The sequence below is a fragment of the Vulpes vulpes genome, chromosome 2 (genome assembly GCF_048418805.1).
Source record: "Vulpes vulpes isolate BD-2025 chromosome 2, VulVul3, whole genome shotgun sequence".
Lineage (NCBI taxonomy): Eukaryota > Metazoa > Chordata > Mammalia > Carnivora > Canidae > Vulpes > Vulpes vulpes.
Window position 1 is genome coordinate 2,484,813 of NC_132781.1, and position 67,891 is coordinate 2,552,703.

At 58.4% G+C, this 67,891-nt stretch overlaps 3 protein-coding genes and 1 pseudogene across 4 annotated transcripts; 1 reads left to right on the forward strand and 3 right to left on the reverse strand.

Annotated features, from left to right (window-relative positions):
* Nucleotides 1-11,024: 11,024 nt before the first annotated feature.
* On the forward strand, nucleotides 11,025-14,239 carry CBX8 (chromobox 8). Of its 2 annotated transcripts, XM_025999893.2 has the most exons (5): nucleotides 11,025-11,183; nucleotides 11,574-11,617; nucleotides 11,806-11,871; nucleotides 11,987-12,053; nucleotides 12,516-14,239. In XM_025999893.2, the coding sequence occupies exons 1-5, from the start codon at nucleotides 11,115-11,117 to the stop codon at nucleotides 13,407-13,409; spliced, it is 1,140 nt and encodes a 379-aa protein (XP_025855678.2). In that variant the 5' UTR covers nucleotides 11,025-11,114; the 3' UTR covers nucleotides 13,410-14,239. The 2 variants fall into 2 exon arrangements, with proteins under 2 accessions (XP_025855678.2, XP_072602573.1); XM_072746472.1 differs by lacking the exons at nucleotides 11,574-11,617; nucleotides 11,806-11,871 and having other exon boundaries at nucleotides 11,096-11,183; nucleotides 12,516-13,666.
* A 5,851-nt stretch (nucleotides 14,240-20,090) lies between these two features.
* Nucleotides 20,091-27,888, reverse strand: CBX2 (chromobox 2). The gene is made up of 5 exons (XM_072746473.1): nucleotides 27,786-27,888; nucleotides 27,670-27,713; nucleotides 26,728-26,793; nucleotides 24,844-24,946; nucleotides 20,091-23,440 (listed from the first exon to the last, which is right to left on the reverse strand). Exons 1-5 carry the CDS (start codon nucleotides 27,855-27,857, stop codon nucleotides 22,139-22,141), a joined length of 1,587 nt encoding a protein of 528 aa, XP_072602574.1. The 5' UTR covers nucleotides 27,858-27,888; the 3' UTR covers nucleotides 20,091-22,138.
* Nucleotides 27,889-46,736: 18,848 nt separating this feature from the next.
* On the reverse strand, nucleotides 46,737-50,087 carry LOC112920671 (uncharacterized; annotated as a pseudogene).
* Nucleotides 50,088-57,943: 7,856 nt separating this feature from the next.
* On the reverse strand, nucleotides 57,944-65,555 carry ENPP7 (ectonucleotide pyrophosphatase/phosphodiesterase 7). The gene is made up of 6 exons (XM_072746475.1): nucleotides 65,206-65,555; nucleotides 63,940-64,085; nucleotides 61,920-62,546; nucleotides 61,004-61,298; nucleotides 60,352-60,449; nucleotides 57,944-58,557 (listed from the first exon to the last, which is right to left on the reverse strand). Exons 1-5 carry the CDS (start codon nucleotides 65,456-65,458, stop codon nucleotides 60,367-60,369), a joined length of 1,404 nt encoding a protein of 467 aa, XP_072602576.1. The 5' UTR covers nucleotides 65,459-65,555; the 3' UTR covers nucleotides 57,944-58,557; nucleotides 60,352-60,366.
* Between the last annotated feature and the right edge of the window lie 2,336 nt (nucleotides 65,556-67,891).

A 67,891-nucleotide genomic window follows, 5' to 3' on the forward strand; every position in this document is an offset into this window, starting at 1 on the left:
GATTTCTGCGTCTTCAGATTAATTCATAAAGCCTCCCTCTAAGGGCTGTGATGAGGAATAAAAGTGGAGTTCGGGAAGCATCCGGTACAGAACTTGGCATGTAGCAGCCCTTGCTCAGGGGATGGTAGCTACATGTGTCCACTCCCACCTTTCGCGGGGCGGGGGGTGGATACCCTTTTTGTGACGGGGGCTGGGTGCTAGGCTCTTGGATACAAATGACCTAAAACATCATATGCATTGATCCCCGTAGAAACAGGTACTGGCAAACGCTCGCCTTGCAGGCTCCCCTGGACAGTCATCGGGTGGGTGTCGGCTCCAGCCTCCTCCCTACCCTGGAATAAATTCCTCCAGTCCGCCTCTCCAGCTTCTGCCTGGCTCCACCCTCAGCCCCGCCCCACCCCCTGCTGCCACCCAGGACCCAGCATCCTATCCCTAGGCTGGCTTCCCTGAGCATTCATGGGAGCTCCGGTGTAGACAGCCCTAGGATCTTTTCCTCCAGGGAAAGTCAGTGCCTGTACTCACACAGAGGCTGGAAGAAGTAGTGTCTTATCCTAGGAATCAGCCTGGGACCCTTTCCTTTCCTCATCTTGGAAAAACAGCAATGGGTGTGTGTGTGTGTGTGTGTGTGTGTGTGTAGTATGGAGTCCTGCTTTCCTGAAACTCAAAATCCCCTCCATGTGGGTCCATTACAGGTGTCTGTCAAGCAAACAAAATGGAAACGAGCCTGCCCACTTGAAAGGTGGGAATACTGACTTTCCAGAGAGGAGTCCGAGCTTGCAAGGTGCAGACGCTGGCGGGGCTTCCCTGGATTCCTCCGAACTTGGAACAGAGGCTTGGCAGCGCTGAGCGCCCCAGCCGGAGGGGGCGCCCGGGTTAGCACCTGATGGACAGTGGACAGGGAGAGGAAGAAGCGAAGTCTGAGGCTTGAGCCGCCTCGCTCGCCCAAAGCATCTCTCTTCCATTTCTGTGCCCTTCCCCTTTTCTCTTCCTCCACATTTGTCCCTGGCACACCCTCTCCTTCAGACCCGCGTCCCCGCATGGATACCAGCTCACCCCTGACCCGGGCGCTTCGGAGTGGTGCGGCGCGGGTAAAGCCTGGCTAGACCCCTCCGCCCCCCCATGCAGTCCCTGCACCCCCTCTGCCCACCCTCTGCATTTCGCCTGGATGCAACCCTGCGGCCCGACTGGTGCAAAGTGGGCATCGAACTTTTTGCCTGACCCGACTCAGGCATTTGCTCTTTGAAATTCCCGACCACCCGGGGGTGGGAGGTGGCAGGGAGCTTTTCACCCCGCTGCCCCGCCTCAGAGCCGGGCCACCCTGGGGCCTGTGATGGTGGCCCTCACTGCTAAAGCCCTGCGCCCTACACCCGCAGCCTGCCACCGTCCTTCCCGCCCGCGGTGCCCCCTTCCCGTGGGCTTCTGTGATCCCAGCGCTCCCAGGGGCGCACTTAGCTTTGGCTCTCCGGCAAACGAAGCCTTTACTCTGGCCCTTGCAGGACATACGGCGCCCCCCTCGGGAGGGGAGGCTGCTTGCGACCCAATAGGTCCAACCTCTCCTGTTAGCTTGGGGGTACAGGAAACGGGGAGTAGAGTTCTGGGACTCACCATTCTGGGGCTGCTAGACAGTCAGAGCCGGCGGTACAACAAGGTGGGCAGGACACCCTCTTCTGCAAACTTAAGGTTTCGGAAGCTTAAAAGTGACAACGCCCTGCAAGGCGTTCAAGTTGGAGCCCTTCTCTACTCTTCATGCTGTGACCTCCCTAGTCTCTGAAAGGGAGAAACTGAGGCTGGGAGTGTGATGGGGAGGCCTGGGATGCCAACTCCCGTGTTTCACAGCTAGGAAAAGTCTCCGGGGGCATCCAGAATCTTTGCTGGGTCATTCTAGGGGTGCCCTCCCCCCCCCCCGGGGAAGAAGCTGTGATAGCTCCCACATCACTGGGAAGAACACGATACCTCTGAGGTCTGTCTGCACCACCCGAGGAGGCTAAAGAAGTCAGGATGGAAACCGCATCCAAAAGGCAGCATGAATGAACGCAGGAGGAGAGGGACCAGGGACTCACTGTCCCACCCCAGCAGCCCTGGATCTCCAGAGACAGCCCCTCCCGCACCTCTTCAGTCTCTTGGCACCGGCCTCCCTTCCTGCTGAAATGGCCAGTCCTTCCCCGGCGGGACTAATTCTCTGCCCACTTTCCCTCCTGCCGGCCCATCTCTGCAGCATGCTCCACCTCACAGCAATTCCTAGTGCACTTTGCTCCTGTAACCCCGATTTTAAAAGGAACTTAAGAATTGTTCTGAAAGAAGTGACCGTGAGGGTGGCATCTTAGTGGCAAGCCCGAGCCTCCACCACCTCCTTAATAAATATAAAACTTGCATCTTTGGGGAAAAGATAGGAAGTCTTCGTCTGCAGCAGGATGCGGGGGTCAAGGGCGGGTCTCCTGCCCTTTTGCACTGGGCTCCTCTGCACTGTCTACCGGGTGAGGGGTGACGGCAGCCCTGCAGGGCACTAGTTCTGCTGCAAAGATCCTCTGGAGCCCAGAATCGCCCCGAAAGTGGCCCCGCGATTACAATTCTGGTACAAATTCATTTACCATATTTATTTGTGGATTTTCTCCCTCCCACTCCTCTTCATATTAAAAAAGATCAAAAAGATTTTTTAATGTATAAAAGATGTTTCCTTCACATAATGCCCTCAACCACCACCCACCCACCCACACACACACACACACCCCTTTTTTTTCCCCTGCTTTGAATTCAAAGACTTCTGCCCCAGTCAGCAGGGCGACAATCTCAGAGCAAGGAAGTGCTTCCTCTGATCTGTCCAAAGGGTGGGGAACTGAGTCCTCGCGGGGCCAGACCAGAGGCCCAGAGTGCCGCCTGGCCGGGCACCTCCTTAATCCGTAGCCGCCAGGGTCTCCCTTCTCCCCCGCCTAACCTTCAAAGCCTGCCTCCTCCGATACCGCCAGCCACAGTCATGCTGACCCTGTTTCTGGGGCCACCCAACCTCCCATGAGGGATGGGGGATAGACAGAGTGTCCTTGGGGGCTCTCACAGCGACTCAGCCCTTCGCCCAGTTTGGCCAAAAAGTAGCTAAACTCCAAGGCTGACCCTGAAAAAAATAACAGAAACTCAGCTTTTAATTTCCACTACCCTAAACTTCATCTCTCCCCGGTCCTGGTCCAGAACCCCACACTCCCTGCAAAATCAGTGTGTGTGTGTGTGTGTGTGTGTGTGTCTGTGTGTGTGTCTGTGTGTGTTTGCCTTGAGCCTCTATTTGCTGGATCTCAAGGACTAGCTGAAGAAAAGAAAATTAATTTTGCCTCTGATTGCTGTGTTATTCTAGATAAGCCATTATTATGCAAATGAGGGAGTGCGGCTTTCAAGATGAATAAGGACGGTTCCGGGTAGCGGCGCAGGACAGCCCCAGATGTTTGCATAATTACTTGTGCCCCAACTTCGAGAGTGCAAAATGTCAAGGGAGGAAGTTGTGCGGGTAAATACGGTACCACGTTCCCTGAATTTGATTTCCTAGAGCAGGGCGGGGAAGCGGGGCCGCGGCTTCCCTCCGCGGGGAGGAAGGGCGTCCCGGCTCGCCCGCGCGGCGGTCCCGGCCCCCGCGGCCGGCCGCGCGCTCCCCCGGGGGCCGAGCCACCCCGCGGCCCGGGGCGGCGGGAGAGACCCGGGGCTCCGCCGGGCAGCGAGGCGCTTGCGCGGGGACGGAGCCGCCGCTGGCCGCGCGCTTTCCGGCAGCCCCGGAACCGGCAGCGCGGCTTCTGGGCGTGCGCGGAGCGGGTGCGCCCTGGGCGCGCAGCCTCGACGCCCCACCTGCCCCGTTGGGGCCTCGACAGCCTGCCCCCCACCCCGGCCCCGCCGCAAAGGCCGGGGGTGCCCCGCGGGGGGCGCGGAGGCAGGAGCCGCGCCGCGGACCCCGGGGCGCATCGGAGAGGAGGGGGACCCGCGCGCGCACCGGCGCCTCCGGGCCGGCGGATCCCCGACGTCCGCCCCCGGGTCAGCCGCTCTGCCCAGTCCCGCGGGAGGGGGGGTGCGCGCGGCGGGCCGGCCGACCTCTCTGCCCCCCCCCCCCGGGGTTATTGGGGAGGCCCCCAGCTCGTGCGTCCTCGGGCGGCCCTGTAGGCTCCTGCGCCTCGGTGTTCCTGGCTCCCAAAGGGGAGGCTGGACCCGGGTTCATCTCAGCCGGGACAACCAGATAAGGAAGGGCACTGGCGGAGGAGCCTCCAGTCTGCAACTCCTTGAGGTCCCCCCCAGAGCCCCAGCAAAAAAAAGTCGCTTCAATTCCTTCCGCTTGGGGGCGAGTTGGGAAGCGAGAAAGTGAAGCCCCCCGGCGCCCCCCTCTCCCCCCCGCGTCGGAGTCCCGGGCGCCCTTACCATTTCCCCGGGGCCCAGAGAGCCGGTTAGGGGGTGTTTGTGGGGGAAGGGGGGGGCTGGACAGGAGGAGCCGGTGACCAGGGACTAGCAAGGCGGGCTACCTAGGTGCCCACTCTGGCGGAGCTCGGGTTCAAGGGAGCGCAGGCTCTGGTGCCAACCCCGCCTCGGTGTCTTCGCTCTCGGGGAGGGTGCGTGCTCCCCGCCTCCCCGACGGGTGGGGTCGGAGGGCGAGGGGGCTCCCAGGGACCGGGCCGCGAGGCCAGGGTCCTCTCCGGACAGACAGGATGGGGGCCAGGCTCCGCACCCGGGGCATCCTGAATTCCAGGCTGCCCTCGGTGGGTCGAGCGGTCAGTGGGTCTGGAGCCGCCAGTGCCCGCGCCCACGCAGCAGCAGAGTCCACGCGCCCCGGCCCTGCCAGGCCACGGGACTTCTGATCGCGCCCTCCTCTTAGATGGGGGCTCCAAGGCCTTGACCCCTGGGCCACCCACCTGTCTCTGTCGCCACACCCCACCGCCCTCCCGCCTCCCGCGCACTGTCGCCGGGCTGTGCCTGGCCCGTCCTGTCTGAGCCCCTTCTCCAGGAGCGGCGGGAACCCAGCGCCTGGACCCACCCGCCCCGGGACCGCTTCCACTCCTCGAGACCCGCACGGGGGTGGAGGGTGCAGCCGCTCGGCTGCCCCCCCCCCAGTTCAGGGCCATCTCCCCCGTGCCCCCCGCCGGCCGAAGGTGCCTCCTGGCTCCGGAGCTGGATCTCGCAAGCAACACCAGGCGGTCTTCCCGGAGAGGATTGGAGGGGGCCCACCCTGCGGCGCGCGTGAGCGCATGCGTGCCGGCTCTGGCGCTGTGCGCGTGCTCCCGCCTCCAGGCACCCGCCGTGTGCCTGGTCTCCGCGCTGCGAGGGGCCGCGGGTGCGGTTCCAGGGACACCACCTGGTGGGATGCGTCCTGCAGCAGAGGCCCTAAGGGGCCAGTGTGCACCGTCGGCTTCCCGGAAAGGGCCGCTGAGCGCCCAGCTCCCTCTTCTTGGGTGCCCCTCGCGGGAAGTTGGGACAGCTCAGGCTGACACTCTGTTGGAGGAGGGGGTTGTCACCTGAACCAGACACACCGGCTCCTATCAGCTTGACCTGGTCCCAGGGCACCAATTTTACAACAACCGAAACTAATAATTGGAGCATTTACCTGTGCCTGGCAGTGAGCCGTGCCTCCCCGAGCCCTCCGAGCCGCCCGGTGGAGTACGGCTGTGCATGCTCTCTTGTTTCTCTGCACTTACGGTACCTGGAGCACGGCGTGGTTAAAGTAGTGTGCCCAAGGGCACACGTCTAGTAAGTGGCTTTGAATCCAGGCAGGCTGGCCCTAGAGCCACAATGCTAGCCCCGGTGCTCTAGGACGAAGGGAAACAGACTTCCACCAGCATCTAGCCTCTAGCCCAGTTGGCGGGGACCGCCTCCCACTTCTGATGCTCCAGTCTCATCTCTTTTGCTAAGGGCCCAGAGCGGTATCATTGCTTAGCAGCACCAGTTTGCTGATTCTGGTGATGAGACCCCTGGCTTCATCTGTGGCCACTCCAGGAGGTTCCATAGGCTCTTTCTTACCTTGAATTCTTGCCTTAAGCCCTGGAGGAGCTGAAATGTCCAGAAGGTCTGAAGCCCCTGGTGTGGAGTATTAGAGAGACTTAGGCTTAGGACTTCTCCAGAACACCTGCTGTGTGCCCCTGGGCAGGTTACTTGGCCTCACTGTGCCTCATCTATAGGATGGAAGCAATGGACTTGATCTTACCTGGTTGTTCGGAATCTCAACTGGCATCGTGCAGGTGCCAGACAGCAAGTGTTCAAGGGATGTCGCCTGCCTCTGAGGGGCTGCTATTCCTCCTATGGAGGGCACCTGGTTTCAGTTCATGTGACTTCTGGAGGCCAACGTCAAAGGTGGCTCCTCAGGTATGTGCAGGCTTGTAGGTAATCATTGGAGCATGGTCAGCCCCCCTTTTATCCTGTTCTAGTGTTTCTCTAACAGGGACGGTCAGTCTACTAGGGAAGAGAAAGTGGGAACTTGTTGCTCCTGGGAGTTCACGGGAAGTAGGAGCAGCTCAGGCTGACCCTCAGCAGCCTCACCTCCAGCCACTGGCCAGTGTGTCCCGTCCAGGTCATTGGGGACTTCTCTGCAGGGTGTTGGGTCACCCCTGCAGCTCCCCCCTCCCCTGGAGCTGGCAATCAGTGCCCTCAGGCGCAGGCCCCAGCTTGGGCATGGGGGAGGCAGAGGCTGAGGACACCCTCTGGTTCTGGGGCCACCGAAAGCAAGCCACAGGTCCCTGTTGCCACACAGGAGGCCACATCCCATTCGGCCATGCCTCAGAGCCACCCTTGCTCGCATCACAGCCAGCCCCGTCATCGCTGCGGAACGGAACAACTGGGTTCCAAATCCGCCCGCGTCGTGGCCAAGACCAGGCAGGTCCGACGCCCGCCAAGCCCCGGAGTTGAAACGCTCCCAGTGAACGAGCCGAGGCCCGGCCTCACCCTCCAGCTAGAGGACGCGCTCGGGCTTGCTGCTCTGGCCAGCGACCCAGGAGCCAATCGCCTTGCCCGGCCTGCCCCTCCCCTTCCTTCTCCTTGGACCCTGCGGCCTCGGGCCTCCCTCCCTGGCCGCTGCGTCTGTTGGCAGTGGGCACAGGGAGGCCTAAGCGGTCCCCTGACTCTAGGGTGGCCTCCAGGCTCAAATGGGACCATGACCCGGAGCACAGGATGGAGGCACCTTCCACAGACTGGGGCGGAGGGCTTGGCTGGCTCTCAGGTGTGGGGAGCAGGTTGGAGGTCCTTTGTTGGGAAGGGACATCGGGGCTGTCCGCCCAGGTCACCAAAACCAGTGCAGAATTGGGCAGAAGACCCAGGGATTGGGGAAGCAGGTGCCCCGAGGTGGGCGGGCGCCTGTGTTTCCGTAAACAAAGAAACCGGGCAGCTCATCTCAGGAACTAGGGGTGGAGGGAAGGCTGCTAAGAGAATCGCCGACAATTTCCTTCATAAAAATGCGATCTGAGAGCATTTGATTTCCACTTTCACTCCCCCCTGCCCCCCGCCCCAACACAAGCACTGTCTCCAAAGACACTCAAATTGCAGCCATATGGGGCTAAAGTAATAGGAAGCAGTTACCTTATTTACTGCAGAGGCTGCGCACTCCAACCTGACAGCCACAGCCTAGGGCAGCGGCGCAGTGGGCTTAAAAGCAGAGGGTTCCTGTTCTTTGAAACTTTGTTTTGTTTACTCCCAGGGGTGCACGCGGGAAAAGCAATTATCTAACTTTGAAAGACAAAAGCAGTTGTGTGGAGGAAAGAAGAGGTGGTGAGAGTTGAAGGATTCAGGAAGGGACATTAAGAAAGTGGGAAGCGGGGTTCCAGGCTCTCCTGGTTTCTAAGTCAGCGGCGACGGGAACCCTTGCGGATGCCGCTGGGGTGACGCCTCCACACGCGGTCCCCCTCCCCGGCCTAGCGCCCTCTCCTGGCACGTACAGGCATCCTGGGTGCCCCACGGCGGAGGCCCGGGCTCTGGGTCCTGCCGCACTGCAAGCCCATTTCACAGACTGCTACCTCTCAGTCTTCCAGCCCTCCGGGAGCTCAGGTCACTCCCGTCACCGGTTTTCCCACTCTCTGCAACCCTGCTCTGTCTGGGACAGCTGGTGGCGGGTGCCAAGCAGGGGGTAACGCCTCCGCCTTTGGGGTTTACTTTGGTCCGCAAGACTGAGTCTGCTGCTGGGAAGCACCGGGCTCCGTCTGATGTCAGATTATTCTATACCTCCCGCTCCCTTCTGGACTGAGTTCTGTCTTTGCTGTGGGCTCTGCAGGAATAATTCCCGATGTTTGCAAACTCAGACACCTCCCAAGCGATCATTTTGTTCGCAACCGGAGTTTTCACTACCAGGCATAAGGAAAGGCAGAGAGGTGCAGCCAGAAAGCGAGGGGGAACATTTCTCAGTACCCCTCCAGAGGAGGGGGCCGCGCGTAGCCCCACCAGGGTTTGCATCTCCCCACTTCAAGCTCCCAGGCATGCAGGCAAAGAAGGAAAGGGGAGACAGGGAGCAAAGGAGAGAAGCAGGAGGGAGAAAGGAAGGGAAGAGAAGGAAGGGAGGGAGGGAGGAATAAAAAGAAAAAAAGAAGGAGAAAAAGAGAAACCCAGAGGGAGGAGGCGCGCTAACTTTTTCAGCGTGAAACTGAAACCATCGACCTCTGCACGCCTCGTGCAAACTCCCGGTCTGTGCAGGCACCCAACGCAAACACAACTCCCGGGGACAGGGCTCCAGTAACCCTATCTGAAGGGAAACCGCCACTCCTTGCGGGCGCAGGGGTGGGGGGAGGCGGGGGCGAAGCGGGTCTGGTCCTCCGGCCGCTCCGCGGAGACTCCCTCCCTCCGGGCTCCAAGGTGGCCCTCGACACCGGCCCTGCGGCCGTGCGGGGCCCGGGCGGCCGCGCAGTGCGCCCTCGGCGGCCGGCGGATTCCAAGAGGGGGCAGGCGGGGGGCGCGCACGGCGACCCGGGCCCAGGGCGGAGGGTGGGCTTTCTCTGGGCGGGGAAACCAGACACTTATAGGCGGCTGAGGCCGACTTTATTTTTACTGCCCAAACTGTTGGAAAGTATTTAAGCTTAAACAGAAACAGCTGTATCGCTGGCACCGGCCAACGAAACTATTTGTTACCGGGAATGACTTTTTATGATTAAGGACGCGGCCGTCGGCGGCCTCTCGCGGGCGGCCCGCGCGGGTCGGCGGGGCGATCTGGCCGTCGCCAGCTCGCGGTTCGTTAAGACAGAACGGCCGGGGATGGGACCGCTCAGCCCGGCGCCCACCTCCTCAAGTCTGGGAGCGAGGCCAAAGCTGGGAACCCCGCGCGCCCAGGGCGGGGGCGGGGGCGGGGGCGCGAGGCAAGGCGCGCGGGCCGCGCCCCTGCCGCGCGCCCCCCGGTGCGCCCCTGCCGCGCGCCCCCCCCCCCCGTGCGCCCCTGCCCGCGCGCCCCGCAGCGCCCCGCGCCCGCCGCGCACCTGGGCCTGGACGGGAGGGCCTGGACGGGAGGGCCTGGACGGGAGGGCAGCTTTCGGCTCCGGGCTCCCGGCCTCTCCGGCTCAGACTCCTTGGCTCGCCCCTGCTCGCTCGCTCTCCCTCTTTCTCGTTCTCTCGCCCGCCCGCTCTCCCCGCTCCCCCCTCTTCTCTCCCTCCATCCCTCGCCAAGGGAAGCCGCTTCCCGTCAAGTGAACCAGCGATGTTTTAACTAAATCCCGGGTTCCGAGGACCGCGTGCGGTGACTGGCAGCGCGGGCGGGGAGGGGAAAGGCTCGGGGAGAGCCGGGTCCGGAGGGCGCTGCGGTCCCCGCCGCCGCCCCAGCCCCGGGGCCCCGCGAGCCGAGCGACGGCGCCCCCGGCCCCGGCCCCCTCCCGGGCCCGCTACGGTCGCCCGCGGGCCGCGGTCTCCCCGGCAGCACCGGGCCGCGCGGTGCCCCCGCCACTCCCGCCCGGGGCTCCCGGGCCGCGCGTCTGCTGCGCCGTCGGGAAGAGCCGCCGACAGGAAGTGCAGGGCGCAGGCCCGCAGGGCAGGTCGCGCCCCCCGCCGCCGGTCCCGCCGCCCGCCGAGCCCCGGGCCCTCCCCCAGCACGCCCAGGCCCCGGGCAGGGGGCGGCTGGCGGCGGCGGCGGCGGCGGCGCGCGGGGCCGGGGCCTGGGGGCGCCGAGCAGCTCGGGCGGGCGGCGGGGGCAGGTGGCGGCGGGCGGCGGGCGGCGGGCAGGGGCCGGGGCCGGAGGAGGGCGCGCGGCGGCCCCGCGGGGTCCCGGGGCGCGGGGAGGCTCGGGCGGGCGCGGCGGGTGGCCCGGGTGCGCCTTGGGCTTGCGAGCTGGGAGCGAGCGCTCGAGGGCCCGAGGGTGGCCGAGGCCGGGCCGCGCGACCCGAGACAGACACAGGCACATTGATTCGCTAGCGGGATGGGGCGGGCGGCGGCGGGGGAGGCCGTCGTCATGGAGACCGAGGCCGGGCGTGCGGCGGGGGCGGGGGCGGGGCGGGGGCCGGCGGGGGCGGCTCTCGGGGTCCCGGCAGGGCCCGCGGCGCCCCGGCACCTGTGCATTGTGCATTGTGCGGCGCGGGCGGCGGCTGCGGGGGAGGGGAGGGCGCGCGTCCCGGCGGTGGGGGTGGGGCGGCCGGGGTCTGCCGAGGGGGCGGGGCCCGGCTGACACCCCCGCGGGGGTCCCAGCGAGGGCCCTGGGGGCCGCCGAGCACCGGAGGGACGACTCGGCGGCGGGGGAGGGGGCCCCCGGCGAGGACAGAGGGCGGACGGCCCCCTCGCCAGCCCGGCAGACTGACAGCGGCCGGGCCCGCCCTCCCCGCGACGTCACTTCCGGCGGCGGCCCCCACCCGCCTCGCGCCCGTCTCTGGAGTAGCCTCGGACTCCGCCCCCTGGCGATTGGAACGCGGGTCACGTAGCAACGCGGGGGAGAAAGGGAGAGGGGCGTGGCCCGGAGCTCGGCCAATCAGCGCGCAGGGGCGCAGGCCCCAGCCGCTCCGCTTTAGCAACGTCGTTAGCAACACGTGGGGCCGGAGGAAGCGCGGGGCGGGAGGGGAGGGGGAGCGGGCGCGCGGGGGGGGGCGGGGAGGGAGCGGGCGCGCGGGAGGGGGAGGAGAACTGACGTCAGCGGGAGAGTATTATGGTCTGTCGTGCGCTGGCTGCTGCTTTTCTGCTCCTGGAAGCGGCCAAGGGGGAAGCGGCGAGTCAACATGGAGCTTTCGGCGGTGGGGGAGCGGGTGTTCGCGGCCGAAGCCCTCCTGAAGCGGCGCATACGGAAAGTAGGTGCCCCCGGGCCTCGGGCCGAGGCTGGCCGAGCCCTCCCCTCCCGGCCTGGGTTCCCTCCCCCGGCTGCAGCCCAGCTTCCCTTCCCCCAGGTCCCAGCAGCGGCCGCGGCCGTGGCGGCGGCGGCGGCGGCTCTGAGCCCAAGCGCTTTCCTTAGACTTGCAGCGATGCACAGATTGCATGGGTGGGGGGCGGGGTGGGGGGATGAACGCCGGTGCATGCACTTTGTGCAGCGTTTCGTGCAGGGGGTGATGCAGCGAGCGCGTGCCTTTCGCGGTGGGATTTCGCGCATTCATTTGGTGCATGCATTTTTTGCATGTATTTCTTGTGTCCTCGTCATGCATTTCTCCCCTTGCACACACACATTTTCCCCTTTGCATCCGCAGGGACGCATGGAATACCTCGTGAAATGGAAGGGCTGGTCGCAGAAGTAAGTAGGTTATATGCAATCCTCAACCCCAGACTGTTGTTCGGGAGGTTTCTTTCTTCCTCTTTTTTTTCCCTTTACGTTGAAATACAACACAATGCAACAAGAAAAGTTAGAGACACACACACACACCCCCGCCGCTCTTTCCCTGCTCCCGGGACTGACGCCCACTTCTTCCTGATTTCCTCTAGGTACAGCACATGGGAACCCGAGGAAAACATCCTGGATGCTCGCCTGCTCGCAGCCTTTGAGGAAAGGTACAGGCCCTCTCAAGCCTCAGGCCCTCGCTCAGGGACACAGGTCCAGTCTGGACTGCAGTCCCACTAGATTCTTTACTCACACACCCCCTTTCTCTCTCTTTCCTTCTTCTAGGGAGCGGGAGATGGAGCTCTACGGCCCCAAAAAGCGAGGACCCAAACCCAAAACCTTCCTCCTCAAGGTAAGATGGCAGTGTCCAGCCACCGGTGGGCAGCACTGTTATAGTGTGAGGTTTTGGGGAAGGGGGCCCTGAGGGCTTGTGGACCTTTGGGGTGTCCGCTCTTGTTGCCTATTTATGATGGAGGAAGGAGTCCCCAGACAGGGGACTGTCACCAGGTCAGTGGCAGCCCCAAGGGGTGTCTGGGGGAAAGGGGCTTAGCCACACTAGAACTGTGCCCACAGCCATCCCAAATAGATGCGTAATCAAATACAAGCAAGAAGCGGCGCTTGCAGCAAATGGCTTCTTTCAGACAAATTCTCTACCACACCCCCCTGGACGCTGTGCCTAAGCCCCACCCCCACCCATATAGCAATTCCTGGGCATCAGAGGGTAACGCAGGGAGGCTCTAGTGGAAGAGGGGGTCCTGGGGAGGGAGTGGGCTGGGGACCCTGCTCTGCTTTTGACATGCCTTCTCTCCTGCAGGCCCAGGCCAAGGCAAAGGCCAAAACATACGAGTTCAGAAGTGACTCTGCCCGGGGCATCCGGATCCCCTACCCTGGACGCTCCCCCCAGGACCTGGCCTCTACTTCCAGAGCCCGTGATGGCCTGCGGAACATGGGTCTGTCCCCGCCCGGAAGCAGCAGCAGCACCAGCAGCACCTGCCGAGTGGAGCCCCCTCGGGACCGGGACCGAGAGCGGGAGAGGGAGCGCGAGCGGGAGCGAGAGAGGCAGCGCGAGCGCGAGCGGGGTGCCAGCCGCACAGATGACAAGCCCAGCTCGCCGGGGGACAGCTCCAAGAAGCGAGGCCCCAAGCCCCGGAAGGAGCTCCTGGACCCCTCGCAGAGGCCCTTGGGAGAAGCCAGCGATGGCCTCGGAGATTACCTCAAGGGCAGGAAGGTGGACGAAGCCCCTCCCGGGGCAGGGAAGTTCCCCGCTGGCCACAGCGTGATCCAGCTAGCCCGGAGGCAGGACTCGGACCTGGCCCAGTGCGGTGTGGCCAGCCCCAGCCCCGCGGAGGCCACAGGCAAGCTGGCTGTGGACACCTTTCCGGCCAGGGTCATAAAGCACAGGGCCACTTTCCTGGAGGCCAGAGGCCAGGGGGCCCTAGACCCGGGTGGCCCCCGTGTCCGGCATGGCTCAGGCACCCCTGGCTCTGTGGGGGGCTTGTATCGGGACATGGGGGCCCAGGGGGGAAGGCCCTCCCTCATCGCCAGGATCCCAGTGGCCAGGATCCTGGGGGACCCAGAGGAAGAGTCCTGGAGTCCCTCTCTGACCAACCTGGAGAAAGTGGTGGTCACTGACGTGACCTCAAACTTTTTGACCGTCACCATTAAGGAAAGTAACACGGACCAAGGCTTTTTTAAAGAGAAAAGATGAATTGCTGGGTGGGTGATCCCAGGACAAGAGAGCAGGAGAGAGAGTGGGAGCGCAAACTTGGCATCATGCTTTTTATTTCTGGGTGGGAGGCGGCCTTCTGGCTGGTCCTGTCCCCAAACTTCACACGCCCAGCCCGTTCCATTCCTCCTCCCTCCCCTCAGTTTTGGTTGGAAAGAGTATCTCTAGAGTTATATTTTCTATTAGATGTAAATATGTTATTTAAGAAAAAATATCTAAATATATATATTTCAACTCTTGAAGTTGTTTTATTTAAACAAGGAGAGAGAGAGAGAGAGAGAGACTCAGTGTGGTTTAGTTGGGGCAGACGGGCTGGGTCGCCGCCCCTCAGCCACCCGGGCACTAAGGAGGCTGGGGACCGGGGTACTGGACCTCTGATGGTGTCTGGAGGGACCCACCTCACCCCTCCTTCCTTTTCCCACAGCCCCTTGGCAGACCCCTGGAACCAAGGCAGGACCCGGATTTTTTCTCTCTTCCCATTGGCCCAGCAGGCCAACAAAAGATTGGCTCCCCAATCAGAAAAAAAGGGGGTGGGGTCAGTGTGTTTTGCCTTTTCTTTTTTTTTTTAAGAGTAAGAAGTCTGTTTGGGGGGGGGGGAAGTATTAACTTGAATAACTTTTGTGTGTGATGTTGAAGGTAAAAAGTTGCAGGTGGGTGGGGAGCATCAGATTCTCCCCCAGGACCACATCAGGAAATGCACTTTACGGGAGATGTGTGTGTCACACACGCCCATCAGATCGTGTGTACGTCATGTGGATAAAAATCTCCCAGTTCCCTCGATTCCTTTCCTTACTCCACTGAAAGAAAAGAAATGCAGCGAATCTGTTTACATTCCCGAAATGCCAGGATAAATTGGGAGGATTGCATGTCAGTGCCCAGAGTTCGAGACAGTTGTTGTTTTACAGGAGAAGTGTTTGGGGGTGGACTTGTTCCCTTCCGCGTCCTCTAGCCTCGCCAGGAGAAGAGCCGGTGGCCCCCACCTCCCAGGAAGAGTTGGCCCGGGGAGGGCGGGCCCCGGGCCGGACGGGCCCACCCTGCGGGACCCACGGAGGGCGGCGCGGCGGGCGGCGGGCGCGGCTGGGAGCGGGGGTCGGCGCCCAGGCCTGGCCGGGAGTGCGGCGGCGCCCGGGGCTCGGGGCTCGGGGCTCGGGCGGGCGAGGGGAAGGAGGGGCGAGGCGAGCTTTCCATCCAAGAATGCGCATCAGAACTTTTGCTCCCCCCCCCCCAACTTCTTAAAAGCAAAAGCTATAATTTATAGGCCTTTTCGATTCGCGGAGTGTTCTCTATTTGAACTCGACATTCAAACTCCGCCAAAGGGGGCGGGAGGAGCGGGAGTTGAAAGGAGGCGGCCGCGGCGGGGGAGGCCGGGCGGCGGCGGGGCCCGGGGCGCCCCCGTGCGCCCCAGGCACGCAGGGCGCGCGCCCCTCTTTGGACTCGAAAGCACAAATCTGTCCCCCCAGCCACCCACACACCTCCTTGTCTTCGAGGGCTGGTCCTGCGGCCTCCCCCGGCCTGGAAGGGCTGCGAGGGTCCCACTGCCCACCGCCTGGGGAGGGAGCGCGTGGGGGCCCCCTGTGCGCGCGCGCGCGCGCGCGCGGGAGGAAGCACAGACTCGGGGCGAGCGAGGCGGGGCCGGGCCGGGACTGGGGGGTACAGGGTGGGGCCTCCAGCCCTGTGCCCCTCCGGACTCCCCCTCTCCCCGCCTCCCTCTCACCTCCAGACTTTCTTGCCTTTAAAGAGAGGGGGTACAGTAAGTGGAAGACGGTGTACTACATGATTTTATTTGTTTTTGAATATCAAATTGCGCCTATATAAAGAAGCCCCCCGGAATGGGGATTTTTATCTGCTCACATTTGTAAAACTGGTATTTTAGACTTTGTATAAAGAAGCGCCGTTTACCAAGTGTATCTACTACATGTGGACGCTATTTTCAGATGAAGCTTCAATGGAGGGACACGTCTGTGACCCAGTGGACGGGGACTCGGGGATGCGCGTCTACCTGGCTGTCGCCTTCCTTTCTGTCTCCCTCCCTCCGTGGGCTCCCGCCTCCCTCCCTCGGGGCTGATTCTTCTCCTTCCTTCTGACTTCCCTCCCGCGGGCCAGCCTGGCTCTGCCCCCGCCGCCCCTCTGTCCACCGTCTGTCCGTGGCCGTGCGTCTGTGTCTTCTCCGCTCGCTCTTGCGATGCTGACCTGGGGGGGGGGGTGTGGGTGGGCAGGGGCCAGGGCCGCGTGGCTGAGAGTCTGCAGCCACTCGGGATGTGCGCCTGTGGGGTTTATTTAATTCTAAGATTTGTACAAATCTCGAATCGATCCCCGCCTCAGCCCAAGAGTGAAGCTTCAGTACCTATCTTCCGCGGTCGTGAATGTCTGTATCCAATACCGCTTTCTACGTGTTTAAATATATACTTTGTAAATAGAGACGTGTCTCGGTTTTGTTCCTTCCCTGCCCCCCTCACCCCACCCCCCACTCCCATCCCCATCCCCATCAGAGCAGAGGGACGACCACCCCGGGAGAGAGCACCCCTTCCTCCTGTCTCATTACCCACCCCATCCACCACCCCCCTCGCCCCCGTGGGCCCGGAGGATTCCAGCTGCAGAGGCCTTTCCCCAACTGGGGGAACTTCCCAGCTAGGGGAGGGGGAGAGGGGGCTCCAGAGGGACTGGGCTCTGACTCCACTCAGTCCCCAGGGGGAGGCCGCAGCTCTTCTCACCTACCGGCCACATTCCTCTGGGTTCCGGGCAGACCTTGGGGACACCGGGAGGATGGGAGCAACCTTTAGGGTCCCTTTTCTCCTGGCGGCGCTCCCCCTGCGAACCCCACCCCTAGGCCCGACGGCAATGGTCCCCGAGGCCCTGGCGCCCCCGGCCGGGCGCCCCTGCGGTTCCCCTGCCTGCTTCCCGGGGCTGTCCTGGGACCCGCCCCCCAGACCCACCCAGCCTCGCCAGCGCTCCCCGAAATGCAGCGCCTCGCGCCTATTGATTGAGGAATTGAATTCGCGGGTATTGCTAGGCAACTGGCTGCTCGGAGCCGGCGCAGAGCACGCTGATGTGATTAGTGAACCTGGCGCTGCCGGCGCAGCCCCGCGCCCCCCGCCCCCCGCCAGCCTCTCCGTCCCCGCTCCTCTTGGGGTGGTGAAGCCCCAACGCCGGGCGAGGCGCGGTCGGGGGGGCGGAGCAGGGCGCAGGGTGGGGATGGGGGCTCTCGGCCCTTCCCAGCCGTCGGCTGTGCGGGGCGCGGTCGTGGGGCAGCGCGGGGGCGGCCTTCGGGCGCCCCACGGCGTCGGCCCCACCCCATCCACCCCATCCCATCCCATCCCACCCCATCCACCCCATCCCATCCCACCCCATCCACCCCATCCCATCCCACCCCATCCACCCCACCCCATCCCATCCCATCCCATCCCATCCCATCCCATCCCATCCCATCCCATCCCATCCCCATAACCCCGCGCAGCCCTCGCCGCAGAGAAGCCCCGACCTGGGCGCACGGCCTGGCACGAAGGGAGGGGCGTGGGGACGGTTCGCCCGCGCATCTCCTGTCTTCCGCCAGCCGGTTGCGGACCCGCCCTTGGCGGTGCTCCCCGCGCCTCTTTCCCCAGTTTCGGAGAGCTGAGTGGGAGGACCAGGGGGAGGGAGCCAGCGGCACAGGGCCCAGGGCAGCGGGTCACGGGGCGCTGGGTGCCCTTCGGACTTGAGGGGCCTGCGCAGTTGGGGCGGGGAGGGAGTAGGGTGGCCCGGCCAGGGGCGCCACCAGTGACCAGCCCCTGAGCCGAGGCCCCGCTGCCCGGTCGGGGACTCCCTCCAACCACCTCTCCTGGGTGTTGGGCACTGGCGTGGACTGGTGTTTAGGAGGATGCGAGGGCGCCGACCCAGTCCCCCTTTCCCGGCTGACTGGCCACTGTCCACCTCGGCCGGGCAGCTCCTGGCGCGGCTTCTGATCCGGGGAAGGTTGGCCAAGAGCCGCCAGGTGCAGAGGCCTGGCCCGCGGTGTCGCCCAGCCCTGGGTCGGCCCCCCTGCGGCCCTACAGCACCGCCGCGGGCAGCTCTGGAACCTGGATGGCTCCCCGGAGCGCGGCAGATCGAATCCATCTTCCTGTCCCTTTGATGCTTACAGTGCGCCGGACCCAGGCGAGGCCTGTGCCTGCACCGCAGACCCGCCGCCGGGAGGCCGGCACCCAGCGCCTGGGGGTCACGCTCTGACATCCTCCAGGCCCAGAGGGGGCCTCGGATCCAGCTGGTCTGAGATGGGGGCTGCTCAGTGCTGGGCGGCGCTCCCCAGCGTCCAGCCTTGGGGGCCTGCACCCGGGAGAGGAGGCTGTGGCTTGGGGTTGGGGCCGGGGCTTTCTTCCCGAATGGAGGCCGCCGGGGGCACCTGAGTGACGGGGGGAAGGGGTCGCGCAGCTCGGTTCCCCGGGCAGCTCCAAGCCGGCGGCGGGGACGTGCCCCCGCGCGTCCCAAGAGCCGGAGGCTCCGAGTCTGCGGGTCACGCGCGCCCTCTAGAGGCCACGGCCTCACCCCTCCCCGCGCCCACCCCCTCCGGGCCTTAAGATTCGCCTTGGGCTCGCGGCCGGTGCCTCTCTGGGGCTCGCGGGCCCCGGGAGGGGCGCAGCTCCCCCGCCCAAGGGCACGCTGCAGCGGGCCACGGTGGCCCCCCTCTGCGCCCTCCCCGCGGGGAGGAGGGGCTGGTCAGCGCCGGGATCCTCGGAGCCTGCTGGCCCATCCCGCCGGGCGCCCTGCGGCTGGGCCCAGTCCAGGAAGGCCGCGGACCGGGTCGGGCCCTTGGCAGCCCAGCCCATTCCTCTGGGAAGGCGGTGGATTAGGCCATCAGACCCGCTGCGCAGAAACGAACAAAGGCCGGCGTGGGTCAGGGCCCCGCACCCGCCTGGCCGGGGCTCCCACGAGAGCCCAACCCCGGCTGCCTGCACCTACTCCTTCCCCGCCACCCTCACCCCCTTTCGCAGCTCTCCAAAGCCAGAGGACCGATGCCCACCTTCTCCAAAACAAAATAGCTCCAGCCTCTGCAGGGGCGACAAAGAAAGCAGGGCTGCGGCCTTGCCCCGCAAGGGTTGCGCTTCAAATTCTCGGGCCTTCTCTGCAGAGTGGGTTCTATTTCTATTCCTCCCCCTGCAGGAAAACATTTCAGGCCTTGCCTCAAACTAGCCTTTCAACTTCCAGGTCCAACTTCTGTCTTCACTTCAAAGGGACCTTGGTTCTCCCTGGAGGCTCAAATCTATGAACAAATTCAGGCTGAGAGTGATGCAAATCTTGAAGGCCCGCAGAAGGTTCTAGAAGAAGCGAATCATCTCCTTATTGTGAGCTCTTAGTACAGTAGCACCAGGGACTCCAAACCCCTGGAGCGCCAGAGTGACTCCCCTGGAATCTTGCAGCTTTCAAGCCGTGTCTTTGGGGTTAAAGTATTGCCTTCTGGGGTTAAAGTATTGCCTTTTGGGAAACGTCTGAGTTTATATTGTGCAGCCTCCCTGGCCTCTGCTCACTAGATGCCAGGAGCAGCAACACTTACCCCTGCCCCCCAAAACCACCTCCAGACACGGCCAAATCGCCCTTTATGAATGCTGGTGCAGGGGTTCACGGCTGTAACCAACCCCACCTTTGCTTAGAAAAAAACACCTTTTCCGTGCTTGCTCGCACTCTGGGAGAGGGGCTAACGGCTTCCAGAAGCCTTGGATGTTCTATGCTTTAGGCCACATCCAGAGTACTTCGCCTCAGGAAAGGGCAACCGAAGAGACTATCGTTTCCAGGCATCAAGCATCACGTACACCAGGCTGACAAGTTAAAGATTTATTGATATACTAAAAGTTAACAAAGACAAAAACCTGACACCACTCACTCTAAGGTCGTTCCCCTGCAAAATAAATTAACGTCAAAAGAACAACAAAAAAACTCCCCCAAAACCTGCAACCTAGGCCTAGTGTTAGTTTTCCAAAAATACTAGAAAAACAACAGAATCTTAAGATGTACTTGAGCAAAAATCTGGTCATCTAGGCACTACCTCGCCCCTCCTCCCACCCCTCCCCCCAACCATGGCGGGCTTCCTGGGGGAAGCATTTTCTCCAACTGGCAGGTCCTGATTGAATATGGGGGCTGGGCAGCAGCCCTGCTTCAACAAAGATCTCAGGCTTCCTGGGGCAATAACATCTTCACTTTTGTTCCCTCTCTTTTAAAAAAGCAAACAAACAGCCATAGTTTAAAGCAATTAGAAGTGGCATACATGAATGATTTTTTTCTTTTTAATTAAAAAACACAAATCAAGCCAGCCATTGGCACTGGTCCAAAGCTCTGGTCCTCCCCGTTTCTCCTTCCCATCCCCCCCTCACGAAACCTCCAGGCCCAGAGCCTTCTTAGTCAGGTCAGAATTTTGAGTGTAACCAGATCAAGGTACACTCTTTTTGGTACCAAAAAATATATATAAAAATATGTCCAACCCTCTTAAGAAAAGGACGGCCTGGCTGGCCACTTCTTCCTATCCGTTGCAAGCAAACAAAGACACGACAGGATTCACACACCCATTCGGTATACACCGTGATGCAGTCCATGTGGGTAACCCCGCAGAACAGACCAGGGTCTCTGATGTGGCTGATGCCCAGCGCACACACACACACACACACACACACACACACACACACACACACATATAGCAGCAAATAAAAAAAGTACTACTTTTATTGGTAAACATGACATTCAACTCTTCAGCAAAGGCAGTCACACACACACACACACACACACACACACACACACACACGCTCACACACACCCTTTTAAACAGAAACCACATGGAGTCCCAAGCACCAAAGAAACCACAACACAGCGAGAAGGCAAAGTGGCTGGAGTAAGGTGTTTGCAGATTCAACTTTGGGATTGAAAGAGCTGGTAAACAGAAAGGCACCGCGTGGGGGTTCGGAGACCCGGCTGCTGAGGGCGGCAGGTCGGCGCTGACACGTGTGTCCAGAGGCCCGCAGGAGCCCAGGCTTAGCCTGCGGGGCTCGGGGAGCTGCTGTGGGCCTGGCTCTGCAGCCTAAGGCAGAAAGGGAGTCGCAGAACCTGGCCGCCTGGCGGGGGCAGCCCACAGGAGCCCCCATCTCCACTGCCAGGGTGCATCTGGGTGTCTAGAGCTGGACGGGGAGCCGGCGTCTGTGGCCCAGTGTGCTGGGCGCCTTCTTCCAGACTGTGCAGTCACCTGCAAGCTCTTCCCGCCTCCTGGGGCAGTGGAGGGGGCAGTTCTCCCCTTTACTGCCCGCATTCCAGTTTGAGCCTGGTTGTCTGGGACTCTCAGCCCTCAGGTCTGCCAAGATGGGCACCCTCCGGCCGCCACCCCGTGTGGCCACCACGCAGGAGACGGAGAAGCTGCACCTGGAGAACCCCTGACAAGGTCCTGGACACATATCTGTCCCCAAAGGCACGCTGTTGAAATGGATTCAGACGTACAAAAGCCATCTCTTTCTATTTGGCGAGGAGGATGAGGGGCTAGGGGGCTGGAGGTCTGGCAGGCCCACCCCTCGGTAAGCCTGGGCTCCCCTGCCATCAAGGCAACAGGACCAAGGGAGCGGCCACACCTGCTGGCTGGCTTCCACCAAGAGCTGAGGCAGAAGACGACCCCACCTCCACTTTTCTTTTGGCATCACAAAGACCTGGTGACCTGGCTCCCTGACCCACCTTCCTGCCCCAAGCCTTACAAGGCAGCTCCCAGACTCCCAGACAGCCGGGATGGGGGGGTGGGTAGTTGGGCTGGTAGATTTGGCCTTTCTGGGGCCCTCTGCCAGGTGGGGCACTCAGAACCCCCAAGGGTGGGAGGGATTGTCAGTGCCCATCCTCCTGGGCAGAGGTGGGCATGGGCAGGAGCGGCACCGAACACCCACACGACAGCTGGAAGCCAGCAGGCCCTGGGAGGGTGGATCTACTCCAGCAATTGCCTGCACACCCCCACCTTCCAGGGGCTCTTGGGGCTATGTGTGGGGCCACAGCTGTCCTTGCACAGAACAGCAAAAAAAAAAAAAAAAAAAAAAAAAGTAGAAAGGAGGGCAGTGACAGCGACGGACCAGCCCTTCCCAGTCTGTGACTCCCAGGGCAACCCCAGGGGCGCTGCAGTTGTTAACGGGAACCAGGGTTACAGGGTACTGAGCACCCCACCAGCCAGCACTGGTCCTCCTCCATCGCCCAGTCCTCAGCCGTCAGGCACTGCCCTAAAGGGGAGCTCTGACTGGTGAGGCCCCTTCTTGCCCCCCACCCCAGGCCCTCTTGTAAAAACCTAACGAGCCCTGGAGAGGTCAAGGCCTTGCCCTGCCCCCATCCCACTGCTGGGCAGGGACTACCAGCCTGGATCCCTCCTCTATAAGCTGTGCCCCCTGGAAATCCAGAGCAGAGCTGACCACCACCCTGTCGCCGCAGGGCAGGCAGGGCGGATCAAACAGCAAACCTGACGGCCTTGAGGAACGTTAGGCCAGAGACACAGGAGGAAGACTTCCTGAGGCATGTGGGAAGTGAAGCAAAGGCCCAGAGGTAGGAACGAGGGCAAGGCCAGGCCTCGGCAAGGCATCAAGGTACTGTCCCACCTGAAATCACAGGCAGGGCCAGGGCAAGTCCCCTCTGAGCCTGCCCTTGGAGGCCACCCGGCCCCTGGAAAGGGCCTGGGGTGCAGGGCAGTTATCAAAGCAAAGCCAGAGGCCAGAGCCAGGCAGCCGGGTGGCCACAGGGTGTCAGTAATGTCTCAGGTTGAAGAAGCCCACGCTGGTAGGGGACTCCTTCACCGTGACCGTGATGAGGTTGGCAGTGACGTCGGTGACGAAGACGTGCTCAATGAGGCTGCGGGTGGGCTTCCAGTCCTGGCTGGTCTGGACCGACACTGATGGGTTTTGTCTGGCGCCGGGTGGCGAGGCGGAGCCGGGGTCTGAGTCGGAGCTACTCTCCTCGCCAGCGCTCAGCTCTGAAGGCAAGGCCAACTTGCGGGCGTCGCCGGGGGCCCTGTGGCCCTCCTGACTGCTGGGGGCCGTGCTGCCCTTCATACAGTCCCTCTTGCCTGCAGAAGTGGGCAGAGCTGCCACCCGGGAAGCCAGCTTCTCACTCTTGCTGGTGTCAGAGGGCACGGTGGCCCCGCTCCCCCCGGTGAGGCCACCCCCGGCACTCTTCCCGGTGGTTGGGTTGGTGGCAGGGACACCCTTGCTGGCCGTGGCATGGCGGGCAACCATGCCCACCCCAGCTGTGCCGTTCTTGACACTCTGTAAGTCCAAGACCTGGAGGCTCAGCTCCTGGGTGGGAGCAGGCTGGGGGCCCAGGCACCCAGCAGGGCCCTTGCTGCTACTGTGGATGTAGGGGGGCCCCCCTGCGCCCCCCCCTTTCTGCTCCACAGCCCCACTGCTGGGGGCCTTTGGGACTTTGCTTCCTGGGGAGCTTAACCCCAGCTCCCCCTTCTGCGTCCTCACCTTGAGGTCCAGCCCGAGGCCGCACTTGCCGGCGGTCTGGGCCTTGAGCGCCAGTCTGCTGGCGGCCTGGGCCTGGCTCTGGCTCATTCGGTTCATGTAGTGCACGATGGAGCTCTGCCAGCTGATGCCGCCCCGGCTGGGGCTGCCGGCCATGCCCTTCATCAGGCTGGCCAGGTTCTCCGGGGTGGCCATGGCACCGGGGCCACTGCACGCCTCCTTGGCGTGGGCCTTCAGGGCTGCCAGGCCTGCCACGGGGGCGCTGAGCGGCGGGGGCAGCTTGCTGGCCGGCGCCCCCAGGTCCTTCCGGGCAGTCTTCAGCACCTTGGCCAGGCTCACGGGTCTCCGGGCCGCCTTCTGCTCTGGGGGCAGGGGCTTGCGGCCTCGCTTCTTCCGGATGGGGTCCTTCAATTCCGGTTTGGCCACCAAGATCTGGGCCTTCTTCTGAGGCACTGGGTGGGTCTCGCGGCCCCGGGGACCCCTCTTGGCGTCTAAATCACTGTCGTCCTCTTCATCTGAGGAAGTGGAAGAAGACGTGGAGGAAGAGGAGGAGCTGCTGGATTTGGAGGGAGCGTCGGGTTCCTGCAGAGAAAGAGCACAGAGGACGTCACTGTCTCTAAGGCCGGATCTCCGCAGTCCACGGGGCATCGGACCCCTCAAAGCTGAAACCTCTGGTAGCTGCCACACTAGAAAGACAGCCAGGAGGGAGCGATTTCTCACCCCCTTGTTCCAGAAAAGACATAAAAAGTCCTTATGAGAGTCCTTGAAATGCAGTTAAAAGCAGAACAAAGAACAGGTGCTTTGTGAAATCAGAGCAGAGCAACGAAACGAAGAGCATGCACGGTCACGTCCTGGACACTACGGCCTCAAAGGGGGACGTGAATTTGGCTCCAGGCTCCTCAGCAGGTGACTCGGAAAGGGAAGCGCAGAGCTTACGATGCTTCGTGCGTAATCGCTCGTTAACCTAAAGCCAAGTGCACATCCTGCTTCGGTCCTCTCACTTCTGAAGGTTCTGACCTTCAGAACATTCCGGCACACAGGAAAACAAACTGCTGCCCTCCTGCCTTCTGGGCGTCCCCCCAAAGGCAGGTTAAGTGCACCCTCCCGTTTCTCCCTGGGCCAGCACTTCCAAAGGCACGCTTTAGGGTGATGGAGGTGGCGTGGGCTCCCTGCTGCAAGGCTCGCCGCCTTCGGTGGGGGACGATCCAATCACACCTGAGGCCTCAGGGCCTCGTTGCCCAGCCAGGCCCACCGCCTTGATGCCACTTCTGTGGTCCCCGCTGGTCACCCCCGGGGAGGAGAGCCCGAGTACACAGGAACCCACTCCCCCGACCCCCGTTCCCACTGTCCTGTTCAAAAGGAAGATTGTGAAGAGCAGGCCAGTGTGGACCAGCCAACAAGCCTGAAGGCAAGACTTTAAGAGCTTCCAGAAGAGCGGTTTTTGTAGTACGAGACTGAACTCTTGGCCATCACGTGTGGGTTCACGATCCTGGGGCAGTGCCCTCCAGAAAGGAATCCAAGACACATCCCAGACTGAGGCCGTGACCCGGTCCCCAAGTGTGTGTCCCTGTGAGCACCTACTGTGTGCACGCTTCCTGTTCCTTTCTGTCCCCGTGAGCCACCAACAGTGAGAAAGCAGTCGGCAGCCAAGTCTGACCCTGCTGTCCACCAGACAAGAGTGCAGGAGGGACGCCAAGTGAATAAGAAACCAGCTCTCAAGGGCATGGGCCGCAGCAGGACCCTCCTGGTGGCAGGGGGAGGGTGTGAGGGGGAGCTGGGGCTTACTGTGGCCCCCTGCTGGCAGAGGCTTAGAGCCACAAGCAAGGAAGGGGCGGAAGGCCAGGGTCTTCTGAGCAAGGACAGACCTTCCGTGGAACAGCCAGCCTGATCCCCGTTCCCCAAAGCCCTCAACCCTCTTGCTGCCTGCCGCCTTCCACTCTGCACGACGAAAGCAAAGCAGCCCGGTCGGGCCAGCAGCCACCCACCTTGAGCTTGGAGTGCCGGCTGCAGGACATCACCGTGTGCTTCCTCGGCCTGCCCCTGGGCCGCTTGCCTCTCTTCCGGTTCTGCACCTCCTTCTCGTGTTCCCTTAAGACAATCACCAATCAGGGTGGGCACACCCTTTCCCACCACACGAGACCCCCAGGGCCTCAGACACCCAACACGCTGGGCCTGCCCTAGCTTCCGATCAGTTCCACTGCAAAAACCCATCCCATGGTTACCATACGCAAAGCAGACATCCAGACCCTCTTCTTTCTAATACTTTTTTTTTTTTTAAACCTGTTTTATTTGCATTTGCGTAAAAACGAGTGAAATAAATTCCAGCAAAGCTGTGAAAGGAGCAATTCTCTGGTTTTCTCAGATTCCTTTCCAGACAGCCCTGTGCTAATCCTGGCTGCTTTCCACAGGTAGAATGTTTTGTGGAACTAGAAGGAACCTTCGCGGTCACACGGTCCAAGCCCACTGCTCCAAACAAGAGTCCTGGGCCGGGAGACAAGGACCACTGGCCCCAGCCTCTGCCTCTCCGGGGTGCACAAAATCCTCACCAGTCCATGAACCCGGGTCAAGGGAACCCAAGGCTCTGGTCCCGTCTTGCACTCTGGGCTGGCTTCTCAGAGCCAGTGCCCCTGGCTCCCTCATCTTCCCCCCCACATTCCTTTTTCTAAAACCCCTGTTTCTAGACTGAGCTCTAGATGGAAGTCCTTGGAGGTGCCTGGTCCTGATGTAGCTGCAGCTCAAAACCTGCACCTCTGGTAGGACACCTTTCATCAGCTCCCAGAACTCAGGGCCACGAAGCCAAGCAAGCTGCCTCCAGCCCCACCCCAGAGGAAGCTTGTATTTCAGGCTACCCCTGGGGAAGGGGCTGATGCGGAGAAGCTTCCCAGTAATTAAAAGGGGCAAACATCACCCCGCTGAGGCCTGGAAAGCCATCTCTTAAAGAATCCAATTAGTACAACCAGACAGTTCACGCTTTCCGAAGCAGCCCCCAACCTGTCTCCTAGAAGGGCAGGAACATCTCACAGGCCTCCTCTGCCAACACATTAACCCGACCCGCAGGTTTTGAACCTCAGACTTGCCCTTACTTACAAATGTCACCCCCACACACCAACCATGTGACTGCCAGCTACTAGTTTCCGGGGGTGGGGGTGTCTTCTGGGTGCACAGGGGAAGGGAGACACCCACGTTCCCTGATTTCTCTTCCCCATGACGTCAGCCAGACCACCCCACGCTTCCCCAACTCTCTTATCTAAAATTAGAGGTGACATCTAAAATCACAGAAGCAAACTTGTCCCCTGAGACCGGCAAGGATGCTCCCTCAGCACCACCTGCTTTATGGCCTCAAGAAAAATAAATGCGTTGTTCCCAGGACAGAGCCCACCAGAAGAGGCTTAGCTTTCTGCTGTGCTGTTTCAGGAACCTCTCTGGGCCTTCTCTTGCTCAACAGCACCCTCAGGCAGCACTGGGTGGCCAGGCCACCATGTTTACGGGGAACCTGCCATCCTGGTTTTTATTAGTGCAAATGACTCAACAGAAAAGGCCAACAGGAGAAGCTAGAACTCTTCACGAAGGAACCGAGAAGGTTCATTTTTGCGAACCTGGCTGTCGGAAAGACCTAGAAAGTGACTTCTTAGCTCTGGACACAGGGAGCTGGCGAGCTGAAGGAACGTCCGGAAGGAACTCCTGCGGGACCCCGAAGCCTGCTCCACCTCCGCCGAGGGCCATGGTGCAGGAGGCCCCGGAGACCACCCCGGCTGCCCAGACCCCAGCCCCAGGCCTGGAAGACCAGGCCCGCCCTGAACAGCGATGCGACGGGCCTCGCTCTCCCCAACATTCTCCCCCTTCCCACGAGGGCTGGTTAACTTTCTCACTTCTTCTGGAAGGCCAGGAGCAGCCTTGGGTCCAGGATATTTTCCTCTGGCTCCCAGCTGTTGTGTCTGGAAAAGCAAAAAGCAGGGCGTCAAGAAACACCAGGCAATGACAGGCCCCTTTGGACAACATCGGGCATGCGGCCACCCCAGCGCGCCCTCCAATCCCCACTGGTGCAAGGGCATGGGGGGGGGGTATGGCACAGTTCCCCTAAATCCCACAGCGGGAGGGTGAATTCCTGGAGACCCGGGAGCCTCAAGGCCAAGGCCCCTGCGCCTCAACTCCAAGGGAAACTACCACCTCAACCCTCAATTAACATAGGGCTTCAGGAAACCTCCACGGTCTCCCCCTGGGAGGAAAACAAATCCCAATAAAATGGGAAGTCGCCGGGAGGGAAGCCCCCAAAGCCTGGCCCGGATCCAGCGAGGAAGGGAAGGCTGCTCCAGGACGCGCGCAGGGGAAGGGGAAGGGGAAGGGGAAGGCCGAGGGGCGCAGGGGCGCAGCCCGAAGGGGAAGGGGAGGAACAATGTGCTGGCGCCCGGGCGGGCGCGGGCCAGGTCCTCGAGGGGAAGCCGAGGCAGCCGAGCGGGGGGTGGGGAGGGCGGGGAGGCGGCTGTAAACAGAGCCCCTTCCGGGGATGCCCAGGCCCCTTCCTTAGTTTAAAAGGGGGAAAAAAAAAAAAAAAAAAAAAAAAAAAAAGGAGGAGGGTTTGCATCCCTCAATAGAGAGCTCAGGTTACAGCGGGCGGAATACGGGCGGGAGGGGGGCTCGGGCTCCCGGGGTGTCCGCGCGCCCCGTAAACAAAGGGCGGCCCCGCGCAGGCTGCGCGCCCCCTTCCCGCCCCGCGCGCGGGGACCCCGCGAACTTCCCGCGCAGCGCGCGGACGCCCCCGCCCCTCCCCGCCCCGTCCCGCCCCGGGCGCCGCGCGGCCCCCGGGGACTCACTTGGAGGACCAGCCGCGCCACTTGACCAGGTACTCCAGCTTGCCCTGCGGGGAGAGAAGGGGCGCGTGAGCCGGGGCGGGCGGGCGCGCGCGGGCGGGGCCGGGGGCCGCACGCACCTTGCGGAGCCGCTTGCTCAGGATGCACTCGGCGGCGAAGACCTGCTCGCCCACGCTGCTCAGCTCCTCCATGCTGCCCGCGCCCCGCGCCCCGCGCCCCGCACCGCCGCCGCCGCGCGCCCACCGGCCGCACACAAAGCACCGCCCCCGCCCGCGCAGGGCCCGCCCCGCGCACGCGCGCCGCCTCCGCGGGCCTCCCGGGGCGCCTCCGGCCAATGGGCGCGCGGGGGCGGGCGCGGGGCGGGGCGCGCATTGTTCGCGGCGGGCTCGGCCTCGCGCGCTGCGCTGGGGTCCGGGCCGGCCTGGGGCTGGGGGTGGGGGGGAGCCCCCTCCGAGCGCCGGGGCGCGCCCGGCCTTTCCGGGCAAAAAGCCATTGTTCTGGCCCGAACGGGGGGCAGCGGGCCGCTTCCTGCCCCGGCCTCCGAGGGGCGCTGCTGCGGGGCCCCGCCCGGGTTTGGGGCCGGACTGGCCTGTTTGCGCGGGAGCCCACCGGGCCCGGGCGGGGAGGGAGGAATGGGGCGGGCAGCAGCCTGGCCGCGTCCCCCCAAAGGCGACCGAGGAGAATGCACCGATGCATGCACCGATGGATGCATGCACCGATGCAGGGCGAGCTCTTTCTTCCCGCCGGGAGGAGTGGAGCCCGGGCCCCCAGCCCCGGGCTTCGGAGGGAGAGACCAACCGCACCTTTAATTCCTCCCTCGGGTCTGATGAAACGAGTGCGGGGCTGCAGGCAGGTTTGGGAGAACGGTCATGGCCCAGGGCTAGGTCTCTAAGGGGCCTGCCAGGATCCGGCGAGGCGCCCTGCGGAGGGCACGCGACCCCAAGGAGACCTTTAGGTCGGGGTGGCCTGCAGCCCCGTGTGGGCTCATGTGGGCAGCTGCCTCCCTTCTGCTGAGACCCGTATCCACGGAGCGAGTCCCCCCCACACACACCTTACATCCTTTAGACCCTAAAGCAGACCGAATCCCACGTGTCCTCAAGGACATGTGTGTATCAGGCTTCACTTTCTCCCCCACCCCCCCACCCCTCCCGCACCCAGACACTTTAACTCAATGAAAATCCATTTTCTGGTTTTGCTTCTCCCTTTGAACGCAGCTGCCAAGTGCTCTCTCTGCTGAGCACATCAGAAAGCCGTTTGTTTCTTGTTGCCCAGGGTGGGGTGGGGGGATGTCTAAAAGCGATTTTTGATCGTTGAAGCCGTGTTTATAAAGATTGTGCAAGAGAAGTGTGTTTTGTTGTTGTTGTTGTTGTTGTTGTTGTTGTTTTAACGGAAACGCCTGCTGTGAAAATTGGGACCTGCAGGAGCCCGTCTTTCCATTGCTGGCATGTTCTCCACTTTATTTGGTTAAATGTGCTGCATTCATTTGCTATCCTGGAGAGACTGTGGAGTGACATTTGCAGACTTAGGAGAGCTGTATCTACTGTGCTCAAGGAAGGCAGGAAGGAGGGAACACTGGGTTGGGGGTTTGGAGGTGGAACTGCAGGCTCACTCTGGAGGGGCTGCAGCCCAGAACCCTTGCTTGGGGATGAAACCGGCAATCCTGGTTATAAGCAGAGCGTCGCTTATAATCTCCAGCTCTTTCTGTGTCCCTGTCTTCTGGATCTAGGCAGTAAATTGTGGGGTTGAAGCCGAAGGTGTATTTATTGTAATCCTAAAAATAGCTGGATCGGTTTCAACTCAGGTTTCCTTGCAGAATTCGTCTTGGGTGTGAGGATTTCGCCTTGGAATTTCCAGTTTCCTCTTGGTGATAGATGGTTCCCTGGGATACTTGCTTAATTTTTTTCCCCCCAAGGAAAGGAAGCTTAGGAAGGAGAATTCTTTCGTGCCCTAAGAAATACATTTGTCTAGGATTTGATCCCAACCTGTTAAAAAAAAATCAATTTCCTGGAAAGTTGAACACATACCTCTTCTATTCAACTGCGAGTATCCAGTTTGGGAGGAATAATGTTTAGGTAATTTATTTGGAGAAACAGATATGACAGATTTGACTAGAGTTAAATTAGCAGATAAATAGGGTGAGGGTTGATCCAAAATCTGTAATGTGTTCCATAAAAACGAAACTGGAAGTAGGCAGAAAGGAGGAATAATTCCAGCTAATCCAATTGTGTCAAAACACGGGTTTAGGCTAACGCAGCTTCTGTCTTCCGTTTTGACTGTCACCGACTGTCACATTTAAGAATTATTAAGACAAGTTAGAACTAATTATTTTCCTGTTCATTCAACAAAGAGTTACTCAGCATTTGCTGTCATCCCGGCATGACTAGCTGGAGGTCTGGAGAGTCTAGCAGCGCCGTCTAAGAGAACTTCCCGAGGTGTGGGAGTGCCTTGTATCTGCACTCGCGTGTGCGTTCACCGCCAGCCATCTGTAGCTACTCGTGAGCACTTGAAACGTGGCCAGTGCAACGGAGGAATTGAGTTTTTTATTTTATTTAAGCTTAAGTAACTGAAATCTAAATAGTCCCACGTGGCTGGTGGTCATGTATACCGGGCAGTCCAGGTCCACAGGGATGCCTGGGACAGGACTAAACACATTGCCAGCAAAAGGAAGGCAGGTGCCTGAATGAATCCTGAGACATGAATAGTTTCCCTATACTCCCATGTATGCTTCCTTACGTTCGAGAATGTTCGCAACATGTACGGAAAGATATTACAAATACAGGCATAGAGGAGGACATTCAGACCCAATACTTTGTTGGGTGCCATTTGCTTTCTATGCAAGCGAGAGTGCCAGTGACAAAAATTAACTCATGGACGCCTGAAGTCTCGCTAAGAACTGATATGTGTTTTCACGCTGTGAACCGAAAAGCCGAGACTTGGAGCGAGGAATGACGGGAGGTGTCACTCCCAAGTGAACGGAAGTCAGGAACTGAGATGAAGCCCGCACCCCTTGGCCTGGCACCTCGGCAGCTAAAGCGAAGTCACACCCATTGGGTCTTACAAAGCAGCTTCAGGGCAGCTGTACGAGGAGTACCTACCGCCACGCGCACCGACACACCGCCAGTGGTTTGCGACGGGTGAACGCGGGATGTACAATAATACGCTGCACAGTCTGGGGGCGCCTGGGTGGCTCGGTGGTTGAGCGTCTGCCTTTGGCTCAGGGCGTGATCCCAGTCCTGGGATCGAGTCCCCCAGGTCAGCCTGTGTCTCTGCCTCCCTCTGTGAATAAATAAGTAAAATCTTAAAAAAAAAATACACTGCACAGTCCTTAATACTGGATGTGATGATTCGTCCTCCACCAGGTCCCCTCACATTTGCAAGACCGAGGTGTGACTTACTGACTGGCCATGTTATGTGATGCTGCCTCTGTGTACATAGTGGATAAATATTACGTATACATGACACAGAGTGTTTAGGTATCAGACCCCAAGTAAAAATAAGCACAGTTAGGGCGCTTGCACTTTCGGTTTGCCTAAGAATTCCCTGGGCGCGCAGTGCAAACATTGACCCCTAGGCCCCACCCGGGGATCCTGACCCGAGAGACCCCGAGGCTGTGTGCCGTTCTCATTGCTTAGAACCCGTCTCATGAAGGGCAGCCTGTCCCAGCCCTCCTTTTCCACTGGAGGAAAAGGAATCCTAAATTGCTTCAGATCTCGAGGCCGTGGAACCGTCCTGCTGTTCCCCACATGTGCCTGGTGCCGGCGGCCAGGCCAGGTGTGGAAGCAGCTCAGTGGCCTGCAGGGTTGGCCCAGGCAGCAGCAGCCTCTCGAACTCCTGAGACCCCACCCGCACCTCCCGGGGGCCCCAAACATCTGCACAAACTGGACCTGCTCGTCTTGGATTCTTGGGGCAAGGGAGGTTAAGGAACATTCTTCCAAGTGGTGAGAAGTGGACAGTTGTTTTTTAAGATTTTTTTTTTAAAGATTTTATTTATTCATGAGAGACACAGAGAGAGAGAGAGAGAGAGAGAGAGAGGCAGAGACACAGGCAGAGGGAGAAGCAGGCTCCCTGTGGGGAGCCCGAGGGCCAACTCAATCCCAGGACCCCAGGGTCACGCCCCCCGGGGGTCCCTGGATCTACTGTTTTTGTTCAGAATTGCCAAACTGTGCCAGAGGGTCTGCACTGATGTACGCTCCTGCCCCAGATACACGGGGCTGACCCGTCCCCACGTTCTCAGCAGACCTCGGAGCTTCTGTCCATCTGGGGCACTTCTGAACGGACTCGACACTTGGCGGGTTTCGGTGGTATTGACACAAACGGATCACGGCTGTTACGTGTCCCGCATCTGCTTTCTTTCAAGACCTTTGCCGGGTGCAGAATGGCTCGAGTGTGAAGCGATTTTATGAGCGCAGTTTTCCAGTGTGAAATGCATTATTTTCACAAATTTGAAGATAACAAAGTCCTGAAATCTAGGGTGAAGCCCTTGCTTGAAAACCATTAATTAGTTTGGGGATTCAAAGTGGTAAACGAAAGCGCATTTATGACTTTGCTAATTGTTCTTCCTGGCTGCTGGAGGTGATCTCAGGCGTCCTCTATAAATCCTCTGAGCACCGCTGACACAGCCACGGGCTTCGGGTACCAGGTACCCTGAGTGTGAGACCCGCGCCACCACTCCCCTGCTGGGTGGCACGCACTTCCTATCTCGGTGCCTTCATTTGCTGGGTTACCTTTTGTCTAAAAGAACCCAAACAAAAAAAGTGTCATTTAGATCCACAAAATGAGAGATTTTCATTGCCTTTTAACATTTTGCTGCTCCCCCCCCCCCAAGATGTTATTTATTCATTTATTTGAGAGAGAGAGCGCGCGAGCGCGCATGCACGAGCAGGGAGAGGGGCCGAGGGAGGGGGAGAGAGAATCCTCAAGCAGATTCCCACCCAGTGCAGAGCTCGATGCAGGGCTGGATCCCACGACCCTGAGATTGTGATCTGAGCTGAAACCAAGAGCCGGTTGCTCAACTGATTGAGCAGGTGGCTGGAGACCCTAATCCTGCTACTTTCTGACAAAAGAATATGAAGATAAGTCCAAGGGACACATTTTTTTTTAAACTTCAGAATTAATTTTTTTTAAAATTTTTATTTATTTATGATAGTCACAGAGAGAGAGAGAGGCAGAGACATAGGCAGAGGGAGAAGCAGGCTCCATGCACTGGGAGCCTGATGTGGGATTCGATCCGGGGTCTCCAGGATCGCGCCCTGGGCCAAAGGCAGGCGCCAAACCGCTGCGCCACCCAGGGATCCCTGGGACACATTTTTTTTAACTTTACTTTTTAGAAAATATTTATTTATTCATCTGAAAGGCAGAGAACACAAGCGAGCATGAGCAGGAGGGGCAGGGGGAGAGGCAGCCTCTCCGCTGAGCAGGGAGCCCGACATGGGGCTCGATCCCAGGACCCCACGATCATGACCTAAGCCGAACGCAGATGCTTCACCGACTGAGCCACCTCAGCACTCCTACAGGGCACATTTTTTTTAAAAACCCTCTTTTTTTGCTTCTTGCTGGCAAAAACCTCGGTGAGAACCAGAGGAATTGCATTTGGCATCAGGGAATGTTTGACCCAGAGGCACCGTGGAAATTCACCTCGGCGGCCAAGGGACTGCAGGGTGGCCAGGTTTGCTGTGTGGAGCCTTGGTTCCTGCTGGTGCAGCACAGCGTCTCGCAGCCACCCAGCCTCCGTGGCTGTCACCCAGCGAGGAGAGTGGGCCGTGCGCGTGGGCGCCGGATCCCAGCAGACGCCTCTGAGCAACCTCCCTCCCTCCCGTCCCCCGCAGCCCGCTTCCCCATCTGGAAGCAGCGCACGCAGCTGCTTCCTAGATTTCCTTCTGGGGGCATTTGGTGCCCCCCCAGCCAGGCTGCGTGGAGCCCTTCCTCCCCTCGCGCCCTCCGTGGCTTCCTGCCTGTCACACCCGTGTTGTGTACGCTCTTCTCTCAGCTACGTGGCCTGAGGGGCATGTCCCGTCAAATGGGTACACCTGCCTGGTTCCTTTGCCTTGTCCGTGGTTTTCCGTAGTTGGGTGTATCCTGGCTTATCTAACTCGACCCTGATTGACAGGCACGGAATTGTTCCAACGTTCAGCTCTTCCACGATGACTAGCACTTGTCTCAAAAGCCAAGTTTCTCTGCACAAGGGGCTTTGAGAGATACAAGCGGCAGCGAAGGTCCAGGAAGGTGGCATGAACGCGACGGAAATGCTGTTCTTTGAACCCATGAGCCGAGGTGGTCCTCGGCCCCCGGCTCCTTTGGCGCCGCACGTCCTGGCTGGGTTCCCACAAGCAGGCAGGGTAACTCCCGGGCAGACAGTGATGGCCTTTGGGGGTGTTTTGATGGGATATTCCTCTCTGAGACCAAAACCTGGTATTTCCCGTGTCTCGGTTACAGACATGAGAGGGCTGCTCTCCGGGTCACCATGTCTGCTTTTCAGAGGCTCCCGTCCGGGCATGAATACTGCTGATGGGAGAACGTGTGCCCCGAATGGCACGGCGGTGTCCCCGCAACCTCAGCAGGTGGCTTGGGACCTACTGCACAGTGAGGATGCCACCACATAGAAATTTGCAAGGTGACTTTGGGGTTGAGACCACTCACACAGCAAATATATATATATTTTAGGGAAAGAAGGAGGAGCAGAGGGAGCAAAGGGAGAGGGAGACAGAATTTTTTTTTTTAAAGATTTTATTTATTTATTCATGAGAGACACAGACTGAGAGAGAGGCAGAGACACAGGCAGAGGGAGAAGCAGGCTCCATGCAGGGAGCTCGGTGAGGGACTCCATCTCGGGTCCCCAGGATCACACCCTGGGCTGAAGGCAGGCACCAAACCGCTGAGCCACCCAGGGATCCTGGAGACAGAGAATTTTAAGCAGACTCCGAGCCGAGTGCTAAGCTGGATGCGGGGCTCGATCTCATGGCCCTGAGATCGTGACCCGAGCCAAAATTAGGAGTCGATGCTCAACTGACTGAGCCAACCTGGTGCTCTCTGCCAGGCGCTGCGTTAGGCCGTAGCAGAGAGGTGGCCGCAAGAAGACAGAGCGGTGGCCACCGGGTAGCAGCCGGGAGCAGTGCCAGCAGCGACCCGAGCCGTCAATGACGGCAGAGCATTCCTTTGATGTTGGCAGGGAAATGTGAGCCCAGAAAGCACAGAAGGGGGCCCCCACTTTCATCTGGGGTCCTCCCCAGTACCAGCAATGCCAAACATGAAGAGATTTCCTGCAAGGAAGTGGCTGACATCATCGCGGGGGCCGCCTGGACAGGTTGCAAGTCCCAGGGCAGGCGGTCCGGCAGGGCGGGCTGGATGTCTGGGGCCGAGGCCGCTGTCCATGGGCAGAATGTCTTCTTCGTCTGAAACCTCAGCTCTGTTTTTAAGATCTTTCAACTGATTGGGTCAGACCCACCCACCCAGGTAATTCAGGACAATCTCCTTTCCCTCAAGTCAACTGATTGTGGACGTGAGTCACATCTACAAAATACCTTCACGGAAACACCTCCATTCGCGTTTGATTGAGCAACTGGGGACAGTCGCCTAGTTGAGTGGATGCATAAGATCTCCAAGGTAGTGTGTCGTTATGTGGGGAGAAGAAAAAACCCTAAGTGTGGAATGATACTGTTTGTGTTTCCCGGGGCTGCAACAACGAATTATCACAAACCTGGTGGCTTAAACAATAGAAATTATTTTTTTTTTTACAGTTCTGGAGTTTTCAAGTTTGAAATCAAGGGCCAGCAGGGCCATACTCCTTTCAGAGGGCTCGAGGGGAGAATCTTTCCTGCCTCTTCCAGCTTCTGCGGGAGGACACCTGCGATTCCTGGATCCCGTGGCGCAGGGACCATACCATTCTCTGCGTCCATCTTCACAGAGCCTTCCCTCCTGGGTCCCCTCCTCTCCATTTGCGAGTCTCAGGCCTTAAAAAGACACCAGTCACTGGATTTAGGGTCCACCCTCATTCTAGGAGGATCTCATCTCCTGAGTGTTACCTCAGTCACATCAGCAAAGACCCTATTTCCAAATAAGGTCCCATCCACAGATCCGGGGCACTAGAACTTGGACACGTCTTTTTGGGGGCCACTACTCAACCCTCTACAAATAATATGTAGTATTACTTCTGCTGTGCCACCGAAAGGAATCTGTGTGTTGGTGGATACATACACATTTCCTCCGCGGATACCCAAGATGCTGAGAGCAGTGGTTATCGTTTGCTGGTGGTGAAGAGCGTTTTAATGATCAATTTTTGGCCTTGTGAACTATTTGCGATGTTTTACCTTGAACGTGTTTGCATTTATACAAAGTCCTGTTTCCTGAGTTACTTAGCTCATGGATTACTTTGAGCTTTGATGAAGTTTAATCTAGTTTTAAAACTTAAAGTTTATAAAAAATGTTCTGTAATAAAAATATTCAGGTCCTGGTCTACCCTCAATATATTCTGATTTCTTTATGGCTGAGAGAAATTAAAGATTTAGGTAAAGAAGACTCTGTTCATGGGTTGGAAGATTTGCTCTTTTTAAGATGTCAGTCCCCTCCAAACTGATCTAAGGATGTGACACGATCCCATTCAAAAATCTCAGCATACTTTAAAAAAAAAAAAAAGAAAGAAACTGATAAGCTAATTCTAAGATTCATGGGGAAATACCAAGGAATTGGAGTCATCAATACAATCTCTAAAAAAAACACAGAAGGAGGACTCACACTCCCTAATCAAGATTTACCATAAATAGTGAAGGCCGAGCGGCCAGGGAGTGTGGTCCAGCTGGTTCCAGGCGGGGGCCCCACTGTCGGGAGGGCCCCAGGCAAAGTAGACTCTCAAAAACTTGAGAATGAATGCGGAAGGTTCTGTCTGCCACTCAGACTGACGACAGCCAGGGAGCGACTGGGATATGGCCGGGCCGAGGGAGACTTGGACGTCAATGGGATAGTGTTGGGACTGAGGCCAGCAGCCTCACCTGGAGAAGACGCTGGAGCAGGTGCCGCTGACCTCTGAAGCTACCACTGCACGTGGAACACACACGCATCCTCATGGGGAGGAGATGAACAGCGGGTCCTGGGGCCCACTGCTGAGGCAATGGTATGGGGAGCCTAGGTACTGCCTGCCATTGGCGCTGCAAAAGGAAGGCAGGTACAGTATGTCCCAGGGGTCAGTAAGCACCAGGGGGCAGTATGCAGTAGGGGGACAGTAGGCACCGGGGACAATATGCAGCAGGGGACAGTATGTATGAGGGAAAGTATGCATCCGGGACAGTACGCAGTAGGGGGAGAGTAGGCACCAGGGGGACAGTAGGCACCAGGGGGCAGTATGCACCAGGGATAGTGTGTACTAGGGACAGTAGGCACCAGGGAGTGTATGCAGTAGGGAGACTTTATGCACCAGGGGGCAGTATGCACCAGAGACAATATGCAGTAGGGGGATAGTATGCACCAGGGACAATATGCACCAAGGGACAGTATGCAGTAGGGGGACAATATGCACCAGGGGGCAGTATGCATCAGGGACAGTATGTAGTAGGGACAGTATGTGCCAGGGGACAGTATGCAGTAGGGGGACTGTGTGCACCAAGGACAGTATGCACCAGGGACAGTAAGTATTCGGGGACAGTATGTACTAGGGACAGTATGCACCAGGACAGTATTGCCAGGGGACAGTATGCACCAGGGGACAGTATGTGCCAGGTGACAGCGCAGTATGGGGACTGTATGCACCAGGGGGCAGTAGGCACCAGGGACAGTATGCACCGGCATGCATGCCTTCCTTGTAGCTTCATCAGCATGATTCCTTTTGTTCCAAATTTATCACTCTCTTTGGTGTCAAAATCTCATTAATTTAAATTTAAATCTCCTCAGCGGATAAATCCCCAACAGCGGGAAGGCGGTGTTTGCCACACGCTTGGCACAGAACTGGGACCCCAGCCCTACCCATAAAGATGAGTAGTTTGAAGGTAGGCACGGGGCAAATTCACCCCCCAAAGGAGCATATTTCTGATTTTAAACCCTCAAGTCCTCAATTAAATTAAAAATCAGTTGAAGGGGCACTGGTAGGGACGCCCGGGTGGCTCAGGGGTGGAGCGTCTGCCTTCAGCTCAGGGCGAGATCCCGGCGTCCCAGGATTGAGTCCTGCATCGGGGTTCCCGCAGGGAGCCTGCTTCTCCCCCTGCCTGTGTCTCTGCCTCTCTCTGTGTCTCTCATGAATAAATTTTAAAAAGCTTTAAAAAAAAGAATTTTGACCCCAGTGTCTTATGTTGACCCCAAAAGAGGCCCCACGTCCTTGCTCACCAGGCACACGTGAGTCCAGGCTGCACGTCCGTGAGAGTGGACGTGGTTTGGCAGAGGGACGCCACCAAGTGCTGGTGAGCATGTGGCCCCCCTTGCTGCCGGGGCGCTGCCGCCGGAGGTGGCTGCAAAATGGTGCAGCTTCTTTCGGAATCGGGTGGGCAGTCGCTTAAATGCTACATAAACACTTGCCCGGGTGAGCGAGAAGCCCCCCGAGGTATCCATCCGAGTAGCTGAGGACCTACGTCCCCACAACCTCGTACCCGAGTGCTCCCAGCAGCGGCCCTCGTGAGAGCCCAGAGGGGGCCCGGCCCAGGCGCCCGTCCGCTGGTGATCGGGTGACGACCGTCGGGGGCCGTGGCACGACGGAAAGGAAGCGCTCTGCTCCGTGACAGGAGCCACACCCCAGGGTCGCATCCCATGTACCTCCATTTCTACGGAGTCTACAAAATTTAGAGACCCGGGAAGTGGATCCGCGCCGGCCTGAGCCAGGGGTGCGGTGGGGGCTGACGGCCAGAGGGCACAAGGGGGCTTTCCGGGAGGATGCTCCCCAAACCTGAGGGGGACGGAGTCCTGGAATCCTGCTTCCCAGCCGTCCATCTCTCCCCAGAAGGGGGGGTTTCTTTCGCCTCTCTCGCGGCCGGCCTGCGACACGATGCCTTGTTACCGTAAAGAAAGTGGTAGGATTTTTTTTTTTATCTTATCATGGGCAGTCAAATCTGTTAAGTTTTTAAAAAAACAAATTTTAGGGCTCCCGGGTGGCTCCGTCGGTGAAGCGTCTGCCTTCAGCTCAGGTCATGATCCCGGGATCCTGGGATCGAGTCCCGTATCCGGCTCCCTGCTCAGGGCGAGTCTGCTTCTCCCTCTCCCTCTCCCTCTGCCTCTTCACCAACAGGTGCAGGCTCCCCGGTGCTCTCTCTCTCAAATAAATGAACAAAATCTTAAAAAAAAAATTAAAACTATGGGCACAAATGATTCCCTGTCTGTTAAATAGATCTATGTACGCAAGAGCCTGGAAATACACTTGTCTAATTTTTGCTTATTTTTTTAAAAATAGCGTCTCGTTCAACGAACATGTACTGCTTAGATGATGAGAAGATATAGAAGGTTTTGTAAGAGGCCCAGGGACCCTCCAATCTGGCCTCCTCCTCCTCCTCCTCATCCTCTATTTTCTGAAACTTCACCATGGTGGTGGTTGCACGGCTGTACACATTTACCAAAACCGATAGAACTGACCATAAACGAGTGTGTGTGTTGTGCGTAAACGGCACCCCCACCAAGCGGAAGATTAGCAGAAGTGGAGAAATCTGTGCGTAAGGCCCCTGGATTGCAGGGACGGTGGCCTGGCTGAGATGTCACACCGTGGTTACGGAAGGCGTCACCTTTGGGAGAGGCGTGCGGCCACCGGGAGCAGAGACGGTGAGGGGTCGTCCCCGAGAGACGTCAGAGGGCGCTGGCCCTGCTGACAGCTTGATTTCAGGTTTCTGGCGTCCAGAACCCCGAGGGAATAATGTCCTGTTGCTTCAAGCCACACGGTTTGTAGTCCTTTGCTCCGGCAGCCCCGGGAGACGGCGGGGGGCTCTGATCCTCGGATGGTAGTGACATTAGAATCAGTGTGGAGGGAGGAGGTAGGTCCTAGGAGGTGCCGGACGGGGACAGCTCGGTGACCCGGTGGGTTGAGCATCTGCCTTGGGCTCGGGTCACAATCCCGGGCTCCTGGGATCGAGCCCCACGCCGAGCTCTCCGCTCAGGGGGGCGCCTGCTTCTCCCCCTCCCTCTCCCCCCACCCCAGCGCGTGCTCTCTCTTTCTCTCTGTCAAATAAATAAATAAGTAAATAAATAAATAAATAAATAAAGTCTTTAAAAAAAATAGGTGCCAGGCTACTTGGTCACCCTTTAGGGATGTACTCTTTACACTGACATAAACATTGAAGAAATTCGGTGGATAAAAGGTAAAATTTGTAAACCCGGTGCCCAGGAGCCGTCCCTCCTCGCCCCCAGCCGCTGGCAGCCGCTGCTCCACTTTCTCTCCGGGGAATTGCCTGGTCTGGACGTTTCCTGGACGTCGGTGGGTGTGTGGCCCGGCGCCTGGCTTCCTTCCCTCGGGTCGCGCTCCGGAGGCTGGTGCGTCTCGGCCTTCGCTGCTGCGTGAGGCTGCAGGAGAGCCCACCGCCCGGGCGTTTCCTCAGCCCCTCCCCTGACGGGCGCCTGAGTTGTCTCCACTTTTTGGGGCTGTTTGGAGTCATGGCTGTTAGGAACCCTTGTGCGCGAGCTCCGGTTTGGGTGCCTCCGACGAGTGGCATCGCTGGGTCTTATGAAACCCCACGTCGAACTCCTTGAGGAACCCCCAGACTGGTTTCCACGGGGGCCATCCCCTTTCCCGCGGCCCCAGCAGCCGTGCGTGGGCTCTGACTTCTCCACATCCTCCGCACACGTGTCATTATTATTTTTCTCCAGGCCGTCCTCGCGGAGGTGAAGGGGTCTCATTGTGGCTTTGATTCACATTTCCCTAACGCGCTCACGTTCTTTTCAGTCGGAGCTGAAGTTTAAAAAGTGGGATATTTCCAGGGCTCCTGGGTGGCTCAGCCGGTTAAGCATCCAACGCTTGATTTGGGCTCAGGTCATGACCTCAGGGTCGTGTGATCAAGCGCTGGGATATTTCTGAAGCTCAAATTTTTGTCACTTCTTGAAAACCGTGGGTGTCAGGCAGCCCTGGGCTGATTTTCCCACAGGGGCTCCTGCACGCACCTGCTTTCTCCCTTCCCAACTCCTGTCTGCCATTCTGGATTCAGGGGCCTATCCAGCTCCTGGCCTTGGGACGGATGCCCCAGGAGCGGGGGCTGGCTCTGGTGCTGCCTCTAGACTCTGGGCCCCCAGCAGGCATTAGGTGTCATTATTATGTCATTATGTGCCGGCTCCAAACATAGCTTGAGTCAAAGAGTAGAGGCCAAGAGTGGGATGTAGTAAATGAGTGTCAGAATAGAACAAAGAAGAAAGGCCACAGATACGGGGCCACAGGCCTTCCATCCCAATAGAGTGGCTACCTGACGCTCGCAGGCAGGTAAGGAGGCTTTCTCCTCTCTCTCCACCCCAGGGAAGGGGGTCTTTTGCCCAGGAACTGGCCAGGGATCCAGGGGTGCACCAGGGGCACCCCACCTCTGCCTTCCACAGAAGGTCCACCCTGGGCTGGGCCTGAAAGGGTGGCATTAGCAGTAGAGGTGGCAGGAGGGGACAGGTGACCATCCTCCTGGTTTCTCTGGGACTGACTCCATCCTGGTTCCAAGTTCTAACCCTTGACACCTGTGAGTTTAATCTTATTTGGGAAAAGAGTTCTTTGCAGATGTAATTATGTCCAGGATCTCAAGGTGGGATCACCCCAGATTTAGGGCCGCCATACGTCCAAGGACACCTGTCCTTATCTGAGAAAGATTTGAGACAGACACAGGGAGAAGGCCGCACGAGGATGGAGGCGAGACTGGAAGATGTCTGCAAGTCAAGGGATGCCAAGGATCACGGGACAAGCCCTGGACGCTGAAAGGATCCTCCCTCAGGGTCTCCAGGAAGAACCAACCCCGCTGGCATCTCGATTTCAGACCTCTGGTCCCCAGAACTGGGACAGGATACATCTCTGTTGTTTTACGTGTCGTGGTCCCCCCCCCCCCGCCAAACTGTAGTAATGTGTCACAGCAGCCTGGGACACAAAGACAGCCAGGAAAAGGGATTTTCAGGGCTAAAGCCAGGAGAATCTTGAGCAAACCTTGAGCAAATAGCTGGTCAACCTGGCATTTTAAATATCTGCCGTATTTTTTGAACTCGAGTCAAAACACACGAGCTAGCTCTGGCTCACATAGTATTGAAGTTACTCCAGGTCACGGCTGGTAATGTTTCTACATCACAGTTCCTACCCTACCTGTCCCTTGTGGTGTCAGCTTTGTATGGAATTTGGGGTCTTTCTTCTGGCTTGGTTGGCCATTGATACCAGGGGGTGCCCGCGGCCTTCTCAGCAGCCCTGTGCGTCCCTGGGGGTGTGCAAAGCCACCACATCTCAGCTTCCCCTCGTTCGGAAAGAGGAGATGCTCCCGGCCTGGGTACCAAAGAGCTTCGTAGATGATCTGGCTTCCAGCGGAACGATGCAGCTGAGTGACAAAATGCCAAGTGGTCCTCACCGTCCCGCTGCTCCCTACGGGCCTTAAGACACTAGTGGGTTCACCTAGGAAATTGCCAGGATCTGGGTGGCAGCAGCCGGAGCCTGGAGGCCCCACCCCGGGAAGAGAGCTGGGTTGTCCCGTGAGGAATATCTACTGGTTTCCTCCTGGCCTGAACCAGCGGACCCACTGATGATCTAACCAGGGAGACGCCTAGAAAGCACACAACCCCCCCACCCGCCAGACCCTGTTCTCCTGGTTACGGATATAGGAGCTCGGGGGCTGGGGTATTCACCCCGGACGGAGCACAGCCGCGGCTCCTCCTTCTCCCTGACCCTTGGGCTGACTGTGCAGCAGCAAAGGAGAAGTCACGTTCGTCTTGACACCACCGGAGCCCGGCCTCATGCATCCTGAGCTCTCCTGCCTCCCCACTGTGGTCGGTCCCAGGAAGCCTGCTCCCCTGTGCCGGCTGCAGCCCTGGAGCCCCCAGAGCCCTTCCCTCCGTCCGTCTTCGGCAACACTGCGGCTAGAGATGTCGCTGCTCCCGAGCCAAGGCCTGCCCCCCAGACCCGGCCTCTGGAAACACAGGCAAAACTTCCTGTGACCTCACGATTTCTGGAGTGCGGGTATTTATTTATTTATTTATTTATTTATTTATTTATTTATTTATTTATGATAGTCACAGAGAGAGAGAGAGAGAGAGAGGCAGAGACACAGGCAGAGGGAGAAGCGGGCTCCATGCCGGGAGCCTGACGCAGGACTCGATCCCGCGACTCCAGGATTGCGCCCTGGGCCAAGGGCGGGCGCTACACCGCTGAGCCACCCAGGGATCCCCCTGAACGCTTTTCTTTTCTTTTCTTTTCTTTTCTTTTCTTTTCTTTTCTTTTCTTTTCTTTTCTTTTTTTCTTTTCTTTTCTTTTCTTCTTTTTTTTCTTTCTTTTCTTTTTTCCTTTCCTTTCCTTTCCTTTTCTCTTTTCCTTCCTTCCTTGCTTCCTTCCTTCCTTGCTTCCTTCCTTCCTTCCTTTCTTTTAACGGAGACACCTGAGTGGCTCAGCGGTTGAGCATCTGCCTTGGGCTCAGGGTGTGATCCCGGGGTCCTCGGATAGAGTCCCACATCGGGCTCCCCACAGGGAGCCTGCTTCTCCCTCTGCCTGTGTCTCTGCCTCTCTCTCTCTGGGTCTCTCATGACTAAATAAATAAAATCTTAAAAAAATAAATAAAAATTTATTTATCCATTTGGGGTTGGGGGAGGGCAGAGAGAGAGAGAGAGAGAGAGAGAGAGAGAGAATCCCCAAGCAGATGCTCACAGAGCATGGAGCCTGATGTGGGGCTCCATCCCAGGACCCCGAGATTATGACCCTAGCCGAAATCAAGAGTCGGATGCCTAACCAACAGAGCCACCCAGGGGCCCCGAGGTGAGCTCTTTCAAGAAGCTGCTCCTCTATTTCCCTCATATACTGTGTTGTCCATATACGTAAAAATAATACATGCTCCCCATAAAAAAACATATTTCTATTTTGTGCTTTCATATCTACTTGAGATACTCTAACTATGCTTTTGCACGTTGTGTTTTCCATACATATATAAAACGTACGCCCCCAGTAAAAGTAGCTTATAAAATGGAGCTACAACTTAAGCAATCAATGAAGGGTGCAGATCTCAGGGAACTAGCTCGGCGTGTTTCCTGGCGTGCTGCCGTCTGTGCGGTTACCACTCTGAGAGACACAGTGGCTGGCGGGGGCCTCCTCCGCCCCCAGAGCTCGCCCCGCTGTGACTGCCAACCCACAGGTCTGCCTGTCTTAGCGATCCGTGCACGCGGAATCGTGCAGAATGTGCGCTTCTCTCTCTGGCCCATTTCATGCAGCGCTGGTCTGCGAGGCTCAGAGAATTCACTTTATTACCTCTGGGTAGTGTGTCGTTGAATGTCTACACCACGAGTGGACTCCTTGTTTTGTTGACGGACTTGGCTAGTTTCATGGAGTAGATGTCACAGGTAGCGCTGCCCTGAGCCCCATAGGAAGGGGGAGCGACAGGACACATAGGACCCTTTCCGGAGGTGAAACCTGTGGGTCAGAGGACAGCGGGGGCCAGCTGCCCCCGCAAACCCTCAAACCCTGACCGACAGGAGGTGAGAGGACCTGTTCCCCCACCCCTCGGAGGGGTGGCCCCTCACGTTGATTTGCATCCCTTTAACCATGAGTGAGGCTGAGCATCTTCTCTTGGATTCGTGAGCCACTGGTTTCCTTCTCTGAAAGTTGTCCAAATATTCCATTCAAGTCATTGACCCATTTTCTTTTCTTTTTTTTTTTTTTTTTAAGATTTTATTTATTTATTCATGAGAGACACAGAGAGAGAGACAGAGACAGGCAGAGGGAGAAGCGGGCTCCCTGCAGGGAGCCTGATGCGGGACTCTATCCCGGGTCTCCAGGATCACGCCCTGAGCCTCTCCATGATCACCACGCCCTGAGCCGAAGGCAGACGCTCAACCACTGAGCCACCCAGGCGCCCCCAAATATTTTATTCAAAACATTGACCCATTTTCTATCTGGTCATTCATCTTTGCTTATTCGTAAGCACCCTTTGTATATTAAGGAAATTAGGACCTTAAAAAAAAAAAAAAGAAATTAGGACCTTGTATTTCAAAAGCATGGAAAGGAAATAATTTTATCCCCACAGCAAAATAGGAGAAGCTACTGATGTGGGTTTTGAGATTCAGCTGCTCAACCACGTTGTTCCCTTGCTTATATACCTTCATTGCACGATGTCAAAACAAAAAGTTGGTTGATTTTGTAAGTACTTTCAAATAAAAACACCCCCAGAACTAGAAGGCACCATCATTCTCCATCTTGTTTCCAAGGCCGGCTGCACCAACGTACTGCAGCACCCTTGCCTTCTGAGCCTAGACTGGACCTCAGAATCCTTCCTAACCAAGGGCTCCCTGCAGTCAGGAGTGATGAGTTGGTGTGAGTTGAGGCCTCTCTGCCTCCATGGTGGCACGTCACCTCCTACTGGCTTCATGAGAGGGTGGGGGAGGGCGGGATGGAGAGGAGGAGGGTGGGGGAGGGGGCTGGGTTGAAGCAGGAAGTGGGGAGGGGGAAGGGGGTGTCAGGAAGTTGCATGATTAATACGGAGATCCAGTTATTGGAGCAAGACTTGTGTTGGCCACATCTGTTGGTTCCTGTCCATGCGTGTTGGCCCTGTAGGTGGGTTAGTTTGGTGACAAGGTTGGGGCCTTCCCAGGACAAAAGAGGAAGGGGCAGACAATGGGAAACAGGGAGCAGCTGCTGTCCCCTCCCCCAGGTCTTTGATGTCTTGTTCTAGGCTGGCCAGGGCTTGGGTGTAAGCTGCAGACCTTTCAAGCACCTTGTGTTTCGGGCTGAAGGTCTTTAATGACTGGACATTGTCCTGTTCTCTTTCCTGTGAAGAGCGGCTTCCCCCTCTGGCTTCCAGGCGCCTTTGCAGTTTGAACTTGGACGTGCTGATGCTCCCCTTGCAGCTGCTTGCACATCCTTCCAACTAGTTCTCTGGCTTTGTGCCCCCTCAATACTCTTTATCATCGCACTGAGTAGTGAGAGGCTTTTACATAATCTGGGGAAGTGTTTTAAGGTCCAGATGACCAGAGCTTGTGATCTGAATGTCTGGGCTTCTTGGCGTGGCAAAGTGGGCGGCAGGAGGTGCCCTGGACACTCCTTGCCCAGTCATCTCCTCTGTGTGTGTATGTGTGTGTGTAGGTTCACACGATTCTCTGTGTACACGATCCCCTTTGTATGGTACATACACCACAGGTTCTGCATTGAAAAGCCAAAGCATCAAAGACAGGTCTTAAATCTCAAGTACTGAGCACCTGCCAGGAGCCAGGTTGTGGGCTGGGTGCCAGGGGAGCACCAGCAAATAAGAATAACACAGGGTCACTGCCTTCAAGGAAGGCTGCCCACCTCCCAGACTGGCAGACAGTGAGCTTCCTTTGCCATCCACATGTGATATGTGGCCAATGCAGAGCCCAAGGTGGGTCTTTTTTTTTTTTTTTTGAAGAATTTTAAATTGTACTAAGACGTACACAATGTAAGCCCATTAAGTGCACTCGCTCTGTAGTACAACCACTGCCACCATCTGTCTCCAGAAGTTTTTCATCATCTCAAACTGAAACTCTGTCCCCATGAATCACCAGCTCCCTTCCCCCCCCTCCCCGCCAACCAGCCCCTGGCAACCTCTCATCCTCATGAATTCAATGACTCCAGGTACTTCACGTAAGTGGAATCAGAGAGGATTTGTCCTTTTGCAGCTGGCTGACTTCACCTAGCACAACGTCCTCAAGATTCCTTCATGTGTAGCCAGTGTCAGAATGTTGGTCCTTTTTATGGATGAATTAGATCCCACTGTGTGGATGGACCACATACTGCTTATCCATTGATCCATCGATGGGCACTGGGGGTGTTTCCACCCCTTGACTATAGATGACAGAGCTTCTGTGGACGTGGGCTGTACACATACCAAGCAGGGTTTTCAATATATTGAATTCTCGACATTTAGTACTTGGGGGATTTCACTCTCCAAGAATATCCAGTGTCCAGCTTCTCGTGAAAAATAAGGAGCTGCAGCCACACTGGGCTGCTGTCCTGTGCGTCAGTGATCGGCAGTGAGCAGCTCCTCATCCTGGCCGGTGGCGTCTGGATGCAGACCAGAGGCTGACTGCTCTATGTTATTGTGTTTATGCTGCTGTTTTCCTTTTATTTATTTATTTATTTTTAAAGATTTTATTTATTTATTCATGAGAGACACAGAGAGGGAGGCAGAGACACAGGCAGAGGGAGAAGCAGGCTCCTTGCGGGGGGACTCGATCCCAGGATCCCAGGATCACACCCTGGGCCGAAGGCAGGCGCTAAACTGCTGAGGCACCCAGGCTGCCCTGCTGTTTCCTTTTTAGTCGGGTTAAGAAAAAAGCAAAATATTTCCATTACCTGCTTCTCTATCAAACATGGAAAATAGGAAACGAGTGGAAAGGTCTTCAAGAATCGTGTTCCTACATGTGGAGTAAGCACACAGGGTAGGTCTGTGGGCCAAGAGCCCAGTGACTGTGTTTCATCCCCACCAAACGGGTCTCTCTCCCGTTTCAATGGACATTTTGGTGGATCTCTGGCTTGGGTTTTAGGAGTTGTAGATTCTGAATGAGGCTCAGATCCTACCAGTGGGTCACTAAGTCATCTAGATCATGAGATCCTAATCATTGGGTTAGTAAAATCCTAATCGCCCCCACCACAAACTTGTTAGGCATGCAAAGCAGGTGTTGAGGGTTGAGTAGTGTCCCCTGGGAAGACATGTGCAAGTCCTGACCCTCCTTACCTCCAAATGTGACCCTTTATGGAAGAAGGGTGCTTGTGGATACAATTAAGGACCTGGAGATGACATCATCCTGGATTAACTGATTGGGTCCTAAATCTTGACAAGAAGAGTAGAAGGTACAAGCAGGAGGGGAGGCCATGTGACCACAGAGGCAGAGACTGGAGTGAACAGCCACAAGCCAATGAGTGCTGGCAGCCACTAGAAGCCAGAAGAGGCAGGAAGGATCCTCCCCTACAGCATCTGGAGGTGTGGCCCTGGCGACACCTAAATGCAGACTTCTGACCTCCAGAGCTGTGAAAGAATGAGTCTGGGTTGTTTTAAGACCCCTCCCCCGCCTTTTGAGCTGCTTTGTCCCAGCAGCCACAGGAAACCAACATAGCAGGTGGCCAGATTATCTCTGTGGATAAAAGGGAAGTGTGGCATCCTTATGGATACACTTGACCCAGAATACAGAATGCTTTCAGCTTCATGGTGGCCCTTGTGGTCCGCATGACAGGACAGCAGGCCTTGCTCAGCCTACATAATGGCAAAAGGGCAAAACTAAACTATGTGAATCCTCGTGAATCCTCATTTAAACGGGCACAGAGAGGATGTGATGATTTGCCCAGGGTCTTTTTTTTTTTTTTTTAAGATTTTATTTACTTATTCATGAGAGACACAGAGAGAGACAGAGACACAGGCAGAGAGAGAAGCAGGCTTCATGCAGGGAGCCTGAGGCGGGACTCGATCCCAGGGTTCCAGGATCACACCCCGAGCTAAAGGCAGATGCTCAATCGCTGAGCCACCCAGGCATCCCATGCCCAGGGTCTTGTACAAAATCAATGGCAAAAACGGACATGGAACCCTATTAAAAAAAAAAAAAGAAGAAAGAGCGAAGTGTAGTTGATGAGGATTAATGATTCACTCAGGGTGAGAGGTGGCAGGAGGGCCCTAGCTTTGTGGATTATCTTTTTTTTTTTTTTTTAAGATTTTATTTACTTATTCATGAGAGAGACACACACACACACACACACACACAGAGAGAGAGAGAGAGGCAGAGACCCAGGCAGAGTGAGAAGCAGGCTCCATGCAGGGAGCCCAACGTGGGACTCGATCCCGGGTCTCCAAGATCACGCTGGGCAGAAGGCAGGCACTCAACTGCTGAGCCACCCAGGCGTCCTTTTTTTTTTTTTTTTTTTTTTTTTGTGGATTATCTTTTTTTTTAATATTTTATTTATTTATTCATTATAAACAGAGAGAGAGAGGCAGAGGCAGAGACACAGGCAGAGGGAAAAGCAGGCTCCATGCAGGGAGCCTGATATGGGACTCGATCCTGGATCTCCAGGATCACGCCCTGGGTTGAAGGCAGCACTAACCCGCTGAGCCACCCGGGCTGCCCTGTGGATTATCTTTAAGAAGAATTTTCAGGTCCACAAAGCACCTCTTTGCAGTTGGGAAGTGTGAGTCTTTAGAATGAACATGCATCCCTGTGTTTGCTTACCGGGTTATTTGAATTTCTTAGAACGGACTGTACCCATGTTTCATGTGAGAAGAGCAAACTTCTTTTGAAAATGACATAAACAGAAAACATTAGTTGTTTAATCAAGTCTTAAGCGTTGCCATATTAAGAACTGCATGACCAAAAGCAAACCCCGAGCCAGAGACTTTTTAGGACTGGTCCTCCCTCCAGGGGTGTGCAGCATAGGACAAATGACTCATCCTGGACAGACACGCCGTGCTTCTCATTGCCAGGGCCAGACGCTCACCAGCTACGTGCCACAGCCTGTTTACCTGAGGTTTTCACATAAGACACTGACCTTCCAGAGGGCTTCACTCTGCAGTGTGGTTTGTTCTGAAAGGCTGGTTCCTGCATTTGTTTTCCAGAATGAGTTTCTCCCAATGAGCTTCTCAGTTAAAAGAACCACTTCTCTAGTTAATTCCAGATGGGGAAGACATTCAACCTGCATATTTTATTAGGCTGGGAGGTATCCATTAAGGTGTTTTCTCTGTTTAAAAAACAAGCAATCTGATGATTGCTTGAATCTGATGATTAAAAAAGGTCATTTTGCAAAGTGAGCCAGCAGGAGTCACTTCACCAGGATTTGGCTGAGGACATCCTGCAGCAGGAGCTCAGCGAAGCCTTTTTTTTTTTTTTTTTTTTTACTGCTTTAGTCAATGAAAGGGAAACTTTATTGAGCCCCCCGCCCCCCCCAGGGCCTTGGGGCTGGGGCAAGAGACCACCCTGAGGGCAAAGGAAGAGCCAGTGGAAGGGCCTTATTTGACCTTCTTTTGGGGGGTGGGTTGTTGGTGTGGCTGCACTTCCTCTTGTGGCAGTTGACAGACTTGGGGTACCGGCAAATATAACACTTGCTGCAGATTGGTTGCAGTTGTATTTCTGCGCAGCTGGAGGAGGAAGGCTCTATGATGCTACCTTCCTGGTGAAGCACCAAGTGCAGGGTGGACTCTTTTTCTGGATATTGCAGTTTGGCAGAGTGTGGCCATCTTCCAGGTGTTCGCCTGCAAAAATCAGATGCTGCGGGTCAGGCAGGATCCTTCCTTATCTTGGATTTTGGCTTTGACATTCTCACTGGTGTTGGTGAGATCGACCTCCAGGGGGATGGTCTTTCCTGTCTGGGTCTTCTCGAAGACCTGCATCTGTGTGTCTGTTTGTGGTAGGGGGAAGAGGACCTAATTCTTCTAAGAGGATTGGCACAGCGAATGGCACAAAAAAAGCTATACACTTCATACCCCTCCTCCATTAACTTGGGATTGCCCCAGGATACAGCCACACCCCCAAGGCCTTTTGGGATAGCTTGGGCTGACTGGGCCAATAGGCCCTTCTCCCAAATGCACGTTTGCCTCCTGGGACCCAGTCAGGGCTCAGAAACCCGGCCCCACGTGCCCAGCTCAACAGACAGGCCACTCTGTGGAACCTGGCCTGCGTGGACAGGTTCTGGGCCGCCCCCTCCAATACTGGCTGCCCCGGCCTCCTGCAGCCTCCTGCCCAACCCAGTGGGACGTAAACTCTCAAGGCAGCTCCAGCAAAGCCTTAAGAAGCCTGATGCTCACTGGAGTGTCCCTGCTCACCTTCCCTGAGCCTCTCTGATGGAAGATGGGGGCTTAGCCAGGCTCCTGGGTGGGAGGGGGCACACCCAAGCTTCTCCTCCTGGCCCCCCTCCCTCAGCCCAGCCTTTGGGTCCCTCATTAGCATGTTTATTAGCCGACGGAGGAGCAGGGCAGCTCTGGGGAAGCCAGCTAAGCAGACTGAGTTGCTGGTGAGGCTTCCTGGCCTGAAACACAACCGCTATGCAGCCTCCTTGCTTTTTGTTTTGTTTTTTGGTGGGATCCCGGAATCTGTTTTTTCAAAAATTGTGCTAAAATACACATAACATAAAATTTACCATTTTAAGTCTTTCCAGCATATAATTCAGTAGCATTTAGTACTGAATTCACGATGTTGTACAAGCGTCACTACTCTCCCGCTCTGAACATTTTCATCTCTGCATGAGGGAGCCTATACTCACTGGGCAGCCATTGAACCCCTCCCCCAACCCCTCCCCCCCCAGCCCCACAACCATCCAATGCTTCCTGCCCCCCAGGATTTGTCTACTCTCGACATGCCCCATAAAAAGGAATCCTATGATGTGTGGCCTTTTGTGGCTGCTTTCTCTTATTCAGCACGTTTTGAGGCCCAGCCACGCAGCGTGGGGGGGTGTGTTTCCCTCTTTTCCAAGTTGCATCATGTCCCACCATGGGGTGCACCGCATTTTGGTGACCCCTGCTTCTGTTGATGCATGTATATTTGGACTGTTTCCACCTTTTGGCAATTGTCAAGAATGCTGCTATGGACATGCATTCTCGGGGTGCGCACCAGCCGTGGAATCGCTGGGTCACAGGCACCTGCATATGTCCCCTGCTGAGGAAGCACCGGCCTGCTGTCCAAGTGACTGCGCCTTCTCCAGGCCCGCTGGCTGTGCGTGGGACCACTCACGTCTGCAGAGGCCCCTGTCCCTTTTCTTTCTCTTACTGTATTATGAGAGCCCTCCTTTGGGTGTGAAGTGGCGTCTTGTGGTGGTTTGGACTTGCATTTCCAGGCAAGTGTCCTCTCTGTACTCCTTGGTGGTTTGCTTGTCACCAACACGCTCTCCGATTCTTGGGTCCAAAAAGGAAGTGGAATTAGGTCAGTGGCCTCCAAGCCACTTTGTCCACAGAGCCCCTACGAGAATTTGGAAAAATGCCTTTTTGGTACTTTTTTAGGTTGGTATCTACCATTTTTTATCATGAAGTTCACAAGGGTGCAAAGGATGTGGTTTCCGGTGTATTGTGAATACCCACTTTTAAAAATAAAACAGTTCCTCAGTCTACAGAAGCAAAACGTGACATTCTGTGCTGCTTTCAGGGTCATCGAGCAAGTCCTCCTGTTCCTCAGTCACAGACAAACCAAACCAGCAAACCACTTTGCACCCTGAGATAACCCCAAATCTGAGTCCCCAATAAGAAAACCCTGTTTATTTCCTGTGAACCTCTGATAACAAGAATTTTAGCCCTGACCTTTGCTCTTCCTGTCATGTGTCCTGACCTGTAGGATTAGCATAATCATGTGAGAAAGTGGCTGCTGGAAACTTGGTTCTCTTGTGACTTTTTTTTTTTTTTTTTTTTTGCCTTTTAAATACTGGATGGTGTTTTTGTTTGGTGAACCAGTCCTTCTGAAGTCGGCCTCCTCTGCACTCTTTGCAAAAAAAGATTCTTTTCTTCTCCGAAGTGCAATTGCCTCCCATTTCCCTTGGGCAATTCTTTTAAATATATCAAATGAAATGTAAATAATGTAGCAATGTGACCTCACAATAGGAAGACTTGGACAATTTCTTCTGGATTCTTTTCTTTTCCACCTAAGGGGGTCCCATGTCACTTCTTCCGCTGAATTTTATTTTAATAAAAACATTTCTATGTTTGAAGGTAATTCACTAATCACTCAAGCATGGGTTTCTGCAACAAAAACATAATTTAAATTTAAAATGTTTTATTCTCGGAGACTCTAAGGCTCTGAGTCATAAAAAGAATTATTCTGGGTTAATTCAATCACTCAGTTGACCAAACCAACATAAGTATAAACTGTGGTATGTATTTATTATATATATATATAATGTAGAATATATATGTTAAAATTTTGAACTGCATCTCTTAATGAGATGGAGGGAGCTGCATGTTTTCAAATGGTTCATGTGTCTTTGGATGAATATTATGTATTTTCTGAGACTTGGTTCAGAAGGGTTCCCACTCCTGTTTTTGATTTATTGGTGTAGACTGTGAGAAAGCTTGTTTATGTAAGTTCACACATGATAAGGAGAGAGTTTTGCTAGGGCTGTATCCCCCCTCTTTCTCAACTTTTTTTTTTTTTTTAACGATTTTATTTATTTGAGAGAGAGGAAAGCTCGAGCAGGGGGAGGGGCAGCAGAGGGAGAGAGGGAGAAGCAGCCTCCCAGGAGCAGGGAGCCCGATGTGGGACTGATCCCAGGCCCCGGGATCATGACCTGAGCCGAAGGCAGACCTCAACCCACCGAGCCACCCAGGTGCCCCTTTCTGAACTTCTTTGGAGATTTAAGTCAAAAGCCACGCAGTGATTTATCACCAAAAACAAAATTTAGAAGCTTGACTGGATTAGGTTGTCCTCGGGGTGAGATTCCGGGCTCCCTTGGCACTCCCGGCAGGTGAGTGGCCCGGTCCCTCCCGGCCGCCAGGTGCCCCCTCCCCCTGCTGCAGCCAGGCAGGATGGAGGATGGAGGGCGGGGACGCAGGTGTTCCCGAGTTGGCGGTCCCGAGGCTCAGCTCCTGGCGGCCCCCGCTGCACGGGCGGCGGGGACCAGGCTCCTGGGGACACCACCCCCTGCGCTTTGGCCTCACCTGCGCGGGGTCCCCTGCGGATGCAGGTGTCTGGGCGCTCCCGGTGGGGTTGACGGCGGGGGGTGCCCGGGGGCAGCGGGGTGACCTTCCGGTCGAGGGGTGCGTGCCCAGGAGGCCACCCCTTCTCTGAAGCGACCCCACGAGGTGGGTCTGCGGAGAGGGTCACCAAGGGGAGGGAGCCACAGCCTGCTGCGCGTGCGCGGACTCGAGCTGGGGGGCGATCCGACAGCGCATCTCCGGGTGTCCGCCCCGAGTGGGTTTAGGGGTGTACGCGCGTGGCTGTGGCTGGGATGGGAAGTGATGCGCGTACGGGGTGGGGTGTCCGCGGTGCCCGCGCCCCAGCTCCCCGCGCGGCGGCTGCGCACCTCCCAGGCGGTAACCATGGCAACGGGAGCTCCCGCAGAGATGCCCCCACGCCCCGGAGAGTCACCTGCGGGGGGCGCCGGCAGGTCCGCAGCCCCAGGTGCTGGCACCTGCCGAGCCCCGCGGTCCCGCCTGGCAGCCAGAGGATGCGCGAAGCACGTGGTGCCCTTGGGTGCGAAGGCGCAGGGGGCCGGGCGCTCCCGGATCCGCCCCGGGAAGTGAGCCCCCCACGGCCGAGGGGCAGGGCCTGGGCTGTCCGGTTCTCGGACTCGCGGGGGCTCCTGTTGGGTCCCAGGCGGGTGGGCCAAAGGGGGCCCCCGCGGGTGAAGGGCGCACGGGCTCCCCTTCAGTGGCCGGCGGCTCCCTGGCTTCTGGAAGAGTAGACTTAACCCAAGGGACAGGGCTGGCCTGGCTACCAGGGTTGAACTTGGGGTGCCTGTGCTCCCCCCTCCCACCTCTGCTCAGGGATGGAGTGAGGCGGTGGGAGTGGGGGGCGCTGACTGCCTCCATCCTAATCCTCTTTAACCTGAGGAGGTTGGGTCAGACCAGTTTCTATTCATTCATTCGTAACTTTCATTTTTTACAAAGGTTTTCTAAAGTTTTGTTTATTTGTTTGAGAAAGAGAGAGAGGATGAGCAAGGAGGGGGGGCAGAGGGAGAGGGAGAGAGGCAGACTCCCTGATGAGCAGGGAGATGAAGACTCTGGGCTCCATCCCAAGGACGCTGTGGTCATGACCTGAGCCCAAGGCAGCTGCTTCACCGCCGGAGCCCCCCAGGCGTCCCCATAACCTTTATTAAGTGCAGTGATTCCCGGGTGTGGTCCTGTGACAAGCAGCAGGAGAATCACCTGGGAACTAGTCGGAAATGCGGGTTCCCAGGCCTACTCCAGACCTACGGATCCCAAACGTGTGTGTGCTCAGGCTCACCTGCAGGGGCTCTGACCTGACAGAGCACGGATCCAGCCTGGCCGTTGTGCTCAGTAGGGGGCGACATGATCCCTTCCCTCAGCGGATCCTGAAACCGGATTTGGAAGGTTCTACGTCTCTGAACTAACAGCATTCACTTGGGGGCTCCATCAAAAATGTGGGGAAACGGGGGATCCCTGGGTGGCTCAGCAGTTTGGCGCCTGCCTTTGGCCCAGGGTGCGGTCCTGGGGTCCCGCGTCGGGCTCCTGGCATGGAGCCTGCTTCTCCCTCTGCCTGTGTCTCTGCCTCTCTCTCTCTCTCTCTCTGTGTCTATCACGAATAAATAAATAAAAACTTTTAAAAAAATGTGGGGAAACGAATACTCTTTGACCAGTCCCCTAAAGTTCCACATGGTTATTTCAGCGGAGCAGGGGAAGGAGCCGCTGGAGGAACCCGAGGTGCCGAATTCCTACTTCAGAAGCTGCTGCAAAGGCTTCAGGGGAGTATTGAAGAGGGCAAGGGCGCCGCCTCCTGGTGACAGCATGCAGGGCTGGCTCTAGAAGGGGCGAGGCCGCCTGACAAAGGGGGCTTTCAGTGTCCCAGGCGCACACCCTGTCCCTCTTGAACTGGCCCGGTCAGTGCTGGGATGTTCCACCCATTCCTGCCGGCAGCTGGACTCTGGGCTAAATTCAACAAAGGCTTCGCGCCGCCCGACAGCTGTGTGTGGACGCTGCCATCCGTGCTGGGTCACCTCCGTGTGGCTCCAGAATGCAGTGCTCTGCTCTGTTGCAGCCGGAATTTTCTCCTGACTTGTTTTTAGCTGGGCTGATCGTAGAACGAACTTTGTACAGCAAATTACAACATTAGTTTCCAGTCGTGTCCTGAACTCCCCTGGGGGGTGTCTCTGGGGACCCGCCACGGGGACCTCCGGGGCTGCCCTCCGGAGGCTTTCCGGGCCGCCCCACGGTGGGCACAAGCTTGGGCGCCTCCCGCAGGCTTGCCTCTGGCTCCCCTCCTTTACTATCTCTTGTCGTGTCCATGGCTGTTACGTAGTCGACGTTTTTCTTTTCAATTAACTCATCTTTTTTTTTTTTTTTTAAGATTTTTATTTATTTTTATTCATGACAGACACAGAGAGAGGTAGAGAGACGTGGGCAGAGAGAGAAGCAGGCTCCATGCAGGGAGCTGGATGCGGGACTCGATCCTGGAACTCCAGGATCATGCCCCAGGCCGAAGGCAGCGCCAAACCGCTGAGCCACCGGGGCTGCCCCTAACTCATCCTTTTAAAATTTTTTTGAAGATGTTATTTATTCATGAGAGTCACAGAGAGTGAAGCAGAGACACAGGCAGAGGGAGAAGCAGGCTCCATGCAGGAAGCCCGATGCGGGACTTGATCCCAGAACCCTGGGATCACGCCCTGAACTGAAGGCAGACAGACCCTCAACCGCTGAGCCACCCAGGGGCCCCTTAACTCATCCTTTTTTACTCGGGTTAATTTTCAGAGGAAATAAATGAGAAATAACGGACATGAATGGAGAATCGGTAGTCGTCACCCCAAACCCGAGGTGATGGTAAAGACAAAGACAAGGCAGAGAAACTGCGCTGGGCCATTGCACCCCGATAGGCTCGTCTGCGCGGCCTGGGTCCTCTCCGTGCTGGGGCTCGAGGCGTGGAGGGGACGGAAAGCAGCGCGGCTGTGGCGCTGTCCCTGCGCTGGCCTGTCTCTTTGCGACACCCGTGGGCTGTCCCTGGGCCGGGGCCACTTCGGACCAGTTTTCTTTTTCTTTCTTTCTTTTCTTTCTTTCTTTCTTCTTTCTCTTTCTTTCTTTTCCTTTCCTTCTTTCTTTCTTTTACTTTCCTTTCTTTCTTTCTTTAAAGATTTATTTATTCATGATAGAGAGAGAGAGAGAGAGAGAGAGAGAGAGGCAGAGACACAGGAGGAGGGAGAAGCAGGCCCCATGCCAGGAGCCCGACGCGGGACTCGATCCCGGGACCCCAGGATTGCGCCCTGGGCCAAAGGCAGGCGCGAAACCGCTGCGCCACCCAGGGATCCCCCGGCTTTCATCGTTAGGACCGACCTAGAGACGGTCGCTGCTCTTACTTTGGTTTTACAGCGAGGAAATGGCCCAGCGGTTAGCGACTGCCCTGGGGCCGTGCGGCAGTGCCCTAGCGAGTGGGGGGGGGGGCGCACAGCTGGGTCTGCGCCCCGGGGCCATCCCCACAGCCGCACAAATGGGAAATGTAGCCCCACAGCGGATGAGGACCTGGCCAGAGTCAGAGCTGCTGTGAGCAGGCCGGCTGGCCTGGGCGCGGCCACGGGGGCGGGGGGGCACGTTCCTTCTAGGAAAAGTGCTGGAAGCAGGGCCAGGAACACCGGACCGTTGGGGCCAAGGCAGGGCTCCCACTCCGGGCAGCTGGTCAGGCCACTGCCGCGGGTGGGTTGGGATGGATCCTGGGGCTGGGGGTGGAGACAAGTCACGGGTGGAAGCAGCCCAGGGAGGGGAGAGCGGGACTCGCAGGCGAGGGACACGCGGGGCCTGCCCACCCACCCTTCAAAGGCGGTGTCACGCTGTTACGCTGGGTCTGTTTTCGGGAGCTGCCCTGGACAGGCCCAGAGCCCCCCACTGACCCTGCCCATGGCTACAGCACGGAGCTCCCGCCTCCGCATTATCCGGGGAGGCCTCAAGGGGCCGTGCCTGCCCTTAGGTGGGGAGGGCTAACCGCCACCCCAGGGTCACAGCTTGTGAGTGGGGACAGGCTGAGTAGGAGTCGCTCTACAACAAAGCTCCCGCTCTTAGGAAGTGGTTTTGGAGGGATCCCTGGGTGGAACCTGCTTCTCCCTCTGCCTGTGTCTCTGCGTCTCCCTCTCTCTCTCTCAGGAATAAATAAATAAAAAAAATTTTAAAAATATTTTATTTATTCATGAGAGACACAGGCAGAGAGAGAAGCAGGTTCCACGCAGGGAGCCTGACGCGAGACTTGATCCCGGGACTCCAGGATCATGACCTGAGCCCAAGGCAGACTCTTGACTGATTGAGCCACCCAGGCAGCCCCTCCAGGGGGATGATTACGTCTAGAGGCGCACCGGTGTGGGCAATTTCCCCCTCCCCGCCCTCACCCCCACCCCCACTGGTGATGGTCTACTATTTGCCGTGTTTTCTTCTTTTTATTTTTTAAAGATTTTATTTATTTATTCGAGAAACAGAGAGAAAGGCCGAGACACAGGCAGAGGCAGAAGCAGGCTCCCTGCAGGGAGCCTGACATGGGACTTGATCCCGGGTCTCCAGGATCCAGCCCTGGGCTCAAGGTGGCGCTAAACCACTGTGCCACCCGGGCTGCCGTGTTTTCATCTTTTTAAAATTATTTTTATTTTCTTGGTTGAACAACGTGGCTTAGAGATTCCGGTTCCCCGTGGGTTCACAAAGGGCCTTGTCCTCCCCTCTGCAGCACCTCTCCCCCCCGGCAGGCCAGCCGGGCCTCCCCGGGTTCGCCAGCGGCCTAAGGGATCAGGAACTGGTCACAGCCTGGGGCCAACCAGTCAGGTCAGGCCGAGAGGACCCCAGCAGGGTCCGCATCTCACAGCCACCACCCGGCAGCCTTCATCCCCGCTGAGCAGCAGCGGCCGGCCTGTGGGCACTGGCATGGGGCAGAGGTCCCTAGCCGGGTCCCTAAAGCCTGCCCTGTGCCTGCCCACCGCCCCCCACCTGAGGGAGGAGTCTTTGGGCAGAGGGGCCAGCCCTTCCCGGGTGGGGCCCCCAGCCCCACCCCCACTTCCCAGACCTAAACCTGGGAAGGGTCCCTATTGCCAGCACCCTAATGACTGAGCTGGGGCTGCAGCTGGAGCTGGGGGGACCCTGAGGTCTGTGATCAGGCGAAGAGACAAGGCCCGTCTGTCCGTGTCCAGCAGACTCAGGCCGTGAGAGGGTAGCTTCTGGAGGCTTCCTGGAAGAGGTGGTCCTGGAAGAATAAGTGCTGTTGGCTGGAGGGAGGGGCGGAGCAGGGTGAGGGCCCCTCGGGTGCAGGGAGGCTGGGAGTGGTGGGAAGCGCGATGGGCAAAGGCTGGCAGGTGTCAGGGTGGGGTGAGCAGGGCCGCTGTGGGAACTGAGGACCCTCAGCTGGCCCCAGGAGGGCGTGCGTGGGTGCAGGTGGGGGTGGGGTGGGGAAGGGCTGGGGGCACTCTCCTGGGCCTGGGTCATGCCACACACACTGCAGACTCTGAAGAATGGAGGGCCTCAGTTTCCCCTGGCGCACAGAGAAGGACGGCCACGTTTCTCAGACGAGGGGCAAGTCCTTTGGGCACCGCCCTGGTTCTGCGTGGGATTCAGCGGCCGTGGTGGCCAGCCCACGGGGGGGGGGGGGTTCCCCAGGGCTCTGAGCTCTGTGCTGGGCGTGGGCTCTGGCTCCGGGGCCGATTCTGCAGCCCTTCCTGACCTGGCCTTTGAGGCCCCAACTCTGGGAGCGTGAAACTGACTTCAGTGGGAGCATTTACACCACAGAGGTGGGCAGAGGCCACAGGGTGGGGCTTGTACTACAGGCTGGAGAGTGGGTTTGCTGGCACGCTTCCGGGGCACCCCCACCCCGACCCAGCGCAGAGTCACGTCATCTTCCCGGTTTTGCTGCAGTTTCCTGGCCTGTGAGGTCTGAGCCCACCTCTCAGGTTCCGTGCAGAACCCGAGTGTCCGTGGGTGTGTTTTATAGGCTGGAGGAAACCTCCTGCGTCACTGCCTCCGCCAGAATTCTTGGTCTCCACGAAACCCGAGAGGAAATTGCAGGTAAAGGTATCTGGACCCGTCCATTTAGCCCTAAGTCCACTCTGCCCCCCGGATGTTCTGCCCAGACCCCCGAGGGACCGTCCTAACTGGCCGCCCCTCTTCCTGAGCCCTGGCAGTCCCGTGTTCCTCTGATCATTGGTCTCGAATCAGGTGTGTCCCGTGTCACCTGGCCAGGGGCTCCCTGTGTCCGTGGCAGGCTCATCGTGTACCTGTCCTCGCCTACCGGCCTCCAAGCACCGGCCTCCCTTCTCTTCCATGAACGTGAGGACCAGCCCACCTAGGGGGCTCTCACTCACTCACTCTCCTGCCCTGGGATCCCGTGGCCGCCGCATCCTCATCCAGGTCTCCCGTGGCCCCCTGTCCTCTCCCTGCCCTGACACCTGACCCCGGCTCAGTCATCCCTCACTGATATGTTCAGTTCCTGTTGCCCATTCCCTGTGGCCCCTAAATCACAAACTCCAGGGTGCAGGGCTCAGGCTGCCTGGGTCACTGCGGATCCCCAGAGCCCAGACCAGGGCCTGACCCCGAGCAGGCTCCCACTGTGTGGTCTGGGAAGGAACGTGTGCATGATGTGCTTCTGCTCGGGCTGGAGGGTCACGACACCCCAGGGCAGAAGCAAGGTGGGGCTGTCACACAGCAAGCTGAGTCCACCTGTGTCCCAGGACCCCTGCCACCTGGGCTGTCCCTGCACACCTGACCCCCATGGCTTCAGAGTTCTCGCTTGTCCCTGGTGGAGCATGGAGGGCTTGCAGGCAGGCAGGGAGGAGGCTGCGGAGGGTTCGGGTCTCATGGGCCCCGCTGCTCTGGGAAGACCTGCTCCAAGCCTAGGGCAGAGCGGCTGGAGGGGGCCTGCGGGGGTTCCCGAGGACTGACGCCTCTCTGCCTCGGTGTGTGGGGGCCCAGGTCAGCAGTGGGGGTGCCAGGCTGGAGCAGCAGGGAGCACCGGCCCATCCTCCCCTCCACCTCCTGGGCTTCTGACCTGGAGCGGTGGGCATTATGCGACCTTGGCCAGAAGAATCACAGCCACCAGCATTCCCATCACCAAGGGGGGCTGGCCACTTGGAAGGAGGGCAGACCCTGAGGAAATTCAGAGCATCCAGTGAATGAGAGAAGTGGGAGCATGTCCCTCACCCTCCACGAGCCCCCTGACCTCGGCCCTCACCAAGGCCCCTCCCCTGCTGAGCAGGGCCTGCACACCTCCAGCTGGGCCCCCACTGGGGTCTGCCATTCATCAGCTCCCAGGTGACCTGTGCCCTTGGGATGGGCTGGCGTGGCCATAAGGGCGTGTTGGGGGGAGGCCGATAGAGGAAGACCCGGAAGGAGCCCTCACGTGGCCACGCAGGAGAGCAGGTGCCCCACGGTGGACTTCCCCCGGGGCCTGTCCTGGGGGCAACCACCTGCCTCTCTGGCCCGCCGTGTCCGCAGCCTCACAAGGCTGCTCACATCCACCTGCTGTCCCCTCTCTGCTGCCGGGACACATGGAGTGCGCTGTTGGGTGTCGGGCCCGAGATGTGCCCGGAGTCCGGGACCGGGAAAGAAAAGGCCCCACGCGGCTGACGGTGCTCACTGGTCAGGGCGGTGCAGGCCCACGCTGTCTGCGCTGCCTGGTGGCGGGACGGGCGGCACCTTACCTGGGGGGGTGCTGGCCGTCCTGCTGCTGGTTCCCGGGAGCGTGGGCGGCGGGGTGCTGACGGGCCGGTTGCTGGTTTCCTGAATCATGGGCAGCAGTGTGCTCAGGAGCCCATCGTTGGCCTCGGGCACGATGCCCAGCAGTTTGCACATGAGCTCGTACACGTGGACGCTCTCGAACGGCTCCACCTCCAGGCCTCTCTTGAAGTTGGGGCCCACGGCCCGGAAGATGGTCTTCATGTCCATGACGTCGTTGTGAAAACCGTGCTCCCCGTTGTTAAACTGGACGTTCACTCTCTGCCGGGGAGGGAAGGCCCTGAGCCTTTGCAGGGACTCCCGCCCACCTGCCCTCTCTGCCAGCAGCACCCCTGTGGGGGCAGAGGACCCCTGGGAGGGGGTTACACGTGGGGGCAGAAAGGTTTCTCTGAATCTTGAGCCCCAAAAGATCCCTGGCCCCAGGGAGGGCCCCTCGGGGAAGACTAGGTGCTGACCCCAAGCACACGGGGAGGAGCTGTGAGCACAGGGCGCCTGTGCACGCCAGTGCTCCCTTTCCCGATCCCGACGCCCAGCCTGCATCTCCTCGGGGGTCCCTCGGCTCTCGGCGGACGGCACAGTGGCCCCCTCGCCCTCGCTTCTCTCTGGTTTCTTATGGCCAGTCTCCCCACACATACGCACAAGTGACCGTGCACACGCCCACACGCAAACCTCACGCATTCACACACATGTACACTGTGTACGTGCACACACGCTCCTATTGCATCATGACGGGTGTGTCCCTCTGGGGGCCAATGCTGCTCAAACCGGGGACACGTGAGAAATGGGGGGAGGGGCGCTTTTTACAGAAATGGAGAGAGGCCCAGCAGTCCAGGGAAGGAGCCCGCGCCCCACCTGGAGCCCCGGCCGGGGCAGGCAGCTCACCCCATGGATGACGTAGCCGGGGTCACTGTACATGAGCAGGGGGGTGATCCTGGGGTTCCTGGCGTAGTGGAGGGACGCGGGGAAGGACTCCTTCTTGTAGACGTGGAGCTTGGGGTGGGCATCCTTGATGAGCCCGTACACCTTCTCCAGCATCCCCTCCTTGGGGAGCAGCATCCCATTTGGCCCGTAGTCCAGGAGCTCAAACTCGATGTCCTTGAAGGTAAAGTTGGGGAACTTGTGGAACTCCACCAGGTCCGGGGCGGTCTTGTTGACGGTGCTCATGCCGTGGTCGGACGTGACAATCAGGTTGAGGCTGTCCTCCAGGCCACTCCTCCTGATGCTGTCACGGAGGTAGCCCACCGTCCTGTCCACCTGCATCACCATGTCCTTCCTCTGCTGGGACTCGGGGCCGTACTTGTGGCCCGTGGAGTCGGGCTCCCCAAAGTAGAGCGTGACCAGGTCCAGCCCCTCCTCCGTGAACCACTTCATCACCGTGTCGATGTTGGCCTTCCATTCCGCCTCATCTTTGTAGTTGTGCAGAGCACCTTCCTTCCGGCTCAGCGTCACCGCCAGGCCTTGGTAGGTGACATTCCCGCCAGGGTAGAAGAAGGAGCCCGTCCGCAAGCCCTGCCCGGGAAGGCGGCGGCGGTAAAGCCCACAGGCGCCCTGGGGCTCGCCCCTGCCTGTCCCTGCCGCTGTCACACAGCCCCCAGCCCGCCCGCCTCTCCTCCTGCCCACTCACAGTCCCGCTCCCCCCGCGGGCACCCCCTTCTTTTTGGGAAGGCCTTTCGTAAGTCTTATATTATATTCCCAGGGCCGGTACTGATTGTGTGGAAGAGCGAGCCGGTGCCCAGTGGACTCAGCACTAGTGAGATAATGGATATAATAGTGCCCTCAGATACGCAGTGTCCCCATCGTCACCATGGCCCTGGGTCCTCGCCCCAAGGCCGAGCTGCCCAGACCGCCCTCCCCTTCTGGCCTGGAGCCCTAATATGTGTCTCCCTATTATGGTTTGGTCTCGTCCAGACCCTGCCACCCCTGTCCCCTCGCCTGCCCTTCCAGCCTTCAGCCTGGCCATCCATCTGTCTTGCCCATAAATCGATGGCTGCGTTATTTACAGATCCATCTGTCCTTTCCGCCCCACGTCCGTGCTCGCCCTGTCTGCGTGTCCGCTCCCCAGCTGCCCTGCTGTGTGGACCGAGCACCGCGAGATGCCAGGCTCCCAGCTCCTGCGAGCGAGCCCGATGTCCAGGTGGCTCCTTCCAGGGTGAAGGACTCCGACCTGAGTGGACGCCCTGCCTAGAGGGTGGCGGTAGGCTCCGAAGTTCACTCTGCTCGTCTTGGAAACCTCCGCTTGACCCCGTCGACGAGAAGCCACACCTCTGGGGCCAGAAACCCCCAGAGCGCTGCGGGATGGAGGGGTTCTGGGGCGCAGCCCCACAACCCACCTCTACCTTATCTCTGGCCTGCTGGAAGTCGGCTGCCCAGCCCGGGGAGGGATCCAGAAAGGGGAAGGCAGGAAGCTGTTTTATCATTACCTGCCCCCCCCCCTTTTTTAAAGATTTATGTATTTATTCAGAGAGAGAGAGAGAGAGAGAGAGAGAGAGAGAGAGAGGCAGAGACACAGGCAGGGGGAGAAGCAGGCTCCACGCAGGGAGCCCGACGTGGGACTCGATCCCGGGTCTCCAGGATCACACCCCGGGCTGTGGGTGGCGCTAAACCGCTGTGCCACCAGGGCTGCCCGTTACCCGCCTTTTTGTTGGGTGAGGTTATTTTTCCGGGTGGACCGGACCCCCTTCTCCCAGAGCCAGCGGCCCAGGGCTGCGGAGAAGATGCTGCCCGTGGTGGATGCTCCTCAGCACCTGGCACCGCCCCCGCCCTCAGGGACCCACTTAGCACCCCTCTCTGCCGGGAGCCCAGGACTCGGGTGGGGGAAAGGCCTGCGTGGGCCTCACGAGGTCTCATGGCCTTTCTGGGCCAGGTCCTTCCTGTCCCCCGTCCCCGGACCGCCGTCCGTTACCTGCTTCTGGGCTGTGATCCAGATGGGCAGGCTGCCGTTGTCCCACCACCGCTGGATGCCCAGCGTGGCGTGGTAGGGCAGCTTCACCTTGCTGGTGGTGTTGTAGAACATGTTGTGCACCACCCCGTGGTTCTCGATGTATTTGCCTGCGGGGAGGAGACACGAGGGGAGGGAGGAGGTGGTGGGAGGGACGGGGCAGGCTTTCTCACACGCTGCCCTGCTGGTGGGAGCCCATGTTCCTCCCTCGGGGGTTGCGGGCACCCCTCCCCAGCCCTGAGGTAGGTCCTGCTTGCGGGGATGTCATTGGCAGCCTCGTGGCTTTCGGCAAAGCCCTGGAGCGACCCAGGTGGCCGGCAGGAGGGAACGGATGAAACAGTCACGGCCCAGCCACACAGCAGAAGCCCAGACGCACCAGGGGAGTTCCACCCACGAGATATGGTCTAAAAATTCACTTCTAGCTACGAGAGGAGTGGGGCTGAAGTGTGGGCCCCCTTCCCCCATCCGGGACCTATTAAGGAAACAGGTGCAACACAGGACGGAGGACCAGATGTGGCAGCGGGGGCGGGGGGCATGGTCACAGAACACTGGCATGAGGATGAGCCCTCTGGACAGAACAGGGTCCCTCCCCTTGCCCCCCAAGGCTCCGTCCAACCCGGAGCCTCAGCAGGTAACCTTGCTTAGAAATAGGGTCTTTGCAGATGTGACTAGTTAGGTTAGGATGAGGACCCTACATCTCTGGATGAGCATCCTCACGAGACGAGGAGAGACATGCGGGAGGAAGACAGCCCACAGGGTTGGAGGGACAGACCACGGGAGCTGGGAGCGGCAGGAAGGGTCCCCTAGTGTCTCCAAAGGGAGCGCGGCCCTGCTGACACCGCACCCTAGACCTCCAGGAGCGATGGGGGGTTTGAGGGGTTTGAGGGCATCCGAGGGCTGCAGGCTCATCTCTCCCACCTGTCTGGAACCCGGCCACACTCACTTCCTCCAGGACCCGCCCGGGGTTGTCACCTTGGTTGGGGTCACCGTTTAAAATGAGACCACTGGGCAGTTTTATGGCTTGTGTATGATCCCACCAATGGTAAGGCCTGCTGACAATCCCCCTTGGCCGTGCTGTGTCTCCCCGGAGACAGCGTGTCCCCCGCCCCTGTCACCTTTGTCCCTGTGGGCCCCCGGGGGACAGGGCTCTGTGCAGATGGGGGGGGTTTCCTTCCTCGGGTTGCTCAACCCTCTCCCTGCCCCAGGCCCCACCCCGAGGCCCATGCTCACCGGTGACCAGGGTGAAGTGGCAGGGGCTGGTCATGGTGACGAAGGCCGGGGTCATGTAGCGGGCCTTCACTCCGTCCAGCGCCATGGCGTCCAGGTTCGGGGTGTGCACGTCCTGGTCGTAGTTCCAGCGGAAACCGTCAAAGGACACCAGCAACAGCTTGTTGCGGGCGCCCTTCCTGCCCACCGGAGCCCCTGCTCCCGGAGCCAGGAGGGCGGCCAGAGCCAGGCCCAGGAGGACCGCCAGGCGCCCCATGATGGGCCTTCCAGACACCAAGGCGTCCGGGGTGGTTCCTGCGGAGGAGCAAAGTCTCAGGGTCAGGCAGGCCAGACTTACCCCGTCCGTGCCTCTTTGAACACGAGACCGCACGTACCTGCTTCTCCGAAGCAGCCCAGGCCGCGGCGTGCCTGCCACCCCGGCCCAGCCCTCGCGCATCTCCCTTTATTGCCAGCAGAGCCTTCAGGCCGGGTGCTCCTCCCCCCAGTGCACCTGTGTCCTCACGGGGAGGACGGACACCAGCCCGCTGGCCTGTCCCCACTCCACCTCTCCCAGCCCCGCTCGGCCCTGTGCCCTGCTCGCCCTGACCCCAGAGCACTGGGAGGGGCCCCCTCCAGCTTGTACGTCGGGGAGAGCTCTGGGGCACATGGGTCTCTGACCTGCCCGGGTCAGGGCTAGCAGGTGGGCTTCCCAAGACCTGGGAGCTAAGGGCCAGCCGCTCAGTCCAAGGCTGGCCTTGTCGGCGGAAGCCCCAGCTAGGGTGGGCGCCCTTCCCCGCCCCACCCATGAAGGGGCGTCCTGGGATGGGGCGGGACAGCTCCAGCCTGCTGGCCGGGATTAGTGCCCCTGCACCTGCCTCCTTGGGTCCAGGGGAAGCTCAGAGAGCACGTGGGGGGTGAGGGGGCCTCACTGTGGACTTCATCGATGAGGCGGTCAGACGAGGGGGCTGCCCCGTTTCCCATGCTCATGGGGGTGGGTGTGTGTGGGAAAGGACCCTGAGTTCAGGGTCGCAGCCCCCTCCCCCCGTCTCTGATTCTGTCCCTCTCCCTCTCACAGAACCCACGAAGTGAGTCAGGCACGGCTCTCAACTTGGGGGATGCAGCAGCGAATGAGACAGATCCTGCTGGTGAATAAGTAAACCAGTGAAATAGTGAGGCTGGGGAGGGACAGCACCCGGGTGGTGGCCGGAGTGGAGAGGAGGAGGTGAGCAGGGGCAGGGGCCTGGTGGGCGGTGGCACCTCCAGGGTCTGACATTCTTATGTGGGGCCGAGGCGGGGGAGGGGGGAAGCCAAGGAAATGACAAAACCTGATCTAATGTTTTGTTTTTTAATCTGTCAATTAGCTTATTTTTAAAATAAAGTTCGGTGGGGCATGCCTGGGTGACTCAGTCAGGCACCTGCCTTCGGGCTCAGGGCGTGACCCCTGGGTCCCAGAATGGGGATCGGGTCCTCATCGGGCTCCCCATAGGGCACCTGCTTCTCCCTCGGCCTGGGTCTCTGCCTCTCTGTGTGTCTCTCAGGAGTAAATAAGTAAAATCTTTTAAATAAATAAATAAATAAATAAATAAATAAATAAATAAACAAACTGTATTTTATTATTTTTTTAAAATTTTTATTTGTTTATGATAGTCACACACACACACACAGAGAGAGAGGCAGAGACAGGCAGAAGGAGAAGCAGGCTCCATGCACCGGGAGCCCGACATGGGATTCGATCCCGGGTCTCCAGGATTGCGCCCTGGACCAAAGGCAGGCGCCAAACCGCTGCGCCACCCAGGGATCCCCTGTATTTTATTTTTAAAAAATATTTTATTTATTCATGAGAGACACAGAGAGAGAAGCAGAGACCCAGGCAGAGGGAGAAGCAGGCGCCCTGTGGGGAGCCCAACGTGGGACTGATCCCGGGACCCCGGGGTCACGCCCTGAGCCCCTGAGCCTGAAGGCAGATGCTCAACCACGGGGCCAGCAGGCGTCCCTAACCTATTTTTAGAGCCTGTGGGGCTGGAGTGGGGGGAGGGGCAGAGGGAGAGAGACTCAGGCCGACTCCCGCAGACCAGAGCAGACCAGAGCCGGGGTGGGGGGTGATGGGGGAGCAAGCATCCCACCGGGGCCACATCCCAGGAGCTGCTCCCACGCAGGTGTCCAGGCGCTGGTACGTCCTGCTTTAACTTCCCCTCCTCTGTGGACCTGCGAGCGGCCCAGCCTTGTGACTTCGGCTGCAGCAAGCAGGTGTTCTCGTCAAGCGCTTCCCAGCTCACGGGGCTGCGGGTCGGCAGAGCCTCCCGAGGGGTGGCCCGGGGACCACCGGTGCAGATTCTTGTCCCCCCGCCCCGGACCTGCTGAAACACACCCTGCGAGGAGGGCACCGCAGCTGCAGCCCGGGACAGGGGGACCGCTCGGGCTCCTAAAACCAGCGTGGGCGGGTGGGGGCGGGGCGGCCACGTGGTGGGCCAGGGCACAGCAGGTGCAGGAGGGCGGCGGGGCGGCGGCCTCCCTCCACGGCCCCACGCCGCGGGGCGCCAGCTCCACGGCAGGACCCGGCAGCTGCGTCCGAGGGGCGGCAGGTGCGCTGGGAGAGGACACATTTACACGGGGTCGGGGGAGGGGCCAGGAAGGCTGCTCGGAGGCCCAGGGGGCAGATAGGCCCAGGCTGCAGAGTGGGCAAGGAAGCCTTCCAGGTCGGGGCGACGTG

Coding starts and splice junctions, on each gene's coding strand:
- CBX8 (XM_025999893.2), top strand. CDS start 11,115: ATGGAGCTTTCGGCGGTGGGGGAGCGGGTGTTCGCGGCCGAAGCCCTC. Junction 11,184..11,573: donor TGAAGCGGCGCATACGGAAA/GTAGGTGCCCCC, acceptor TTGCATCCGCAG/GGACGCATGGAATACCTCGT. Junction 11,618..11,805: donor TGGAAGGGCTGGTCGCAGAA/GTAAGTAGGTTA, acceptor GATTTCCTCTAG/GTACAGCACATGGGAACCCG.
- CBX2 (XM_072746473.1), bottom strand. CDS start 27,857: ATGGAGGAGCTGAGCAGCGTGGGCGAGCAGGTCTTCGCCGCCGAGTGC. Junction 27,714..27,785: donor TGAGCAAGCGGCTCCGCAAG/GTGCGTGCGGCC, acceptor CTCTCCCCGCAG/GGCAAGCTGGAGTACCTGGT. Junction 26,794..27,669: donor TGGCGCGGCTGGTCCTCCAA/GTGAGTCCCCGG, acceptor TTGCTTTTCCAG/ACACAACAGCTGGGAGCCAG.
- ENPP7 (XM_072746475.1), bottom strand. CDS start 65,458: ATGGGGCGCCTGGCGGTCCTCCTGGGCCTGGCTCTGGCCGCCCTCCTG. Junction 61,299..61,919: donor CCGGCTACGTCATCCATGGG/GTGAGCTGCCTG, acceptor CCTCCCCGGCAG/AGAGTGAACGTCCAGTTTAA. Junction 60,450..61,003: donor GACGGCCAGCACCCCCCCAG/GTAAGGTGCCGC, acceptor GAATTTCCTCAG/GGTCTGCCCTCCTTCCAAGT.